The following is a 72,089-nucleotide window of genomic DNA, read 5'->3' on the forward strand; positions in this document are numbered from 1 at the left end:
CACCACAGTTTGGCCAATGGGAATTGGTTTTTAGAACCCATAGTGTAAGAGGGCCAATGGTTTGGCCGGAGAGAGACCCCGGGTAGTGTAAAGTTGTTAAAGTCATTTAGGAGATAGTTAGGATTGATGAACCTGTCGCACCATACGCAGCCACTTACCTGTGGTGATGATGATGACTCCACACCTGTGTTTTCTTTGTTTGTTGCAGGAAATGAGATTGCTGTTGGATTTGTGAGACGCATCACGACGTGGATGAGACATTGGGGTGATTCCATCTCTCCCTCCCTAGGAGGGACTGATGATGAATTGGTGATGGCAAATTTTGATGTTGAGTTGAAAATGGCAAATTTTGATGAGAGTTGAAAATGGCAAATTTGATTGGTTAGGAGGGAGAGAAGACGAATTTGGTATATGGGAGGAACGGGGAAGACAGTAGGGATGTTTGTGGATTTGTAAAGTAGATGTTTATGGGTAGTGTTGTGTTTTGTTGATACAGTAAGGGGTAAGGGAGGGGCCATGTAGGTTACCTGGTGGGGGGGGCGTACGGTAGGAACGTACCTGTCTCACCTGGTTCCCATGTGCCCCCAGTGTGCATCACCTTGCATTGCGTGCACTTTTGCGCCCTTACCACCTTGCTCACTTGTCTTGTTTTTGTCTCCCACCTCCGAGGATCTGGCTTTGGGGTAGAGAGAGAGGAGAGAGAGGTGCTGGCGACGCAGTTGTGGGCCTGCACTTTCGCTGCTTGCTGCCGGGATCGATACACCATATGGACCGCAATGTTTGTGGCCACCCACGATGGACCGCAGTTCGTTTGCGGCCAAGCACCACCCGGGGATGGACCTATGGGTCAACGTGGCACCTATGCCATACAGGTGAACCACTTTTAAGTAACACCAAGTGCACCACAAGAAGAGCAAGAGACACCTGCAGGGTTAGGGGTTGTCGAATTTATTTTTATTCCAATGAACAATGGTGACTGCACCGATTGGTGGTGGGGTGGTGCTTTTGATGCGCGGGAAGGGTGCTCTGCACGTTATTAAAGGCCGTCGGCCACAGAGCACTCGTGGGTTGGTGTATCGATGTTGGCAAGCGCGCTCTCTCTATGCATAACATCTGCATGTGTTCCTCCAAAGACAGGTCCTGGATCGTAGTGTAAATATCAGCGTAGTCTTGTAAATAATGCTCCCTACCGGCTGTATGTTTAGTTTGAGGATTCTTTCCGGATTCGGTTATCCTGTGGGTGTGTTTCTGAGAGGAGAAGGGTGCAACGTCGCAGGGGGACATATTTACTCATTTGTGAATATCTATAAAACTGTCGCACTCAGGGTAGAGTTAATAGTAGAGGGAACTACATTGCGTGCCACACTAAAGTAGGTAAAAATTTATCGGGTCGGGACGCCCCGAGGGTAGAGAAGGGTGCAATGTTGCGAATATGGAATTTGACCTCCATATCCGCTTGTAAATATTCCCCTATCTTCTCCGATACTCCCCAACTCTCCCCTTACCCCATTCCCTAGTCCCATTGTCTGTAAACAACACCCATTAGAGCCGATCTTCCCCTTCATTCCCCCATTAAATGTCGTGCCCAGGTCCCCCGCACCACACGTAGACAATTATAGGACATCTTGCTAGTTATTCTTAATCTATGTCAGTTAAGGACTTGTTTCCATTAATTATGACTCTTCGTTGCACCAGAATGTGATGATATGGCACCAGTAGGAGTTTAGGACCTTCCCATACCTCCCCGCATCTCTTCCCATCATCTCAAGCTCCAACAACAACCACAACAACAGCGGCTATGCGTCCTCACTCCGGCTCGGTTGGCCGCCATTGAACATGTGCTCGACGGGGTTACCCAGAAGGGGGCTCCCTGTCGGCCCCTCGTCAAGGGCGGAGCCGGTAACCCCCGCACCCAATGAGAAGCCATGGGCCGATGCCATCTGGGGCGGCGCTAACGAGCCGAGGGCGTGTCACTCCCCGCCGGATATACGCGGCCCCGCGCCGGACGTGACAGAAGATGCGCCCCGAGCTTGGAAGGACAAGACGCCACCCTCCCGAGCGCTGAGCGACCTCCCCGGCATCTCCACCAAAGTCGCGACCCACGAGCGCTGAGCGACCTCCCCGCATCTGCTGGACACCACCGTACGTGATTCTGTCCCTGAGCCAGGTGCACCTGAGCCATCGACTGCCGCTTTCCTTGCCATCAAATCCCGTGTGAGTCAGCGTTGTCCCGTTTATCTGTGGTCTGTCTAGGGTTAATATAAGAGTGTGTCTAAGTGCCTGTCTTCCTGTAAATATACCTCTAGCCCCTGTAATCTAACCTTTTTCCGTACGAATATACTTGAGAACTGAACCCCTGGTGTCGTATTGTGTCATTATAACCCAGCCGGGTGTCTTCTCTTTCCTATTGAGCCAGCATAGCGCGATTAGTCAACCCCGGGTGCAATCGGGGTAACTTGTACGGATACGGCGGCCATCCCGCTCGGCCCACCATACCATCAAAGTCGTATCTGTAACAATATTGTTTCCTGGCTCTCCTGAGGGTGGACACACACTTGTTTCGGGCTTTGTGAAAGGAAATGAGATTTCCTTCCGTTGGATTTCCTTTCCAGGAGACGAAAGCAAGTTGTTTCTGGGCAATAGCCTCACCACAAGATTCCATGTACCATGGACGGGAGGAAGGGTATGACAACTGAAGACGAGATGGGATAAATCTGTGCATGAGCGAGAGCAGTTTACTTTGGAAGAATTCCCAGGATGAGTTGATGTCAGAGGCAGTAGAGATGGTTAGCTCTTTCACGAGCCTCGACTCTGTATACAAAAAAAATATATAAAAAAAATTGAGATCCGGGTCGGGAAATTGACAGATTGTGTCAGTCCCAGTGAGTCACAGAAGTCCTTTGCTGAAGAGCCATGGCTGGTGAGAGAGGTACCCACACCCAGCCAACTAGCATGGTGACAATTGAAATCACCACATATGAGGAAGAGAGAGTTGGGATGGGTAGATAGAAGTTGGTCCATGTTATCAGACAGCGAGATGTAGATGGAGTCATCACTGTTTGGTGGACGGTACAACACACATATGAACAAAAGGTGGGAGCGAAGGGGAAGCCGTAGCCAAAGGTATTCCTGGGGGTGAGGTGGAGAGAGGGCAGTGCAGGGCGAGTGAGGAAGAGAGTTTTTGATAAAGATAGCAACCCCCCCCCCCCCCCTCCAGGACGAGGCTCAGGTCTATCATACCGGAGGAGGGAGTAACCTGGGAGAGATACCAAGGAATCAGAGACATCATGAAGGAGGAAAGTTTCTGTTAAGCAGATCACGTCTGGTTTGTCAGAAGCAACCTGTATGGAGAGATCAGTCAAGTTTGAGCGAAGGCCCCGGATGTTTGAGGTCCATACTGTTAAAGAAGAGGAAGGGGGGGCATCGGATACAGAACAGGGGGGGGGGGAGCGGTACGGTATGATGTGGAAGAGGAGGAAGAGGTAGGGAGAGCTGTTGAAGGTGCGTCAGAGATTTCAGAACAGCTTGGAGAAAGGGAAGTATGGGGCGGACAAAAGGTTTGATGGTGATTGGGTGAGGCGCAGTGAGGTGTTGTTTGAGGAGGGGGAAGAGTGAGGCAGAAGGTTGAGGGAGCTGAAGGGGAGAGTTGGAAGGGGGAAGAAGTGGGGAGGATGCTTTGAGGAGGAGGGGTGAGAGGGGCGTCTAGGAGGGGAGGAGTGAGGGGGGGTCTCAGAGGGGAGGGGTGTGGGGGGAGTTTAGGAGGGAAGGGGCAAGGGGGGAGATCTGAAAAGGATGGGTGATGGGGAAGATTTGGAGGGGAGGGGCAAGGGGGAAGATTTGAAAGGGATGGGTGATGGGGAAGATTTGGAGGGGAGGGGTGAGATTGGATTTTGAAAAATGTACGATTAATGGGAAACGAACATTTCTTGCAAAATGAGATTCTTGCGACCTTCGAGTCAAAAATACGTTTGAGGATGCTGAAGGATGGGTGGAGTTCTGGAGAGTTTAGGGAATGAATGAAAGATGCACTATAAGAGATGGATTTTTTTTGGAATGAATAGATTTGGTGAGCAAGTCGAAAGCATCCTTTTATAGAAGAAGAAGAAAAAGGTGTTATAGAATATGACAGAATACCATTCTTCAGGGGACAGATGGAACATTTTTTAACGATGTGAACAAAGAACGAACGAACAAATAAGAACGAAACGGATAAGAACAGAGAAGGGAATATATATATCTTTTTTTTTTTTTTTTTTTTTTTTGAGTTGGGATGAAAACAAAGACAGAGACCGAACGTGGAACGTGAAAAATAGAGACCGAAAGGAATTGCGAGCGCCGAAAGGAAACCGACGATTCTGTACAAAGGTATGAAAAACCAACACCAAGAATACTATTAGAGACACACCAATAGTTACATACACACCGAAAGAAAGATAAAGTTTCGACCTGTGGTAAAGCTGGTATTACGACAAAAACACAATTGTGAACAGTTACTTATTAACTTCGAAAGCGTGCGCGCATGCACAGCTTTGAAGAGACGTGACGTCACGTTACTGTGATAGTGACATTTAAATATAAAATATTGACTGTTGATTGAATATTTCACTTTTTTGGCTATGTATTTGGACTTAAGAAACTCGCCTTGTATTTCTTTTAATGGGGAGGGCATCATCTGTGTCTCTCGACACATTTTTAGTTATTCTGAACACCCTAAATTATTTGCAATTATTGTATGTTTTGTGATATTTCAGATGAGAAATGCTATCTCCATCTCAAGACAAATCCTTCTTGGTTGCCAACCTTGCAACTTGGTTATACCAAGTGTGGACAGGACACACCAGCCTCTGGGAGGTATGACAGAGCGTGCGGTCGCAAACGGAAAAGACAAGAAGCTGATGCCGTTTCATCGCTGTTGTCTCTAAACAGAAGACAGCAATGCAGCGTTGGTGAAGCTGCTTCTGCCTCAGAGTCGCCTGATCTGGAGCAGCCAGCGGTAAGTGTGATGATTGATTAATGAAGGAAGCACATCCTCTTTGGACACCATTGAATCTGCACACCAGCTGGTCCAGACTGATTTGACGTCGTATGCAATATCACAACTTGAAAGTGACAAGAAAGCGCGAATTGTTGAAGCAGAAGACATGGTGAAACAAAGAAACAACAATTTTGACCGATGTACCTATGTTGCATCCCCCGCCAAGGTTCTGTTGTACACTGGGTTGCCGAATATTGAACTTTTGGACGTAGTTTATGAGATGGTAGAACACCAGCTTCCAAATATGCAAAAGATCTCAAAGTATCAACAACTTTTATTGTGTCTGATAAAACTGAGAATGAATTATGTGTTCCAAGATATAGCATATCAGTTAAATATATCACTGTCCACAGCACAGCGCGTGTTCCATGCCACACTTGATGTGCTGTATGTGAGATTAGAGTTTTGTGTCAGATGGCCTGATCGTGAAAATCTACGAAAGTCTATGCCCATGTGTTTTCGGAGAACTTTTGGTGACCGAGTATCGGTGATAATTGATTGCTTTGAACTATTCACAGAAAAACCTAGTGGTGCTTTGAACCAGGTGTACACATATTCCAACTACAAGCAACACCATACAGTGAAATACTTGATCGGTATTTCTCCACAAGGGACAGTCATGTATGGGACGACAAGGGACTACAAAGTATGCACACATGCATGCACAGCTTAAAACTGCAGTGGTTTTTGAACAAATGGAGGGCACTTAATCAATCAGGTCCATAACATTAACACAAGCAGCTTTAAAAAATACATGTTTGTTTAATATATTAATACCTTGGATCGAATCAAGTGGACGTCATTCAGTTCTTTGTGTAGGATTTGTCGCACCCATCCATCTTGGTACAACCTGTATGCCTCGAGGGATTTATACTTCTTCAACTCATCTTTGGTATAGGCCGATTTGCTGAACAACAGGTAGTTGATCACGTCGATGTGGGTCACCTGAGGCCACTTGCTCACATTCTTCTCAAATTGATCATTTGATAGACCATAAGGGTCACACCCAATGACAGAAATCTTCTCTTTATAACGAACAAGAACGTCCGGGGGGAGCGTCTCTTGGTAGCCAAGGTTGGCACTCGCACTGCTAGCCATACTCAAGCCTGGATCTACCGTATCCTTACGTACACTCCAAGTCTGTTCTACAGGTAGTTGGTTGCAGGTTGACCCACTGCCCAGGTGTTCACCACTTCACTGATCCACGGCAAACTTAAACCGAATGTTCTGTGTTTGTTGGGCAACAATACGTAATATAAACTAGATGGCACCACACTCCACATGAACGTGACAAAACAAACAAAATTACTTTATAAAACAGACTTTTTGCGATCCGCATTCACCATAAACCAACGCAACAAATCAATATCAGCGCACACGGACAGATTAGCTTGGGTATCAAAATGGCCGCCGCGCAATGCGAGATGGGTAATTTGAAGTGTGTACACAGAAACTGTGACGTCAGTGAAAACAAAGGATACAGTTCAAAGTTAACAAGATCACCCAGAAGTTTTTTTTCGTTATTGAATCCTTCCTGTTAACGTAAACCTTTCTTCTTCTTCCTTCTCATAATCACAGATCCACACCATGTAGTTGTTGATGGCTCATTGTCAAATTGGTGTCAGATAAAGTATTTTCTATCGTCTTGAAGGAGCAGCACTCCTGCTTGAGATGGCCGAAGTGACGGACAAGCCACAAACTCGTCCGAGAAGATGTTTATTGTATAATCAACTCGGGAACTCTGAAAACCCGTTTATCGGGTTCGCATACATATAATCCAAACCAAAAAGCATACGTCAGAACCAAAGCCACGCCTTTCAGGCGAGGCACGCTTTGGTGGTCATGTGACCGACAGGTGCAAGCAATTATAACCTCGGCGCCGCGGTTTGTCCGCCGGTTACGTCACCGGCTTGGGCAAGGAGATTATGTTGCTGGTCTTGAGCTTTGGGGGACCCATGGGTCGCTACACACGCCCCCCCCCAGAATCGACTTGGTCCAGGAAGGTCACCCTGAGGGGGTCCAGATGACCCGACCGAAACGACCCCTGGCTGGTCGCAGGGGGGGGGTCCGGTGTGGTGGCGGTTGGCCGGGCGGGGGGTGCAGTGGACGGGGGGCGGCCGCGCCGCGGTGGGAGAGCCAGCCATGGCGGCTGGCCGACGTCCATGTGGGCCGGCTTGAGGCGGTCCACCGAAATCCGGTCCGCCCGGCCGCCGATGCTGACGACGAAGGACTTGTTGTCCCGTCGTAGGACCCGGAAGGGTCCGTCGTATGGTGGCCGGAGCGGCCCCCGGTGTGTGTCGTGGCGCACAAAGACGTACTCCGCTGTGCGGAGTGCTGGGGGGACATAGGATTGGGGGTCGCCGTGGCGGGACGTGGGCACCGGGGCAAAACGTTGGGCGGCCTCCTGGAAGTCCGTGCGCTGGCGCGCGGCGGACCAGGGGCTGGTGGCGTCGGGCATGAACTCGCCCGGGACGTGGAGGGCTTGGCCGTACACCAGCTCGGCGGTGGACGCCTGGAGGTCCTGCTTTGGAGCCATGCAGAGGCCCAAAAGGACCCACGGGAGCCGGTCGGCCCAGCCGTCGTCCTGGAGGCCGGCCATGAGTGCGGCCTTCATGGAGTGGTGGAACCGCTCGCACAACCCGTTGGCCTGGGGGTGGTAGGCCATGGTGCGGTGCAGGGTAACGCCCAACGTGCGGGCGACCGCGCCCCACAGTTCGGACGTGAACTGTGGGCCGCGGTCCGACGAGATGTCCGCCGGTGTGCCGAAACGCATGACCCAGGTGGCGATGAACGCCTGGGCCACGTCGGCGGTGGTGGTGGAGGCGAGGGGCATGGCCTCCGGCCACCTGGTGGTCCTGTCCACCATGGTAAGCAGGTGGGTGAACCCCTGCGATGGGGGCAGGGGACCCACCAGGTCCACGTGGATGTGGTCGAAACGTCACTCTGGCACGGTGAAAGGAGCCAGCGGAGCCTGGGTGTGACGGTGGACCTTGGCCCGCTGGCAGGGTGTGCAGGCGTTGGCCCAGTCACGGACATCCCATCGCAACCCATGCCAGACGAAACGTGCCGACACCAGCCTCTGGGACGCCTTCCGGACCGGGTGAGAGAGGCCGTGGAGTGAAGCAAAAATGCGGCGCCGCCAGGTGACCGGCACAACGGGGCGAGGTCGGCCTTGGGAGACGTCACAAAGCAGGACCGTGTCCACGAAGGGGACGTCAGCCAAGCGGAGGCCTGTGTCCGCCACCCGGACCGCCTGCACCGTGCCGTCGGTGGCCTGGTCCGTCGCCATCAGGGCGAAATCGACGCTGAGGTGGACGGCGTTGGCGCCGGCTCGAGAAAGGCAGTCGGCCACGGCGTTGTCCTTTCCGGTGACGTGCCGGATGTCCGTGGTGTATTCCGACACGGCGGAGAGGTGGCGCTGCTGGCGGGCCGACCACGGCTCCTTGACCTTGGCCATGGCGAAAATCAATGGCTTGTGGTCGACAAAGGCCGTGAACGGGCGGCCCTCCAGGAAGTGGCGAAAATGGCGGACGGCCAGGTACAGCCCAAGGAGCTCGCGGTCGAAAGTGCTGTACTTCAATTCGTTGGGCAGGAGTTGCCGGCTGAAGAACGCGAGCGGCTGCCAGGCCTCGTTTACTCATTATTCATGAACCGCGCCCACGGCGTAGTCGGAGGCGTCTGTGGTGAGGGCGATGGGAGCGTGGGGTTCCAGGTGGGCCAGCAGCGTGGCGTTGGCGAGGGCCCGTTTCACGCCGGTGAAAGCAGCGTCCATGTCCGTGGACCAGACGACGTCGCGCTTCGCCGGCTGGCCGCGAGGGCGGTGTACAAGGGCCGCATGAGTTGTGCAGCTCGGGGCGCGAAGCGGTGATAAAAGTTCACCATCCCGAGGAACTCCTGCAGCGCCTTGACGGAGCGGGGGCGCGGGAAAGCGGCGATGGCCTCGACTTTGGCCGGTAGCAGCACGGCGCCGTTCCGGGTGATGCGGTGGCCCAAAAGGTCGATCGTCGCCGCACCAAAGTGACATTTGGCCAGGTTGACGATCAAGCCCTGCTCGCTGAGGCGGCCGAACAGCGTCCGGAGGTGGAGGAGGTGCTCGGCTCTGGACGTGCTGCCGACGAGGATGTCGTCCAGGTAGGTAAAGAGGAATGGCAAGTTGCGCAGCACGCCGTCCATCAGGCGCTGGAACGCCTGTGCCGCGTTTTTGAGGCCGAAGGGCATCCGGAGGAATTTGAAGAGGCCGAAAGGTGTAATAACGGCCGTCTTCGGGATGTCGGCCGGGCGGACGGGCACCTGGTGGTACCCCCGAATCAGGTCCACTTTTGATAAAATGGTCCGCCCCGCCAACCGGGCGGAAAAATCCTGGATGTGCGGGACGGGGTACCTGGCGGGGGTAGTGGCGTCGTTGAGGCGGCGGTAGTCACCGCATGGCCGACATCCGCCCCCCGGCTTCGGGACGATGTGCAGCGGCGAGGCCCAGGCGCTGTCGGAGCGCCGCACGATGCCGAGGCGCTCCAGCGCGGCGAACTCGGCCTTGGCGACGGCCAGTTTGGCTGGGTCGAGACGGCGAGCTCGGGCGTACACTGGTGGGCCCGTAGTGGGAATATGATGTTCGATGCTGTGACGCACCACGACGGCCGAAATCGTCGGTTGCGTGAGGGCCAGGAACTCCGCGAGGAGATGCGCGAAGTCGTCTGCCAACGGGAGGACGCAGGAAAGCTCGGTGGGCGCAGAACGGCTCAAGGCGCACGCCAGCGAGCTGAAAGTTTTGGCGTTGACGAGACGCCGACATTTAACGTCGACCAGCAGCCCATGGGCGCAAAGGAAATCGGCACCGAGCAAAGCCATGGGGACGTCCGCCGTCACGAACTCCCAGCGAAAGAGCTGGCTGCCGAAACGGAGGGCGACGGTGCGTGGGCCGAAGGTGCGGATGGCGGAGCCGTTGGCCGCGATTAAAGAGGGGCCGCAAATGGCGGCCCGCCTGACCTCCGCTGAAGCGGGAATGACGCTCAGCTGAGCGCCGGTGTCGCAGAGAAAACGCCGCCCCGACGCTTGGTTTCGCGATGAATAGCAGGTTTCCGGAACGGCCAGCGCTCATGGCTGGTAGTGAGCGCCGGCCCGACCGTTTCCCGACTTGCCGAACGTGCATGGGGGTTGACATGATCGGGCCCGCCGCCCAAACCTGGCGTGGAAATAACACCAGGCCGGGTCTGGTGGGGGCTCCGGTCGACGCGTCGGGACCGGGCGACGCCGCTGCCAGTCGCGCCGGCCCGGCAGCCTCCGGGAAGGAAGCTGCGTCGCGGGCGTCGGGCGGGTGGGCGGGAAACTGCACCGCGGGCGCCGACTGGGCGGCGGGTGGGCTCCCGGCAGCCACCCCGACGAGCTGGCTCACCGCTCCGATGAGCTGGCTTGCCGAATCGATCTTGTCGGCCTCCCTGGCGAGGTCGCGGGGGTTCGCGATGGTCGTGCTTGCCAGGGCGACCCGAACCTGGGCCGGGAGCTGGCAGAGAAAAAGCTCTCGGAAAAGGAAATCCGAGGAGTGCTCACCGAGCAACGCGAGCATGTAGTCCATACGTTCGGACGGGCGCGTATCGCCAAGCTCAGGAAGGTCGAGCAGGCGTCGTGCGCGTTCAGCCGGGGAGAGGGCGAAAGCGCCCAGAAGAAGTGCCTTGATGGCGTCGTACTTGCCGTCAGCGGGCGGGCTCTGGAGGAGGCTCAGGCAGCGAGCGGCGGTCACGGAGCCGAGCGCGGCGACCACGTAATGGTATTTAGTGGTGTCCTCCGTAATGCCACGCAGGGCGAACTGGGAGTCTGCCTGAGCGAACCAGACGGCGGCATGTGCTTCCCAGAAAGTGGGCAGTTTGAGGGACACTGCCGTGTCCATCGCGTCGCGTGTCGTAAACTCGGGGTCACCAGTGAAGGAGCAGCGCTCCTGCTTGAGATGGACGAAGTGACGGACAAGACACAAACTCGTCCGAGAATATGTTTATTGTATAATCAACTCGGAACTCTGCAAAACCCGTTTATCGGGTTCGCATACATATAATCCAAACCAAAAAGCATATGTCAGAACCAAAGCCACGCCTCTCAGGCGAGGCACGCTTTGGTGGTCATGTGACCGACAGGTGCAAGCAATTATAACCTCGGCGCCGCGGTTTGTCCACCGGTTAACACACCGGCTTGGGCAATGAGATTATGTTGCTGGTCTCGAGCTTTGGTGGACCCATGGGTCGCTACACCCTTATATAAAGGGGCCTTTTCTATGCCCCTGGCATTTTTCACAAGATACATTTTAAATACGAACAAAATGCATTTGTTCATCATACAAGACTTTATTCAAGATGATATAGAAGACTTTATCTGACACCAATTTGCTAAATGAGTCATCAACGACAATATGGTGCAGATCTGTGATTACGAGATGGAAGAAGAAGAAGAAGAATGAATCACGTTAACAGGAAGGATTCAATAACGAAGAAAAACTTCCGGGTGAACTTGTTAACCTTTAACTGTAACTGTGACGTAGATCCTCGTGATCGGGTCGGATCTTCTGAGGAAAAGGTTTGTTCGGAGTTTCTCATTTTATGACTAATACTGTGAAAGATCTGTAAAACGATCATGTTAAAGAGTTGTGGATGTGTTATGACGAAAACTAAGGGGATGAGATCAAGTCATGTGACAGTTCACGTAAATTATATTTATATACCCACCCGCTTCGGTCCTTCTCAATGATCCGGTTCGGCTTTGAGTCCCCTTAAAGGCCTAAGCTTGTGATAATTTCGCAATCTGGGTAAATCACTATTGATCACGTGGAGAACAATTCATCCTTTCAACCTCGTTTTTAAACATTGTTTGTGCGACAGCAGGAAGTTGGAAGAAAAAAAGTCGCGCAATGTTTGACGTCATCAAAGTTAACATAAATTTGCCCGAAGGAGATTAAGTTGTTGTTTTAAAACTTATATAAGTTTACATTTATATATTTTTCTTCATCTGTGGAATTTGGTGAGAATTGATCAATTGGCATGTATTTTTAAATGATCCGCAAAATGGAAAGTTTGAGCCGGTAATGAAAAAAATCTATATATTACATCCGGTAATGGATAAAAATCTATATATCACATCCGGTAATGGAAAAATCCAAATATCACATCCGGTAATGAAAAACATCGCATCCGGTAATGAAAATCCCCATCACATCCGGTAATGAAAAAACCCCCATCACATCCGGTAATGAAAAAAATCCCCATCACAACCGGTAATGGCGTCTCTGGTGAACACTCACTTGCAGCCCGGTTTTCGTCGTGCAATCTTCGTTGTAGAAGCACGATAATAATCGCTTTTTTTTCGTAAGTATGGCATTTAATGGAAGTTTAAAAAGTTTTAATTGATATTCGTAGGTATTTTATTGAAGTGATGCATTTATAACGTGCATGAATGATGATTTTATTTGCTTGTTTTTTCCACTCCATCGGTGACTGATCGAGGCCTATGTAGCAAGGACGGTTATCTGTAATCTATATTTATTTATATCTGTCCAAATATTCAAAAGGTTCCGGGGACATGAAAAACTAGATGGTATTCATGGAATACAGTACTTACCCTGCACAGTCAACTTGTTGCGAGCCAACTCTTCTGTTTTTGAACATTTTTTTTCTTTGACCCAATATGGCTGCCAGACCACGTGAGCGATGACTTCATAAATTTATATTCTTCAATATAATTGTTGCATAGATCACGCTCAATACATTTCAAACTGATCAGACCAAGTGTTGTCCCTGTCGAATTATGACGTCATAATTATGGCACTAATGATGTCATCGTTAACAACACCTATTCCCCATATGGAGTTCTTTACAATGAGCCATGTTTCAATTTTTTCCATGTAGTGGTTTTGGAGATATGGAGGTGCAAAATTCTTCGGTTTTTCCAAGATTTCGCCTGTACCACATGACCTATGACGTCGTGATTATCATTAAAATATTCTAAAGGAGGAGGTGCTCCGATGGTGAAAATTTCGTGTCCATCAGACCAACAGTTGCTGAAATTTTTAAAATAATGATTGGATGGATAAGTGTTGTATTTGTCGAATTAAGACGTCATAACGATGGCACTGATGACATCATTAACATATCTTATTCCCCATGGCGAGTAGTTGACAATGAGCCAGGTCTGGATGTTTGCCATGGAATGGTTTCAGATGTGGAGGTGCGAAGGTTTTCCAAGATGGCACCTGTACCACGTGACCTATTGTGTCATAATAATCATTAAATTATTCTACAGGAGCTGGCCCTCCTTTGGTGAATATTTAATGTCAATCGGACCAACGGTTGCCGAGAAAATGAATTTTTAAAATGCAGACACGTACTTCTGCTTCGCGAGCGCAGGGTAACCAGATCGGCACTCAGAAGAGAGCATACCTCTGCCTGGTTGGCCATGTCACTGAATGGTGAAGAATCACTCAAAAAATTCTGCTAGCTGGATTAAGATATTCACCAAAATTGAATCGATTCTTCCTTGTCACACACCCAACGTGTCCAACAAGTTTTGTCCAAATCCATCGATGACTTTTTGAGATATCCTGATATATATCGTTTTTGGCCTTTTCCCCAAATGGTGAAGAATCACTTTAAAAATTAAATAATTCTCATATACTACAACAACAACAACAACATGCATTTTAAGGCCATTTTCCCTGCAAGAGCGGGGGTTAGCCTTGCCGTCCCCATGACAATCTTCTCCATCTTGCCCTATTTTCTGCATCTCTCCTTGTTAACCCCCTTGCCCGCATTTCTTCTTCCACCATCTTTAGCCAAGTCTTTCTCGGTCTTCCCCGTCCTCTACTTCCTTCTACATTCATTTCCATCACTCTTCTCAACCAGTCACTTTCATCCTTCCTCAACACATGACCAAACCATCTCAACCTGTTCCTCTTCAAAGCATCAATCACAGGCTCTATTCCCATCATGTTTCGCAATTCATCATTTGTCTTCCTCTCTCTCAACGATACTCCGCACATCCATCGAACCATTCACATTTCCACCCTTTCCAACCTTCGTTGCTGCTCTACGTTCATTACCCATGTCTTGCTCCCTTAAATCAAAACACTTCTCACACATGCAGCACACACCTTTCCCTTCAGCATCAACGACACTCCCCTCCTCATCAGCACGCCACTCAGTTCCCAAAACTTCTTCCATGCACATCTCACTCGAGCAACCGTTGCCGAGTCTGTTTCACCTTCTCCATTCAGCATGTCTCCGAGGTAGCAAAATGTTTTCACACCTTCCAGCTTCACGCCGTCTCCAAGATCCAACTCGACATTTCCTCCATCTGCAGCTCCCTCTGTGCACACCTTACATTTGAATGTAGCTGCCACACTGGTTAATGACCCTCTCAGACCACTACATTTTTGATGAACCCACTCAGCGCACATTGTACACTGAATGGAGTTCACTCCGACACCCTTCCTGCACACAGCACAAGGCCACTTCCCAGTTCTTTCCACCTCACCACATGCTTTACCACTTGCCATCACCTTCGTCTTTCCGATATTCACCTTCAGACCTTTTGTCTCCATGCATTCCTTCCACTTGTTCATCTTTTCCTTCATTCCATCCATACTTTCCGCAATCAACACCAGATCATCTGCATACAACAACTCCCACAGTAAACCCTCCTTTACATTCTGAGCCAGCACCTCCATCACAGCTACAAATAGTAGTGGACTTAGTACCGACCCCTGATGCACTCCCACCTTCACCTCAAACTCACCACTGTTCCCGTCCTTCGTCCTTACAGCTGTGTGCGCTCTTTTGTACGTTGCCATCACTACTTTGACCAACCATTCCTCCACTCCTAACTTCCTCAATGCCCATGTTAATACTTTGTGTGGAACCCTATCGAATGCTTTCTCCAGATCAACAAACCCAAGAAACAACTTCTTCCTCTTCTCCATGTACTTCTCCTGCAACTGCCTCACAATAAAAAGCGCGTCAGTCGTTCCTCTTCCTGGCATAAATCCAAACTGCATTTCGTCGATCTTCACTTTCTTCCTTATCCTCCTCTCCAACACCCTTTCCAATACCTTCATTCCATGCTCCAATAACTTTATCGCTCGGTACACGCCACACTCCAGAGGGTCACCTTTGCCCTTGTATGGAGGGACGAGGGTACTCAGTTCCCAATCCACTGGAATGCAGCCTCCTTTCACCACCAGATTACAGATCTCTGTCATTCTCTTCACACCCCATCTTCTTGCTGCCTTCAACATATCTCCCACAACTCCTGTCAGCCCTCCCACTTTTATACTCTTCATTGCTTTTATCGCTTCTTCAACTTCCTTGTCACTTATCATCTCTGCCGGTCCTAAAACTGGGTTACTCTCTATGTTGCCATCCCATTCATTCTCTGTATTCAACAGCATTTCCATATTTCTCTTCCATCTTCCTTTAATTCCATCTGGGTCCACAACGATTTGTCCCACTTCATCCTTCAAGCAATTCACCCCCATCACATCACACCTCTCTTTCGCTATCTGCTTTGCAATTCTGGATACTGCTCTCTGACCCTCTTCTGAATCCAAGCGTTCTCCGAACATTTTCCTAGATGCCTCCTGCGCCTTTGCTACCTCTTTCTTTGCAGCCTTCTTGGCTGCCTTATAACTTTCATGCTCTGCTGTTTCTGCTCCCGTACCCTTCGCCTTCTGCCACTCCTTGAACGTCTTCCTCTTCTCGTCAATCCTCTTTCCAACTTCATTATCCCACCACCATGTTTCCGAGTGCCTCGGTGGTCCTTTTGTCCATCCACATACCTCACCAACGGCTCCCAACAGACTAGCTTTCATTGACATCCAACCACTTTCAAGCTCAACCACATCATCCTCTACCCTACTCAGCCTCTCTTTTAATGCCTCCCTTACTGTCACCTCTTTCAACCTCCACACATTCATTTTCGGTTGGTACTTCACCCGCCGAGCTCTCCTCGCACCTTTCACCCTTATGTCGCAGACAACCAAGTGGTGCTGTGAAACAGCCTCCTCCCCCGGGATCACCTTTCTGTCCCGGAGGTGCCCCCTATCTCGCCTATGCACCATCAGGTAGTCAACGGTTGTCGTCGACCCACCTGATGTGTATGTAACAAGCTTATTATCCTCTTTCTGGAACTGAGTATTACAAATCAACAAATCAGCTCCATCTGCAAACTCCAAAATCCTATCACCTTCTCCATTTCTCACACCATATCCGTCACCCCCATGAACTCTCTCAAAACCATCCATACTCCTTCCCACATGTCCATTTAGGTCTCCTCCTACCACAACAATTCCTCATCTTTCACGTTTTCCATCAGCTTCTCTATCGCACACCAGAACTTGTCCTTCTCTTCATCGCTCCGACCAACCTGCAGAGCATATCCCGAGATGATGTTCACCAAGAGCTTTCCAATCATCATTTTCACCATCATTAACCTATTACTCACTTTAGTCACACTCACCACACTGTCCACAAACTCCTCAGAAAACAGGACACCAACACCATTCACGCCCTCCAGGCACCCTTGCCACACAAACTTGTATTTCTGTCCCTGCCTACCCTTCACCATTCTCACACCACTTCCCTTCCATCTCGTCTCTTGCACACAACATATGTCCACTCTTCTTCCGACCAATACTTCCACCACTTCTCCTGATCTCCCTGTCATTGTCCCTACATTCCATGTCCTAAACCTCAGAAACCGATCTCCACTTCGGGCTGTACCCTGCCCATATGTAGTTGTAATTGTCATGGTTCTCTTTTTGAGGCAATGTTTTTATGGCCGGATGCCCTTCCTGACGCCAACCTTCTTATTCGTCGCTTACGACACGCAGGGATACGGTGCACCTATTCTAATCCAGGGTACACACTGGGAAACGTTTAACACATGGAAATTCGGGGGTGGGGGGGGGGGGCATCACGGCTGCGGGGGCCCCGTCAGCACCACGCCACGTCGGCCCGGTCAGCGCCACACCACGTCGGCCTGGTCAGCGCCACACCACGTCGGCCCGGTCAGCACCACACTACGTCGGCCCAGAGCCTGGCGCGAAGTCCAAGGACATCAGCACGTCCAGTGCCTGTCACAGTAGTAATCCAAAAACGGCGCCGGTTGGTGCGAACCACTCGGTCAATGGCGCGAACCAGGTCCCGACACGCCCTTGCTCGCTTGGCCCTGATGAATGCCTCGCTGGGTGTTCTCCAAACAGGGGCAAAATCGCCCAAGCCGCGCTGTATTTCGGCAGCGGAAGCTTTGCTCGCTCGGCCCCGATGAAGGCCTCGCTGGGTGTTCTCCAAACAGGGGCAGAATCGCCCAAGCCGCGCTGGATTTCGGCAGCGGAATCCTTGCTCGCTCGGCCCCGATGAAGGCCTCGCTGGGTGTTCTCATGTCTCATATCCGAATCGTATCTCATATCAATTCTCATATCCGAATCCATATTCAGATCTTCACCAAAATCGAATCGAATCGTCATTGTCAGACACCCAACCGTTCCACCAAGTTTCATCCAAATCCGTCCACAAATTTTTGAGATATCCTGCTGTGTATCGTTTTTCGCGCTTTCTCCCAATGGTGAAGAATCACTTTTAAAATTCTAGTAGCCGGATCCGAATCCGGATCTTCACCAAAATCTAATCGTTTCGTCTTTGTCACACATCCTACATCCCTGCAAAATTTCGCCCGAATCTGTCCACAACCTCTTGAGAATATTTTGTTCACAAACAGACAAACACAGGTGTGAAAACATAACCTTCATCCACCTTTGGTAAAAATTGAAGTTCTTGTTGAAGTTTAATCAGCAAAACTCCTTCATTTCATATGACCTCGGGGGCCCATTGGTCCATTGGACCAAATTTTCATTGTTAATGGTTTGCAAACTCTTACATAACCAAATGCTAATTAAACATGATTGAATTAACATTATATTGGCTTTCTTCCTTCAGTATTATATCTATGAACTAAGTTGTGCATAGGAAATGGTTTTTGTTGAGTTCGCAAGGTTGGTTTATTAATTTAAGTAATTAATATCGCTAATTAGCAAAATGTTCATTGCACGATTATGACGTATAAAATAAGTCACTAAAATGTATATCCCCATGGGCTTTGTTCACTGAAAGTTTTATTCAAATATGTCAGGTATTAAGGAAGTTATGACACTTTGAAACACTTAACACCTGAATTTGGGTCACAAACCTGCCCATTTTACTCCATGTTAAACAAAGGCCCAAAATGAGGTGTTTTCCCATTTTAAAAATATTGATTATTTCCTCAATATTAGCCGTAGAACAAGGATTTATATGTCATTTTAATGTATTTTTGTAGCTCAGAGATGGGTAAGTGACAAGAACAAGCTGATTCTATTTAGGTTCAGGTCAGAATCCAGATCCAGCCTATCAGTGGATATAAGACGTAACCTGTTTATCCTGGGGGGAGATTTGTGCGCTACCAAGTGTCGTTCTGCTTCGTTACTTGCAAAGCGAATCCTGATGTTGGCCTCATGGTTAATGTGGCTGGTTTAAGGTCTTAGGGTCACGCCATTAAAATAACACCAGGTGGGTTGACTCGGCCTGTCATCCTTTTGAGGTCGGCAAAATAAGTATCAGCCTCCTGGAAACGGGGTATAATAACATGTTAGATCAGGTCATTGAAAGGATTAGAACATGCAAGATATTATGACATGTCAGATCAGGGCATTGAAAGGATCAGAACATGCATGATATTATAACATGTCAGATCATGTCAGTGTTCTGGGCCCTGTGCTTTTCATGCCTCCGCCAATGAAGTCGCCAGAGGCATAATGTTTTCAGTTTGTCCATCCGGCTGTCCGACCGTGATAGGTTTTCGTTTCCACGATAACTTGAGACCGGTTGAAGGGATCTTAGACAAACTTGGTGCAGGTATGTATAATTAGGTAAAAACATGAACTGATTAGATTGTGGGGTCAAGAGGTCAAAGGTCACAGTCTGTAAACGGTCTATAACTTGAGAACGTTTAAAGGGATCTAATTCAAACTTGGTACAGATATGTCGGATGATGTAAACATTAAATGATTCGATTTTGGGGTCCCAGGGCCAAAGGTCAGAGGTTTTGTCAGGTAGAAATGTGATAACTTGAGAGCAACTGAATGGATTTAAATCAAACTTGGTACAAGTTTTGTAATGATGTAATAATGTGGGCGGAGGCATATCTGTCGACGTCGTGACGTCGAAGAGTGCCATTCTAGTTCTGGTCTTCATTAATGATCTCTCTGAATGAATGATCGTTTTAAGGCCATTTTCCCCGCTAGAGCGGGGGTTAGCCTTGCGGGCCCCATGACAATCATGGTTCCCTGTTTGAGGCAATGTTTTTATGGCCGGATGCCCTTCCTGACGCCAACCCTTGGTCGCTTCTGCGGCTCCATATGTCAACCCTCAGATCAGCAAGCAGCAGCCTCTTCACTCTCTGCAGACCTGGATAAAAAATCACAAACTGGTCAAACAAGTAGAACATGTCTTTAAATCCTGACAAGTCTCTCACTATGTTTCTCCAAAAAGGCCGTCTGGAAATCCCTCCCATTTATTTTCTCAACAAACCTCTTGAAAAAGTTCTGTCACTCAAGCTTTTGGGTCTCACTATCTGCCATGATCTCTCCTGGGAAAACCACATTTCCAAGCTGGCTTCCAAAGCCAGTAGCCGACCTGGCATCCTCGGTCGTGCAAACTCCTTCCTTGGCACTTCTGAGCTCCTCGCCACATAAGAAGCGTATGTAGAATACTACTCTCCTCCTTGGGCTGATGCACCTGCCTCATACCTAGCTCTGCTTCATGCTGTAGAAACCAAAGATTTCAGAATGATTGGTATCTTTTGCAATGAAGCCGATTCTGGGGGCCTTTCACTCGCTCATTGCAGGCAGGTTGGTGGTCTTCCCTCCTACACTCCCCCCCCAACTCCCCAGCCCTCTCCTTTCCACAGATCTACCGACGTTCCTGTTCTCCACTCTTTTTGTGCTTGTATGTTACCCTCTCTCCCCTTCTTGTCTCCTGCTCCCTTTATTGTATGTTTTATGTGTCCGTGCATGTTTTCGTGTTTAATGTGTTGGCTCTGACACGAGCCTCGACTTTCTATCCCCAAAAAATAATAATTGAAATGATCAGAACATGCATGACGTCATAACATGTTCAATCAGGTCATTGAAAGAGCAGACCGTGCCTCACCATTCTAAATTCCTGATGGTAACAATATCGCAATCCTGAGGATATCTGAGGAGGGAGGAAATATCGCAATCCACAAAACCCCTCAAGGAGGGGGGATATTGTTTCATACCATCATTAATATTATGCGATCATCACGTGTTATTACTTTTGTAATGAGAAGGAGCTTTGGGAAAACGCCACAAAAACACCTTGAAAGAACTCCACGGAAGTGGCAGGAAGGGTTGTGTTATTAACCCTTGGAGGGTATATGGAGGGCAGTAGATCTACGATCAGGTGTGATTGTCGACGTGACAAGCATGGACGAATGTCTGAGATTTCTCCAAATTTATTTCAGTTCAGTGTTAAACAGCATTATGGACTATTTGAAAAGGTAACCAAATATGTTTCTGGTTTATAATATTTTTACTTCCTGTCGAGGCCTTTACTGCCACGAAAATAGCACCAAGAGCCATTTATACACGTTAACACGGCAGGAAAAACCACTTGGGGAGGTGGGATATTATTGTCCCCCGTCACACCCGCGGAGCGAAAAGGGACTATGGTTTTCCCCTCCGTTCGTCCGTGCGTGCGTACGTACGTGCGTGCGTGCGTAAGTGAAGGACCGCATTCGAATTTGGTGCGTGGGTGCAACCCACGTCAAAATCCAAGATGGCCGCCACCATGTATGTCTGATGCCATGTATGTCTGAACCTTGTGAGCGGAATATCTTGAAAAATAAGCGAGGTACCAACTTCTAATCTGGTGTGTGGGTGTATCTAGGCATACGGAAGAACCCTATTGAAAATTGGATCGCCACGTCAAAATCCAAGATGGCCGCCGTGAAACTTGTGAGCTGAATATCTTGGAAAAATAAGTGAAGTACCAACTTCTAATCTGGTGTGTGGGTGTATCTCGGCACAAGGAAGAACGCTATTGAAAATTGGGTCGCTATGTCAAAATACAAGATGGCCACCACCATATATATGTCTGAACCTTGTGAGCGAAATATCTTGAAAAATAAGCGAAGTACCAACTTCTAATCTGGTGTGTGGGTGTATCTAGGCATAAGGAAGAACCCTATTGAAAATTGGATCGCCACGTCAAAATCCAAGATGGCCTCCATTTATGTCTGAACCTTGTGAGCGAAATATCATGTCATCACATGTTTTCTGCATCTTCCACTTTGTCAACTCACATCACTTCCCCCGACGGGGGACCTAGGCGTAACGCTTGTTAGTATTAATATTGTTTTGTAATAACATTAATATTATGCTATAATCATTAGTTTTGTTGGTAGAAGTGGCCTTGGAAAAACGCCATGATAAAGCGAACTTAACATTGATATACACCTCAACACACCTCAACACCCCTCCGCATTGGAAGCAATGGTGGGGAAAACCCCTTTGAGAAGAGTGGGAGGGGGGCAATGAATGTGCTTCAACTTTCTTTGTGTGACCATTAGTCACATTAGTTTTGACTCTAATGTCTCAAGAAACTCATTTTGCAATAAATGTTCGTTTCCCATAAATCGTACACTTTTCAAAATCCAATCTCACCCCTCCCCTCCAAATCTTCCCCATCACCCATCTCTGTCAAATCTTCCCCCTTGCCCCTCCCCCCCAAATCTTCCCAAACACCCATCCCTTTCAAATCTCCCCCCCTGCCCCTTCCCTCCTAAACTCCCCCCACACCCCTCCCCTTTGAGACTCTCCCTCACTCCTCCCCTCCTAGACTCCCCTCTCACCCCTCCTCCTCAAAGCGTCCTCCCCGCTTCTTCCCCCTTCCAACTTTCACCTTCATCTTCCTCAACCTTCTGCCTCACTCTTCCCCCTCCTCAAATAACACCTCACTGCGCCTCACCCAAACACCATCAAACCTTTTGTCCGCCCCATTCTTCCCTTTCTCCAAGCTATTCTGCAATCTCTGACACACCTGCAACAGCTCTCCCTACCTCTTCCTCCTCTTCCACATCCTGCCCTACCGCTCCCCCCCTGTTCTGTATCCGATGCTCCCCCTTCCTCTTCCTTAACAGTATGGACCTCAAACATCCGGGGCCTTCGCTCAAACTTAACTGATCTCTCCATACAGGTTGCTTCTGACAAACCAGACGTGATCTGCTTAACAGAAACCTTCCTCCTTCATGATGTCTCTGATTCCTTGGTATCTCTCCCAGGTTACTCCCTCCTCCGGTATGATAGACCTGAGCCTCGTTCTGGAGGTGGGGTTGCTATCTTTATAAAAAACTCTCTTCCTCACTCGCCCTGCACTGCCCTCTCTCCACCTCACCCCCAGGAATACCTTTGGCTACGGCTTCCCCTTCGCTCCCACCTTTTGTTCATATGCGTGTTGTACCGTCCACCAAACAGTGATGACTCCATCTACATCTCGCTGTCTGATAATATGGACCAACTTCTATCTACCCATCCCAACTCTCTCTTCCTCATATGTGGTGATTTCAACTGTCACCATGCCAGTTGGCTGGGGGTGGGTACCTCTCTCACCAGCCATGGCTCTTCAGCAAAGGACTTCTGTGATTCACTGGGACTGACACAATCTGTCAATTTCCCAACCCGGATCTCAGTCAACGGAGAATCTTCTCTTCTGGACTTGGTTATGACTAACTTCCCTGAAAATGTCTGCTGCTCTTCTTCTGCTCCAATCGGCTCTTCTGATCATCTGCTTGTTAAAGTGGACCTCTCTCTGACCATTTTCAGAGCCTCCTCAGCGTCGACGAGTCTGGCATTTCACTCAGGCCAACTGGCACGGTCTTCAAGCAGCCATCAATCATCTGGACTGGTCTCCCATCTCTACCACCTCTGACATCAACTCATCCTGGGAATTCTTCCAAAGTAAATTGCTCTCTCTCATGCACAGATTTATCTCATCTCGTCTTCAATTGTCATACCCTTCCTCCCATCCATGGTACATGGAAGCTTGTGGTGAGGCTATTGCCCAGAAACAACTTGCTTTCGTCTCCTGGAAAGCAAATCCAACGGAAGGAAATCTCATTTCCTTTCACAAAGCCCGAAACAAGTGTGTGTCCACCCTCAGGAGAGCCAGGAAACAATATCTCTCCGTCCTCAGGACCGAACTCTCTTATCTGTCTCCCTCTTCCAAATCCTGGTGGCGTCTGGTAAAATCTGTTTCTGGTGTTTGTTCCCCCTCCATCCCCTCCCTCACCTTAAATGGCCACACGGCTGACTCCGCACGTGAAAAAGCCGAATGCCTCAACTCTGTGTTTGCCTCTAAATCTTGTGTCCCAAACCCATCCCTCTCTGTACCCACCGTACCCAGTCGTACCCAGCTGCTCCTGGACTCTGTGTCCTTTCCTCCTGACAAGGTGGAAAAGTGTCTGTCAACCCTCGACTCTGATTCTGCAACTGGACCTGACGGCATCAGCCCACGGGTCCTAAAATCATGTTCTTCCGCTCTTTCACTCCCTCTCTCTATTCTCTTCACCCTCTCTTTTGCTCAAGGTCATCTTCCATCTGCTTGGAAATCTGCCAACATCACCGCTTTGCACAAAAAAGGTGCAAAAACAGATCCCAGCAACTACAGACCAATCAGCCTTCTCCCAATTATCAGCAAAGTCATGGATTCCATCATTGCTTCAGATATGAAATCTTTCCTCTTCTCCAATGGCTTGATCTCTGATCATCAATTTGGTTTCAGACCTGGACACTCCACTCTGGACATGCTGCTTCTGCTTTCTCAACAATGGATGAAGGTCCTCAATGCCAAACAGGAAATTAGAGCAGTCTCCCTTGACATATCACGTGCCTTCGATACAGTCTGGCACCCCGCTCTGCTCACCAAACTTCTCCTCTTTTGGTATCCATGGAAATCTCCACGCATGGCTGGCGGACTTCCTCTCTAGTCGTCATCAACGTGTGGCCCTGAATGGGGTTCTCTCATCTCCTCTTCCTGTTCAGGCTGGAGTTCCCCAAGGCAGTGTTCTGGGCCCTGTGCTTTTTCTGGTCTTCATCAATGATCTCTCTGACTCTCTTGAAAATCCTCTCTATCTCTTTGCTGACGACTCTACTCTCTGTCGCTCCATTCTTCATCCCTCAGATCGGCAGTCTGCAGCCTCCTCACTCTCTGCAGACCTTGACAAAATCACAGACTGGGCAAACAAGTGGAACATGTCTTTCAATCCTGACAAATCTCACACTCTTACGATGTCTCTCCAAAAAGACCGACTGGACAACCCTCCCATCCACTTTCTGAATAATCCTCTCCAAGAAGTTCTGTCACTCAAGCTTTTGGGTCTCACTATCTGCCATGATCTTTCCTGGAAAAACCACATTTCAAATCTGGCCTCCAAAGCCAGTCGCCGACTGGGCATCCTCCGTCGTGCGAAGTCCTTCCTTGGCACACCTGAGCTCCTCACCACATACAAGGCTTTCATCCGCAGCTCAATGGAATACTGCTCTCCCCTCTGGGCTGGTGCTCCTGCCTCACACCTAGCTCGCCTTCGCGCTGTTGAAACCAAAGCATTCAGAATCATTGGAATCTCCCGCGATGAAGCTAACTCCAAGGGCCTCTCACTCACTCACCACAGGCAGGTTGGTGGTCTTTCCGTCTTCTACCGACTCCTCTCTGGCCTTGCCCCCCCCCAGCTCTCTCTGGGCTCTGTCCCGCAAATATTCCTACAGGTCGCACAAGATCTGCCTGCAACCCTCTTTTGGTTAAACTGCCAAAATCAAGACTCTCTGCTCACCTTCACTCCTTCATTCCTCTTTTCTCCCGCCTCTGGAACAAACTCCCTCACTCTCTTCAATCCCACTCCACCCTCCAAGTCTTTAAAACAGCTGTTCACCACCATCTCTTATCTTCCCCCATCCAAAACCTTGATCTTTTCTACCCCCGCTAATTTCACCCCAATTCCCCTTTTTGAAATACCAACTTCTGTCCTGGAAGTCCTTGGTGTCCTTGTGCTTTATACTTCTCGCTCCCCCCCCCCCCTTCCCATGCCTCCTCCCCCCGGGCCCTCTCCCTTCCACACATCTTCCTGCTCTCGGATGTTGTGTTTGTGTGCTTCCCCTTTTCTCCCCATCTTGTCTTCCGCTCCCTCTTTTTGTGTATTTTGTTTGTCTGGTCGATTTGTTTGTGAAGTAAATGTTAGCTCTTTCACGAGCCTCGATTCAGTATACAAAAAAAAAAAAAAAAAAAATCCTCCTGTCAAGTTTGGTTGAGATTGGATAAGTAACGACGGAATGTATTGCAGTCAGAAATCATCAGACAGACAGATCCCATATTGCGTATTTTAGTATGATAATTAAAATTAATGCATTTCCCCATTTGTATTTGACGCGCTTTAAATATGCCTGGTCGTGCCACATCATCTCATCCACATTCCTCACTTCATTCCCCAAATGAAATAGCATCGTTTTGGCGGATAAAATTGGTTTGGTGTTCATGTGGCGCAGCATAATTGGCCGAATGGTCTCCTCCAGTTTACTCTGCAATCATTTTTGTCTCTGTATATAAAAACTCACATTCATGAGATGGTGATTGATAAGAAAACGTACAAAATGGGACAAAGCGAATGAACAAACTGGATAGAAAATCCCGCATATATTGTATAAGAAATGATTGGATTGTCAATGGAAACAACTCACAAAAATTGCAGAGAAAGAAAAATAACATGTATAAATTTTCTGTGATTAACATAAGCATTGTATCCTTTGCAGGTCATTGGTGAAATGGATAGCTTCTTGGAATGGCTCCAATCACAAGGTCTGAGAGCAGAAACAGCCCAGGCAGTGATCGAAGAGCTTGGAATTGAGAACCGGAAGGTTATTCGAGCTTGTACAGAATCAGATGCATTGCGATCCGAGCTCCTCTCTCTCGCCAAAGAGAAACTTCAATTTGCAATGTATGCTGACTTCTGTAAGTTTATGAATTCTTTTTTGAAACCGCAAGATGTCCAGATTCCTGGTTCTTCTCTGTTGGGAAGTCTGTTCGCCAACTTGGAGAATGTTATTTGGGAACTTTCCAGTTTCTGCCAAAACTTTGTTGGATTCCAAAATGTGCAGCTGGAAAATGTTCCTGGTGTCTCTGGAATCAGGTTCAGTGATGTCTTCAGCCTCAGCTCTCTGGGTGATGGATTACGACCCACGTCTGGTATGTGACTTTTTTAATATGACATTGCATGTCAACAAATATCTTGATCTTTTACGATTGCTTCTTTTTTTAAATTTTATTATTTTAACTTTTATAATCTCTTTTGATGCAGTTTTGTATTGTCCAGTATGAATGGATTTTTGATGTATGGTACAAGGTCAATTTTTAGCTCACCTGGAACATATTTCCAGGGAGCTTATGGTTTGGCAAATCATCAGACCATCCATAAGCACTTCCAACTTCTCCCAAACTGCTGATGGGATTGTGAACCAACTTGGCCAAAATTATGTTTTGTGTGATGGAACTTAAGTTTGTTCATGGCATTAAAAAAATTCGATGTCTCAGGGCGTCTACCAGGGGTGAAAGTAGGTCCAGGTTTAACCCAACTCAGCCCCCCAAAGTGGAACTACCAGGAGTCAAATGGAGGTAGGTAGTTGGGGGGGGGAGAGAGTGAGGGGATCAAATTGGGTTGAGGTTTGATCCCCCAAAATAGGTATTTGCTTTCGACCCTGAAACTACACACAGTTTCGATGACACTTGACCACAACCTTCATCACCCGTGATGCACCGAAGATTGTTCACAGCTTTAGAAAAAAATTGGGGTCCATTGCCTCTATTTTATTTTTATTTTGTAAATTCCATTAAATTTCCAGGTGTTCCATGTTAAACAGTGCATTCAAGTTATCTGCTTGGAAGAAGTGGTTTGTTATCTCTCTTTAGCCATGGAAGACCTATCCTGGTTTTCCGACACTTAAAAAAAAAAAATGAAGACGCTTCATCGTAGTCGTATTGTAATCAGCTCCATCCGTCCGTCTGAGTCGTGCTATCTCCTCCTGAACAGTTGTGTAAAAAATCACAAACCTGCTTGTTATGATCACATGGTAATGAGCAAGAGCAGTATCATTTGACCCTGTCCCTTGGGTCCATTACAGAAAATGGAATAACGTAAGGGAGAAAACCAAAAAATGTAATGAGAGGGTCATTTTTGAACATTTTTTACGGCGCAGCCTGTAGGGCAAAGCTGTCTTGAACAGTGTTTGTCTGTCCGTATGTATGTCCCCTCAAATGTACACCAATCAGAGCTGAGGATCTGGTCACATAACAGGGGTGATGTGATGTCATTACGGCTGACTTCACACACCGCCATTTTGATTCCTATGCTGTTCTGGCCGGACATATCGTTGAACCTGTCATGTATCACAATCTGCATGCTCTCCCTTTTCGTTTTTCATTCAGTGTGAAACACAAACACGTGAAACACATCAAGTGAAACACGTGAAGTAAAACACGTGTATATAAGGATCTTTTATGACAATCGATTGTCATCATGGCTGTGGTTGTTGTTTGTGGGTTCCTTCTGCGTAGTTTTATATATGTTTCTATTGTCGCAAAAAATCACGCCTCTATGTGTAATTTTGGATGCTTGTTCCGTGTCCTCAAGGGTTTCTACTGTCGTAGAATAATAAATGTTTCCGTTCAAACTGATGTCTGAATAAACCATACATCAGCACTTCTTCCTCTTCTTGAAACTCGCAAAGCGGCTTTTATAACTGGCAAATTCGTGATGAAGCAACCGATTTTTTTTTTTACGGTGTTTGTCTCTCCGTATGTATGTACGTCTCACATATTTATCCTACGTATTGGGCGAGTTTTATCGCGAACAATTACGCTTCTGAAAAGTAGAATGTAATGCCATTTGACATTGCCAGTTATGTTTCTTTCAACACCCTTTGGGGAACATTCATATATTACGTCATATACCTGGTTGGGGCAAATGATCACACTTGATGATTGGGGGAAACTGAAAACACATCCAATATGATGTACCTTCTCTTATCCTTGTTTAAACAGTGAAATTCATCGCATAATTCTTTATATCTTGGAAATGTTTGGTTGAACAATGTGAACATTAAAAAAAAAAAAAAAATCTTTCATTTGAAAAGGAACTCCAACCCACTGGTCAACAGAACAAACAAAATGTGGAAATAGTTTTTGTCCAACAATAATGTGGTCTTTCTTCAATAATGTCATCCTACATATGCATCGTTCATGTTTTAAATTTTCCTCTGAGTGTCCCAAACTAATCAAGATGGTAAATACCTCTGCCAGGCAGGCAGAGATTCAGAAGCGAGGTTCGGCTAGGCAGTTTGAATGTGGGATCAATGGCGAGGGGGGGGGGTGGGTGGATGGGGGGAGGAGGGAGAGGGGTTGAGGTGGTGGTGATAATGCAGCGAAGGGGGTTGGAAGAGTTGTGTGTGCAGGAGACCTGATGGAAAGGTGACAGGGCCAGGAGGTTTGCAGGAGGATAGAAGCTGTTGCACTCGGGTGTGGATGAAATAAGTCATGGCGTCGGAATAATCGTGTCGGAAGAGATCAGCAAGCAGGTGGTCATTGTGGAAAGATGGGAGGGACGGTTAGTTTTGGCATGGGTGGTGTTTTAGAGGGAAATGGTGCGTGTTATATCTGTATATAAGCCACCAATGGGAAAGTCTCGGACGGAGAAGCAGAAATTCAGGAATGCACTGGAGAGGATTATGGGAATGGTTAAGATGGGGGTGATGCTGTATATTGTGGGTGAGTGTAATGCGCATGTCAGAGTAGCGGAGGCGGGTGAAGAGGAATGTGTTTTTCAATTTGGTTGCGGGAAAGGAATAGAGATGGTCAAGAGCTGGTGGCATTGATGGCAAGGAATTGGATGTCCATGGCTGGTTCATTCTTTCAAAAGCGGGAAAGCCACAAGATTACCAATTGGAGTGGACCGAACAGAACTGGATTTGGTGGTGGTAAGGAAGTGACAGTGTGGACGGTTAAGGATTGCATGGCCATGGAAGGAGAGCATGTTAACTCCCAGCACAAGCTTGTGATGTTGTGGTGAGGATGAAGAAAAGGTGTGAGATTAAGAGCAGGGGTCAGAAAGTTATTAGGTGGGGGAAGTGTCGGGGAAACATCACCGAAGATTACAAGGGGAGGGTGAAGGCCAGGTATGAGCAACGTGGCGAAGAAGCGGAAGAATTGGAGAAAGAATGGAAGAAGTACGGAGTGGCATTCAAACGAATTGCAGAAGATTGAGGATGAAGCAGAAGGCTAGTGACAGAGAGGGGTGCACGATTGAAGGTGTTTGAAGGATATTTCAGAGTTGTTTAATCAGGAAGGAAGCAACAACGAGCTGGAGCTGCAGAGTTATGTGGATGGAAAAGTAGAGATCATGGAAGAGAAAGTGCGGACAGCATTGAAGAGGATGCAAAAGGGAAGGGTGCTAGATGTTGACGAGGTATGTACACAAATGATAATTGCATCGGTGGAAGTCGGAGTCAGGTGGACAAAGAGGTTCTTGAATGTATGTATGAGATGGGTCAATTCTGTAGGTGTGAAGGACAGGGTTAATTGTGCCGATTTGAAAGGGGATGGGGGATGTTCAAGATCTGAGGACGTGCAGGGGCATTACACTTCTTCATCATGTCATGAAGGTGCTGGAGAGGGCTCTGGATGAGAGGATAAGGAAGAGTGTGGAGAAGCCTCTGCGGGATGGCTCATTTGTAAAGTAGTGTGTAAACTGTCATTGGGTGACCTATGTGTGTGAATCGAGTGAATAAATGGTGTGCGAGTGATCTTGAGATGGCCGGTGTGTATATGTTGTGTGTGTTGGGGAAGTACCACATGCGAGAGTGGGCGTGATGAAGGTTACAGGGAGGCTTGTGTGTGGGTGAGGTCTGCAGAGGTTCCGCAGCACGAGCAGTGAATGTGGAGAACACGTTGGGGTGCCCCGTAAGAGTTCCGCCGAATGCCAATGCGAAAAATTTAATTAATTGGTAGGCTACGGATGCACCGCCGAACTTCTCCACATAGACAGGCTCACTGAGGATAGAATATCGAGTACGGAAGCAGCTTAAAAGCTGCAACGCCAGAGCAGTCCCTGCTGTTTGAACGCGCTGGGTACCCGATGAGAAGGTGCCTGTCTGCATGCCATGGAGGGATCGCATGCCGAGATTAATTGTGTTGCTATGTTTGGCGGTCTCAATCGGTGTCAGCAGTTGCTGAACATCTCGTCAGGCCGCGATCCGATCCACGGCACGGCGGCCTGCAGGTCTGGAGGTCGGGGAGAGTCCGAGAAGTCCCACACGTAATGCACCCTAAACCCCGCGTCTGCAACAATATTTTCACTCTGTCTGCTGGCTTGGCAGTCAAACAAAATTGAAAATCATTCCAAACAGGAAACGTCCTGTTTAGATTGACATCATAAAGGACACAAACAACAGGCACCAATAACTCATGTAACGTGTTGGATCGAGTGATTTAATCGACACTGTGCAACTCCAGTAAAAATAAATTAAATAATTTTACAATCTTTCTTTTATTTAAATTGAATTAAATACTTGAACACTGTTGAACATAAATCGTCTTGTTATTTCCAATAACCTCCAGTTTAACAGTACTTGGACATGTTAAATAGAGTGGTGTGTAATGGTGATGTAGAAGACTGCTTCAATAGCGCTTAACATCCGGAATTTTTCTTTAACAATCTTTAACTTTATTGTTATATTTCAATTTAAGTATACTTTGTGGAGCGAAACAGTTCTATGAACTCTTGAGATGGTTCTCAATGTCATTTCCCTGCAAAAGACTAACGCTGATTTGTACACAGGTGAGGTCGATCCTGTAAATGTGGATGGCAGACAACACAACAACGATTCATCTGTCACAGAAGATTCAAAATGTGCTTCTGCAAAGGAAGGTTCAGATGATATTCACATGACAAACGGAAGGGCTTCCTGTTTTGCAACTGGTGAGTGGAAACATAAAAAAAAATTAACATACAATCTTTTTTGTTGAGAAAATATATAATTTTCAGAAAAGGGTTAAATATTTCGCATTTTGATTTTGACAGAAAAAAGAAAATATTGTGTTCTTTGTTTCTGTAGAACGATCAAGACGTAATATGGGACAAATAGGGTCCAGTCGCAGCTTGACAGTGAGGAAGAAGCCTTTTTTGAAGAAACAATCGCGAGATCAAGACTCACTTCCTATTAAACACAAGTGCTTGTCTGGGCCTCGCAACACCAAGATCAATATGAAATTAAACAAACACAAAAAGGTTCTAGAAAAGCAAATACGTTTTAAGTGTAATGTGTGCAGAATGAATTTTTCTTCAACGAGTAACATCAAAATACACATGAGGATCCACACTGGAAAACACCCTCACAAGTGCTCTGTCTGTGATGAAGTTTTCTTGACAAAAGGCAATTTGAATACACATATGAAGAGCCATACAGGAGACCGTCCTTACAAATGCTCAATATGTGACAACGCTTTCTCTCGTAACAACAATTTGAAAAGCCATATGATGATCCATACAGGAGAGCGTCCTTACAAATGCTCGATATGTGATAAAGGTTTCTCTCAAAGCAGCAAATTGAAATTACATATTAGGATTCATACAGGAGAGCGACCTTACAATTGCTCGATATGTGATAAAGGCTTCTCTGAAAAAGGCAATTTGAAAAAGCATATGAGGATCCATACAGGAGAGCGTCCTTACAAATGCTCAATATGCGATAAAAATTTCTCTTGCAACAACACTTTGAAAAAACATACAATGGTCCATACAGGAGAGCATCCTTACAAATGCTCGATATGTGATAAAGATTTCTCTCGTAACAACAATTTGAAATTACATATGAGGATCCATACAGGACAGCGACCTCACAAATGCTCGATTTGTGATACAGATTTCTCGCAAAAAGGCTATTTGAAAAGTCATATGAGGATCCATACAGGAGAGCGTCCTTACAAATGCCCAATATGTGAAACAGATTTCTCACGAAGAAGCCATTTGAAAAGTCATATGAGGATCCATACAGGAGAGCGTCCTTACAAATGCTCGATATGTGATCAAGGCTTCTCTCTGAGCCACATTTTGAAAATGCATGTGAGGATCCATACAGGAGAGCATCCTTACAGATGCTCAATATGTGATAAAGGCTTCTCTGGAAAAGGCGATTTGAAAAGGCATATGAGGATCCATACAGGACAGCGTCCTCACAAATGCTCGATATGTGATAAAGGCTTCTCTGGAAAAGGCAATTTGAAAAAGCATATGAGGATCCATACAGGGGAGCGTCTTTACAGATGCTCAATATGTGATAAAGTTTTCTCTGAAAAAGGCGATTTGAAAAGGCATATGAGGATCCATACAGGACAGCGTCCTCACAAATGCTCGATATGTGATAAAGGCTTCTCTGGAAAAGACAATTTGAAAAAGCATATGAGGAGCCATACAGGAGAGTGTCCTTACAGATGCTCGATATGTGATAAAGGTTTCTCTCGGAAAGGCAGTTTGAATAGCCATATCATGATCCATACAGGAGTGCATCCTTACAGATGCTCGATATGTGATAAAGGTTTCTCTCAGAAAGGCAGTTTGAATAGCCATATCATGATCCATACAGGAGAGCGTCCTCACAAATGCTTGATATGTGATAAAGGCTTCTCTCAAAACAGCAAATTGAAATTGCATTTGAGGATCCATACAGGAGAGCGTCCTCACAGATGCTCGATTTGTGATAAAGGTTTCTCTCAGAAAGATAATTTGAGAAGGCACATGACGATCCATGCAGGAGAGCTGAAATCTGAAACACCAGGATCTGAAAAATGACGTCAAGAGCATTTTGAAATTGAAGAAACCTGAAATTGTACCAGTGATATTCGGAGCAACAATGAATCCGTATGGTCAAGAAAACCCACCTGAGTACTTAAAAAGCATTCTGGGGAATATCACGACAAACATTCTACAGGTGGAGGCTGTCAGAGGTTCAGTGAGGATTCTAAAATGAGCCCTTGGAACAAACTTCTGAGAATTAAGCTTCACAAACTGGATCATGAATAATGATCCTTCAACGAACAAGGAGTTGGAGATCTGAGTTCTGGGAGACCCTCTCCCACCTCCTAAAACCCACATATGGAGATAACGACCAACGAGAGCGTCCTTACATAAGTTATATTTGGGACGAGGAGTTTATTTCTAAACGGAGCTTGAACTTCCAGAGTGCAACCCACGCTGGAGTGCTCGCATAAAAAATGCTCTGACTGTGGGAAGAGCTTTGCTGATAAAGGTTTGTTAAATTCACATCGCATTACCCATTCGAGGTTTACGTGCCCCTCTTGTCAGCGTTCCTCAGCAGCAGACAAGATATTCAATGAATCAGGAAGGAGAAAGCTATCGTGAAATCGTGCAGCCCCTTGGGCATCTACCATGTCAGCCCAACTCCTCAGAGAACCATCTGTAACCACTGACAACAATCCGGCACCCCTGATCCTCTTGATGAAAGTCATCTGGCTGGCTGTCACCAGAATGTGCACAAGAATGACTGCAAACTGGTGTCCAAAGGCAACAACAATCTCAGAATGTTTAGCCCATCCGTGTCTTTGCTACTCAAACTAAATTTAAAGAAAACGACAGGTTAAAAAAAAAAGTAAAATTTATTTATTTGGTTCTCCATGTTCTCATAAGAGCATTGTTGAAAAATTTATGCCAAATATTCAAATGGTGTCATCACTTAATCTCTCAATCTGATCTTGGATCTCATCGTGCTTCTTTCAGGGCCTTCCTTCTATTGCAAGTTTGTAATTCTTGTCTCTGTCCTTCCCATGTATTCAGCCAAGTTCCATTTGAGTTTTTTGATTGTGTCCAGTGTCTAGTAAATTTGTTTTCACTGATTTACTTGTTTTTCTTGTCACTTTTGGGTTTTGCTTAGATGGCATCTTTCCATGGCAGTTTGGACATCAATTTTTACTAAATCTTTGCTGTGGTCCATGTTTCATTGCCATGTGTGATATTGGGAGAACACCCTTTTTTTTTTTTTTTTTTTTTTTTTTTTTTGTTTGTTTTGTTTTGTATACAAGATCGAGGCTCGTGAAAGAGCGAAACCGAGTTGTTAGCGAAACCCTTGCTATAAAATTGATTAGCAGAAGAAGACTCCTGCCGATGTTTTTCATGCAACTTGCATTTGTGAAGGGTTTCACAAAAAAGAGAGGCCCTCAAAGCACAAATGCACTGTTTGTGTTATTACCCTGCACTCACGAAGCGAAAAGTGGGTTTAAGCTTTTCTGATTGATCTCTCCATACAGGTTGCTTCTGACAAACCAGACATAATCTGCTTAACAGAAACTTTCCTCCTTCAAGATGTCTCTAAATCCTTAATATCTCTTCCTGATTACTCCCTCCTCCTACCGGTGTATATCCCGGTTTGGAATAGGTACACCGTATCCATGTGTGTCGCAAGAGGAGACAAAGGGTTGGCGTCAGGAAGGGTATCCGACCATAAAACATTGCCTCAAAAAGGGAACCATGACAATTACAACTACATATGGGCAGGGTACAGCCCGAAGTGGTGGACCTCACTCCCTCTCGACAAAAATCAAGGTGGGGAACCCCATCGAAGCAAGGGTGGAAATCACTCCATTTATGACGACAACACGTCTGATGGCCCACGTGAAGATCGGTTTCTGAGGTTTGGGACATGGAATGTAGGGACAATGACAGGGAGATCAGGAGAAGTGGTGAAAGTATTGGTCAGAAGAAGAGTGGACATATGTTCTGTGCAAGAGACGAGATGAAAGGGAAGTGGTGTGAGAATGGTGAAGGGTAGGCAGGGACAGAAATACAAGTTTGTGTGGCACGGGTGCCCGGAAGGCATGCATCCTGTTGGTGTCCTGTTTTCTGAGGAGTTTGTAGACAGTGTGGTGAGTGTGACAAGAGTGACTGAAAGGTTGATGATGGTGAAAATGATGATTGGAAAGCTCTTGGTGAACGTCATCTCGGGATATGCTCCGCAGGTCGGTCGGAGCGAGGAAGAGAAGGACAATTTCTGGTGTGCAATGGAAAACGTGAAAGATGAGGAAGTTGTTGTGGTGGGAGGAGACCTAAATGGACATGTGGGATGGAGTATAGACGGTTTGAGGGAGTTCATGGGTTTACGGATATGGTGTGAGGATTGGAGAAGGTGAAAGGATTTTGGAGTTTGCTGATGTAGTTGGTTTGTTGAATTGTAATACTCAGTTCCAGAAAGAGGATAATAAGCTTGTTACATACACGACAGGTGGGTAGACGACAACCGTTGACTACCTGATGGTGCATAGGTGAGATAGGGGGCACCTCCGGGACACAAAGTTGATCCCGGGGGAGGAGGTTGTTTCACAGCACCACTTGGTTGTCTTCAACATAAGGGTGAAAGGTGCGAGGAGAGCTCGGCAGGTGAAGTACCAACCGAGAATGAAGGTGTGGTGGTTGAGGGAGGCATTAAAATAGAGGCTGAGTATGGTAGAGGATGTTGTGGTTGAGCTTGAAAGTGGTTGGAAGTCAATGAAGGATTTAAAAAAAAAAATTTTTGTATACTGAATCGAGGCTCGTGAAAGAGCTAACATTTATTTCACAAACAAATCAACCAGACAAACAAAATATACAAAAAGAGGGAGCGGAAGACAAGATGGGGAGAGAAGGGGAAGCACACAACCACAACATTTGAGAGCAGGGAGAAGTGTGGGAGGGAGAGGGCTTGGGGGCAGGAGGCGTGGGAGGGGGAGGGGGGGGGGGAGAGGTATAAAACACAAGGGGACCGAAATTAGCGGGGGTAGAAAAGATCAAGGTTTTGGATGGGGGAGGATAAGAGATGGTGGTGAACAGCTGTTTTAAAGACCTGGAGGGTGGAGTGGGATTGAATAGAGTGAGGGAGTTTGTTCCAGAGGCGGGAGAAAAGAGGAATGAAGGAGTGAAGGTGAGCAAAAAGTCTTGATTTTGGCAGTTTAACCATAAGAGGGTTGCAGGCAGATCTTGTGTGACCTGTAGGAATATTTGGGGGACAGAGCCCAGAGAGGGCTGGGGGGGCAAGGCCAGAGAGCAGTCGGTAGAAGACGGAAAGACCACCAACCTGCCTGCGGTGAGTGAGTGAAAGGCCCTTGGAGTTAGCTTCATCGTGGGAGATTCCAATGATTCTGAACGCTTTGGTTTCAACAGCGTGAAGACGGGCTAGGTGTGAGGCAGGAGCACGAGATAGAGAGGATTTTCAAGAGAGTCAGAGAGATCATTGATGAAGACCAGAAAAAGCACAGGGCCCAGAACACTACCTTGGGGAACTCCAGCCTGAACAGGAAGAGGAGATGAGAGAAACCCATTCAGGGCCACACGTTGACTACGACCAGAGAGGAAGTCCGCCAGCCATGCGTGGAGATTTCCATGGATACCAAAGGAGGAGAGTTTGGTGAGCAGAGTAGGGTGCCAGACCGTATCGAAGGCGCGTGAAATGTCAAGGGAGACAGCTCTAATTTCCTGTTTGGCTTTGAGGACCTCCATCCATTGTTGAGAAAGCAGAAGCAGCATGTCCAGAGTAGAGTGACCAGGTCTGAAACCCAATTGATGATCAGAGATCAAGCCATTGGAGAAGAGGAAAGATTTCATATCTGAAGCAATGATGGTTTCCATGACTTTGCTGATAATTGGGAGAAGGCTGATTGGTCTGTAGTTGCTGGGATCTGTTTTTGCACCTTTTTTGTGCAAAGCGGTGATGTTGGCTGATTTCCAAGCAGATGGCAGATGACCTTCAGCAAAAGAGAGGGTGAAGAGAACAGAAAGAGGGAGTGAAAGAGCGGAAGAACATGATTTTAGGACCCATGGGCTGATGCCGTCAGGACCAGTTGCAGAATCAGAGTCGAGGGTTGACAGAAACTTTTCCACCTTGTCAGGAGGAAAGGACACAGAGTCCAGGAGCAGCTGGGTACGACTGGGTATGGTGGGTACAGAGAGGGATGCGTTTGGGACACAAGATTTAGAGGCAAACACAGAGTTGAGGCATTCAGCGTTTTCACGTGCGGAGTCAGCCATTAAGCCGTTTGAGGTGAGGGAGGGGATGGAGGGGGAACAAACACCAGAAACAGATTTGACCAGACGCCACCAGGATTTGGAAGAGGGAGACAGATAAGAGTTCGGTCTTGAGAACGGTGAGATATTGCTTCCTGGCTCTCCTGAGGGTGGACACACACTTGTTTCGGGCTTTGTGAAAGGAAATGAGATTTCCTTCCGTTGGATTTGCTTTCCAGGAGACGAAAGCAAGTTGTTTCAGGGCAACAGCCTCACCACAAGATTCCATGTACCATGGACGGGAGGAAGGGTATGACAACTGAAGACGAGATGGGATAAATCTGTGCATGAGAGAGAGCAATTTACTTTGAAAGAATTCCCAGGATGAGTTGATGTCGGAGGCGGTAGAGATGGGAGACCAGTCCAGATGATTGATGGCTGCTTGAAGACCGTGCCAGTTGGCCTGAGTGAAATGCCAGACTCGCCGACGCTGAGGAGGCTCTCTGAGAATGGTCAGAGAGATGTCCACTTTGACAAGCACATGATCAGATGAGCCGATTGGAGCAGAAGAAGAGCAGCAGACATTTTCAGGGAAGTTTGTCATAACCAAATCCAGAAGAGAAGATGCTCCGTTGACTGAGATCCGGGTCGGGAAATTGACAGATTGTGTCAGTCCCAGTGAGTCACAGAAGTCCTTTGCTGAAGAGCCATGGCTGGTGAGAGAGGTACCCACACCCAGCCAACTGGCATGGTGACAATTGAAATCACCACATATGAGGAAGAGAGAGTTGGGATGGGTAGATAGAAGTTGGTCCATATTATCAGACAGTGAGATGTAGATGGTCATCGCTGTTTCGTGGACGGTACAACACACATATGAACAAAAGGTGGGAGCGAAGGGGAAGCCATAGCCAAAGGTATTCCTGGGGGTGAGGTGGAGAGAGGGCAGTGGAGGGCGAGTGAGGAAGAGTTTTTTATGAAGAGTAAAACAGATCACAAAGACAGCCTTCTTTCACCTGAAAAACATCGCCCGTCTCCGCTCATCCCTCTCCTCCACGGCTGCAGAAACCCTCATCCACGCCTTCATCACCTCCCGTCTGGACTACTGCAATAGCCTCCTCTATGGTTCGCCCTCAACAATCACCAATAAACTCCAATACATTCAGAACTCTGCTGCCCGTCTACTCACCCATTCCCGGACCTGTGACCACATCACCCCCGTCCTTTACAAGCTTCACTGGCTCCCCATCTCCCAGAGAATCCAGTACAAAATCCTCCTCTTGACCTACAAAGCCCTCCATAACCTGGCCCCATCCTACCTGGCTGACCTCCTCTCCAGACACACTCCCACCCGCAACCTCGGCTCTGCTGGTACCAACCTCCTGACCCCCCACCCCATCCGGACCAAATACAGATCCTGGGGGGACAGGGCCTTCTCCATCGCTGCTCCCACCCTCTGGAACTCACTACCTCACACCATCAGAGACTCCTCCTCACTCACCACATTCAAAACATCACTCAAGACCCACCTGTTCAGCATTGCATTCAACATTCAACCCACAGCATTTAACCCCTGACTATCACTTCTCCTTCTCCCTCCTTTTGCTTTAAATATTTCCCTATTGATTCTTGTCTTTTTGCAATTGTTGTTTTCATGTTTTGTTATGCATTATGTTTTGCACTCTGTCAAAGCGCCTTTGGGCTTCATGAAAAGCGCTATACAAAATAAATGAATTATTATTATTATTAAAGATAGCAACCCCACCTCCAGGACGAGGCTCAGGTCTATCATACCGGAGGAGGGAGTAACCTGGGAGAGATACCAAGGCATCAGAGACATCATGAAGGAGGAAAGTTTCTGTTAAGCAGATCACATCTGGTTTGTCAGAAGCAACCTGTATGGAGAGGTCAGTCAAGTTTGAGCGAAGGCCCCGGATGTTTGAGGTCCATACTGTTAATGAAGAGGAAGGTGGAGCATCGGGTCCAGAACGGGGGGGGGGGGGGGGTAGGGTAAGATGTGGAAGAGGAGGAAGAGGTAGGGAGAGCTGTTGAAGGTGTGTCAGAGATTTCAGAATAGCTTGGAGAAAGGGAAGAATGGGGCGGACAAAAGGTTTGATGGAGATTGGGTGAGGCACAGTGAGGTGTTATTTGAGGAGGGGGAAGAGCGAGGCAGAAGGTTGGGGGAGATGAAGGTGAAAGTTGGAAGGGGGAAGAAGCAGGGAGGATGCTTTCAGGAGGAGGGGTGAGAGGGGAGTCTCGGAGGGGAGGGGTGTGGGGGGAGTTTGGGAGGGGAGGGAAGGGGCAAGGGGGGAGATTTGAAAGGGATGGGTGATGGGGAGGATTTGGAGGGGAGAGGTGAGATTGGATTTTGAAAAGTGTACGATTCATGGGAAACGAACATTTTTTGCAAAATGAGTTTGAGACCGAGTCAAAAATACGTTTGAGGACACTGGAGGAGGGGTGGAGTTCTGGATAGTTTAGGGAATGTAGAAAGGATGAACTGTAAGAGATGGTATTATATATATTTTTTGGAATGAATAGATTTGGTGAGCTAGACGAAAGCATCCTTTTGTAGGAAAAGAAGAAAAGGGTGTTATAATATATGAGAGAAAATAGTTGTTCAGGGGAGAGATTATACATTTCTAACCACGTGATCACGTGATCGCGAACAAAGAAAGAACAAACAAATAAGAACAACAAATAAACGAATAAGACCTGGGAAGGAAATATTTTTTGGGGTTTTTTTTTTTTTTGAGTAGAGATATTAAACAAGGAGGTATGGGGTGAACGACTCGGACGAAACAGAGAACGAAAATAATTGCAGCGCATTCGACGAATCGCTGAGAGAAAAACAAAACCACAAGGTCGGAGATGGTACGGTAGCCTAAGCCTACGAGTACTCGGCCTCAGAATACTCGATACGCATTAGCCGACGGTTGTGTATACATGTACGAAAAATTAGCACCGAAAATTTTCAAAAATATACGCTGTAGGTACATACACCGAAAGATAGATACAGTCTCGACAAAAACACAATTGAGAAAGATCACTTAGCTTCAAAAGCGTGAGCGCATGGAACAGCTTCGAAAAGACATGACCTCGCCGCACAGGATAGTCTGTTGGGAGCCGTTGGTGAGGTATGTGGATGGACAAAAGGACCACCGAGGCACTCGGAAACATGGTGGTGGGATGATGAATTTGGAAAGAGGATTGACGAGAAGAGGAAGAAGTTCAAGGAGTGGCAGAAGGCGAAGGGTACGGGAGCAGAAAAAGCAGAGCATGAAAGTTATAAGGCAGCCAAGAAGGCTGCAAAGAAAGAGGTAGCAAAGGCGCAGGAGGCATGTCGGAAAATGTTTGGAGAATGCTTGGATTCGGAAGAGGGTCAGAGAGCGGTATTCAGGATTGCAAATCAGATAGCGAAAGAGAGGTGTGATGTGATGGGGGTGAGTTGCTTGAAGGATGAAGTGGGACAAATTGTTGTGGACCCAGATGGAATTAAAGGAAGATGGAAAAGATATATGGAAATGCTGTTGAATACAGAGAATGAATGGGATGGCAACATAGAGAGTAACACAGTTTTTGGACCGGCAGAGAAGATAACTGAGGAGGAAGTTGAGGAAGCGATAAAAGCAATGAAGAGTAGAAAAGCGGGAGGGCCGACGGGAGTTGTGGGAGATATGTTGAAGGCAGCAGGAAGTTTGGGTTTGAAGAGAATGACAGAGATCTGTAATCTGGTGGTGAAAGGAGGCCGCATTTCAGTGGATTGGGAACTGAGTATCCTCGTCCCTCGATACAAGGGGAAAGGTGACCCCCTGGAGTGTGGCTCGTACCGAGCGATAAAGTTATTGGAGCATGGAATGAAGGTATTGGAAAGGGTGTTGGAGAGGATGATAAGGAAGAAGGTGAAGATCGACGAAATGCAGTTTGGGTTTATGCCAGGAATATGAACGACAGACGCACTCTTTATTGTGAGGCAGTTGCAGGAGAAATACATGGAGAAGAGGAAGAAGTTGTTTCTTGGGTTTGTTGATCTGGAGGAAGCATTTGATAGGGTTCCACGCGAAGTATTGACATGGGCATTGAGGAAGTTAAGAGTGGAGGAATGGTTGATCAGAGTAGTTATGGCAATGTACAAAAGAGCGCGCACAGCTGCAACGACGAATGACGGGAACAGTGGTGAGTTTGAGGTGAAGGTGGGAGTGCATCAGGGGTCGGTACTAAGTCCACTACCTTTTGTAGCTGTGATGGAGGTGCTGGCTCAGAACGTAAAGGAGGGTTTACCGTGGGAGTGGTTGTATGCAGATGATCTGGTGTTGATTGCGGAAAGTATGGATGGACTGAAGGAAAAGATTAACAAGTGGAAGGAATGTATGATTGTATGGAGACAAAAGGTCTGAAGGTGACGAAGGTGATGGCAAGTGGTAAAGCATGTGTTGAGGTGGAAAGAACTGGGAAGTGGCCATGTGCTGTGTGCAGCAAGGGTGTTGGAGTGAATTCCATTCAATGTACAATGTGCGCTGAGTGGGTTCATCGAAAATGTAGTGGTCTGAGAGGGTCATTAACCAGTGTTTCAGCTACATTCAAATGTAAGGTGTGCACAGAAGGAGCTGCAGATGGAGGAAATGTTGAGTTGGATCTTGGAGACGGCGTGAAGCTGGAAGGTGTGAAAACGTTTTGCTACCTCGGAGACATGCTGAATGGAGAAGGTGGATCAGACACCGCAACGGTTGCTCGAGTGAGATGTGCATGGAAGAAGTTTCGGGAACTGAGTGGCGTGCTGATGAGGAGGGGAGTGTCGTTGAAGCTGAAGGGAAAGGTGTATGCTGCATGTGTGAGAAGTGTTATGATTTATGGGAGCGAGACATGGGTCATGAATGTAGAGCAGCAACGAAGGCTGGAAAGGGTGGAAATGCGAATGGTTCGGTGGATGTGCGGAGTATCGTTGAGAGAGAGGAAGACAAATGATAAATTGTGAAAGATAATGGGAATAGAGCCTGTGATTGATGCTGTGAAGAGGAACAGGTTGAGATGGTTTGGTCATGTGTTGAGGAAGGATGAAAGTGACTGGTTGAGAAGAGTGATGGAAATGTATGTAGCAGGAAGTAGAGGATGGGGAAGACCGAGAAAGACTTGGCTAAAGATGGTGGAAGAAGAAATGCGGGCAAGGGGGTTAACAAGGAGAGATGCAGAAAATAGGGCAAGATGGAGAAGATTGTCATGGGGACGGCAAGGCTAACCCCCGCTCTTGCAGGGAAAATGGCCTTAAAATGCATGTTGTTGTTGTTGTTGTAGTATATGAGAATTATTTAATTTTTAAAGTGATTCTTCACCATTTGGGGAAAAGGCCAAAAACGATATATATCAGGATATCTCAAAAAGTCATCGATGCATGTTGGTTGTTGTTTGTTGTCAATGGAAACTCACAATACCCTTTTTAATATCACAGAGAAAAATAACAAGTTTAGTTATGATTCAGGAAGCGGATACAAAACTATAACAGTTTCATTCGGAGCATACGAGATTTCTCAAATATCTTCAGAAATTTCTCGCCTTATGAAAGAACAACGTGATGAACCAAAAAATATTGTAATAGATATTCAAAAACATACTGCAAAATCACCTATTAAACTTAAAAATAATTATAAAGTTGATTTCACGATTGAAAATTCATTCAGAGAGCTATTGGGTTTCTCTTCAAAAACGATTGAAACTAATGGGATGCTTTACAGTGATAATGTCATGTTCAAATATCCTCCAGTATAAATTCAGTATTAATTCATTGTGATTTGATTGATGGTGCTTATAACGATGGAATAAGAACAAATACAATATTTTCATTCAGCGCATACTCAACCGCAACTCAACCGCAACTCAACCCCAAACCAATTTAAGCAATTGGTTATAAATTCAATATGGAACCAAAAAATCTTGTCTATTTACCTGTGGCAGGAAAAACCATATAAAGAGTAAATTTTAGGATAACCGATCAAGTAAATCATATGATTTCCTTTAATGAATAAATTGTATCCATCAGAATTCACCGACGTGAAGTTTTCCAATAAATAAATAATGGTTATTGTGAGAAAATACGAGTTGGGAAAATATAAAAATAATTACAGGGGATGGGATGTTCCTTTCACCATACTATAAGGGTGAAGGTATGTTTCTTGGAAGAGGATACTATAAACCGAAGAGACAAAGGGGTCTCGGGCATCAATTTAGAAATAAAGGAGATGGGATAATTGATACTCTAATGGGTATTGGTTCAACCATTCTTAAACATAAAGACCTATACCAACTTGGTTCAACCGCTTCTGCTGTGGGCTCAGTTGCGGGTGCTATAAAGAGTATAAAAGATGCTCAAAAGGAGTCTCATAAATTACAAGCAATCAAAGAAATTAAAAAAGGAAAAACTCAACGATCTTCACAAGAACGACAAAAAAAACATTCAAATACTTGGGTCAGGGTTTGAAAAATTTAAACATCTTGTTTTTTACTAAATAAATACAAGTATGAAAGCAATTGATAGTATCTATGATTTGGATGATACGATTATCATTTCAAACTCTCCTAAAAAGGAAGACTATTACAAGGTAAATGCTATAACAGGAACAGACTGGAATTCAAACGGAATAAAAAGTTTTGAAATAAATAATCAAACTTACTTGAATCTTGCTGATAGTTTCTTGTTGTGTAAATTTAAATTCACTAAGGCTGCGAATAACACTAATGCTACACTCGTAAATTATTTCTTCTGGAAAATGTTTGACAGTGTCCGTTTGTATATTGGAACACAAGAGGTTGAAGCGGTTGATTACGTCTCTGCTACATCTGAAATGATGAAATTCACACTATATTTGTTTAGTGATAGAAGGGGTAAGGGGTCTGTTGAAGGTTTTATTGTCCCCCGTCGCACCGAGGAGCGAAAGGGGGACTATGGTTTTCCCCTCCGTCTGTGTGTTCTTCCGTCCGTCCATCCGTGCGGGCGTTAGTGTGTGCGTAAGTGAAGGACCGAATTCTAATTTGGTATGTGGGTGCAATTAGGCATATGGAAGAACCCTATTGAAAATTAGGTCGCCACGTCAAAATCCAAGATGGCTGTCACCATATCTAAACCCTGTGAGTGGAATATCTTGAAAAATAAATGAACTACTAACGTCTAATCTGGTGTGTGGGTGTATCGAGGCATAAGGAAGAACACTATTGAAAATTGGGTTGCCACGTAAAAATCCAAGATGGCCGCCAACATATATATGTCTGAACCTTGTAAGCGGATTTTCTTGAAAAATAAACGAACTACTAACTTCGAATCTGGTGTGTGGGTGTATCTACGCATAAGGAAGAACGCTATTGAAAATTGGGTCACCACGTCAAAATCCAAGATGGCCGCCTTGCGTCTTCCACTTTGTCAACTCACATCACTTCACCGACGGGGGACCGAGGCGTAACGCTTGTTCCTGATATGTCAACGGGTACAAACGCAGACCCTGGTTATAGTCAAAGGAAGGCAATGTATAATGATGAAACAAAAGCAGAGAATAGTTTTATCGTAGCAGTACCCCTTAAAGGTATATTTGGATTTCGTGATTATGATAAAGGTTTGTATGGGCTTAAAATTAGATTTCAACTGCAAAGGAATGATAATGTAAATAGGTTGCTTTTTGGGACTGCTAATGCTTTTGGTGATAATAATAAATTTGTTATTAATGATTTGTGTTGGTATATTAGTGAATATACTCCTCATCTTAAAACGGAAGAGATGTTGAATAGAAGACTTAACTCAAAGAAACCGCTAAATGTATCATACCTTAAAAGAAGATGTCAACACGTTAAACTGGAACACACTCCCTGCACTTGGAATTTAGGTGTTCTTCAAGGAAAGCCACGATACTTATGGCTCATTTTTAAGAAACCAGATGGAGATAGTGCTACTGATAAGAATAATGCACTGAGTGATAATGCTAAGGTGAAACAACTTCGGGTTTCTCTTGATGGCACATTTTAACCGCGAGATAGATTGGAAATTGATTGGGACAAAAAATTATTATGCGGAAACCTACAAGTCTTACCAAAAGGTGTGTGAAAGCAACGGTAATAATGATCCTATTTTGGATATGGTTGCGTTTCAAAAACTTTATACGATCTACGCAATTGACCTGAGTTCTCAAAAGGAAACTACAAAGTCTAATAGAGTGGATACTTCTCTATACATTGAAAGGAGGGGGGGGGGGGGGGGGGGGGTGAAGAAGTTGACACATATTGTTTGCTTTTGGAAGAAACAATTGCAGATTAATACAGATAATGGTGTTATGATTAATATCACATAGATTTTTCTAATAAATAAATGAGTGCTAAAGTATCAATTGATGTATATGTTAATAAAATCAATCTTGATACACTATCGTCTTGTATTCAAAATCAAAAGCCTTGTATTATAGTCCTTGAGCCAGACCAAAAGTAATGCTCCGGCGGGGGGAGTAATTCTCATTATGATTTTCCATTAGACCAATGTCTCAAGTGTCAGAAAAGGTGTGATGCACATCTGAGAACGGTAGCTTAGTGCCCGGATGGACGCCATCTTTGAAACCACCCAGCTCGAAAATGCCCATTTGGTGGGGTACATTGTTGCACGTGTATCTGGACTTCTATACTAGCTATCGATGTGCGGTTGACGACTAAATATACGTCCGATGTGTACCGTCTAAATAAAAAATAATATGAAGCATTTTGTTTTAGATTAATTATTATAAAAATCAATTATCGAAAAAAAATCATATATTTTTCAATATTTTATTATTAGACTTGTACTTTTTTTAGTGAAACAACACTGGTATGATTTTCCAAATTATGCATTGTGCTACACCGTTTATCTGTCTATAAAAATAACTCAAAAACTAAAACATATCATCCACCACGAGTTTACAACAAATAAATGTAAAGAGGCATAAAATGACTTAGGCCGCCGCTGGCATTATCTATTCTGACGATAACGCAAGTTAGGAATGTCGTACGGAGAGGATTTTAACACCATACGATATCTAATAAGCAGGCGGAAATTGTTACATAGGAAATCTGCACTTTGGTGGCCATCTTGGATTTCAAAATGGCCGCCAATTATATTAATTATTCATTACTAGAGTTTGGAAAGACGTATGGAGCTGATTTTAACACCATACGATGTATATTCCTAATAAGCAAGCGGAGGTATCATTGAACATGTCATGTTTTAGTCAAATAACACCGGTATGATCTTCCAAATTATACATTTTGCTAAACCGTTTATCTGTCTATAAAGATTTTCAGGCAATTTGGCCTGCATTATAATAGAGAACAACATATGCTATACAATATACAGTGCACACAAAGTTAATCATCAGAGTCGCCATCAGAGTCATTGGCATCCTGAGCCACAATAGCATCATCCTGCACCATGTTGGAGCATCCCTGCAGCTTACACACAACAGTGCACTTCAACCCATTCAGTATGCAGGAGCAATCTGACGGTCGACACGTCCTTCTGCATGTGCATGAGATGAGATTCAAGACGACATCTGGAGCTGGTAGACCCGCCATCCATCGGATTGTGAGCGAACCGCCATCATCGAGTTCCCAACCATGTCCTGCTGATGGTGTTGGGACGTCTGGTAGGTTTTCAAGGCTGCGTCGCCAGATAGCCGCCTGATAGTTGGCCCTAAGCGTATGCTGCATCAAGGAGTCTTCACAAGGCGGCAATTGTCCAGATTCGATCTGGCCCTTCTTTGCACAGAACATGTGATAACGGAGCGAATTAACACCGACGATCTTCGTGTTCTTGGCGTACAGCTGACACGTGAAGGCCTGAATGCTATTGAAGACGTCTGTTGGTACATTCCACGAAGATCCCAGATCTGTGAATGCTTGAAGATACAGCTCATTCGCTTGCACAAGCTTCAAAGCCTTTATCTTTCCTTGGCTAGCCAGAGCACTCACAGTGTCACACCCGCTCCATGCATGAAGCCCTGGCAATGCACTGCAAACTCCAGACCCCAATACCGCAGCCAACTTTCCAACGTCGATCATTCTGACTCGAACCTTTGTTCCTCGTCTGATGAAGAGCTGACTATCGATGGTTCTGCTGAGATGAAGACTGATGATCAGAACGTCGGTGTCATCTGCCACTAAGATGATCGTCTTGTAGTGGGTAGCGGCGTGCTTTGCGTGGAGAAACATACGCGTGTCTGCTTCCTCGTGGCTACATTCGAGTGCTTGCACCAACTTCCACCTATCGCGGGTCAGTACCAGACATTTTTCACCACAGGTGACATACAGTGTTCTGTTGCCTAGCTTTTCGCGATTTGTTTCATGTTTCCACGACTCCGCCAGAAACACAACCAGTTTCTCCTTTGTCTGGCTGCAAGCAAGGAGACGCCGCCAGTTCATGATTTTGTGTGCGGGTCTGATCTCGCTGAAACTGATGCCTTCATTTGAACCGCGGTTCACACGCTCAGCTGCTTTGATGGATTCTTCTGTGTATGTGTCAAAGACAACATTGATGCGCTCACTGCCTTGACCAGCGTGAAGCGCTGCAGCAAGGATGCGGTCAGATAGTTCTTCGAACGTGTCGTTCTCGCCATGCATCTTTTGTATGAGAGCCATCGCATCAATTATTGTTGCACTTCGCTTGTCAACATTCTCGGCTGGTTCCACAAGACCTTCCATGTGTTTCGCAAGTGCAGCTTTGTTCGTTTTTTTCATTGACCCTTTCACGCTCAAGCTGAAGTGATGACATGATGTTCAGAGCTTCTCTGAGGATTTCTTGCACTGTTGCCATATCTGTGGCAGGCGCGTTTATAGTCGGCAGGTAGCCAACTACATCTTCCGTCACCTGAACACGATCTCTAGTCATGATGTTGAAACCAGTCCACGAACTGATTGTCTGGTCGCATGGTTCCAGCATGCGAGTCATAATCCATACGTGATTTCGGCGCTGCGCAAGGGATGTTGCGCCTGCAAGAGTGTCAGAAAGATCTGCAGGCTTGATTGCAGGTGGGCCCTCTCGTTTCCCACCGCTGTATATTGGAACTAAATCGCTGGATGACGGGATAGATCGCTTCTTATCTGCTTTGGATACTGCCGATGGAGGTTGGGGCGGCAAACACGACTGCGACTTCGGTTGGACGATGATACCGTTGACGCGATGCGATGTTCCGCCACCACTCAGCGATTCCTCTAGCCTGTCGATGTTATCGAATGCTAATACAGTCGGGACCGAAGGGTGCACATGTGACGGAAGTGGTACTGTATCTTTCTCCACACTTGCTAATTTGTCTATGCATAGCGCTGTCTCGATTTCTTCCAGAACTGTGTACGAACATCCGTGCCCGAGTCGATTCAATATTCTGATGACCTCTGTATTACCGGTGAGCGTTTTCATGACCCACGGAAGTAGGACATGCTTCGATGTTCTGATGGTACCCCGGTGTACAGCATTGATGATATCTTGAGCCATCGACCATACCAGTGTGTCGGCACGCGCAGAGCTACCCCCACTCCCGCAAATCAAAGTATGCAGAAATACACGAAGAGAATCTGGTATCTTCACGTAATCTGAAGTGAGTTATGCTGGCTGAGGCGGCCAACGTTCATTGTAATGAGCATCTTTGATCTGGTGTCGCAGTGAAGTAGCTGCACTCACAATGTTACTTTCACCGTCCGTTCGTTCAAATGCTTTCACTTCTGCTTTCAGGTTTACGCACTCTGCAGCAATCTCTCGCTTTGTCAGATTATCGGGCATCAAGTATACACGGTGTTTCACATTGAAGAAGATGAGCGATTCTCCAAACTCTCTTTGTAATGTGCGCTGCAGATTCTTCTTGATGGAGTCACGAACATCAACTGAAAATGTATCTGAAGACAGGATATCTGTTGCAACATCAACTATTGGAACAATCCTCGGGTTCAAGAACAAGTCAGTGCGAATGAAATTGAATATACATCGTATCATTTCTTTTTTCTCGATATTATCTTCAATGTCAGTTTCTACAATGAGGTTTTTGGGGCCGTGTGTAGTTTCTATAGCAGGAGAAGTGGTAGTGAGCCTCAGCTGCAACCATATCTCGTGTAGTCAATGCCAAAACTCTCTCATCATTGCGAGCTGTCGCAGCATCTCTTATTGTCTTATCTGCTCGAAGTTCAACAGCCAAGACAACTGTTTCACGGGTACGACTGCCTTTTATGAATTTTGAAGCACGCTGGCAAAAAATGCATTTATCATCGTAGACCGTTGAAGTTGATCCTGTCTCTTCCCGTGATGATCGCCGTCGCACCGCATCGCCAGTATCAACTGAAGAACTTCTAGCTGCATTGGTCAAAGTAGCTAGGTGGTTTTTGTGAGTGAAGTCTGATCTACAAGCCCTATGGTATAATATTGGAATATTAGGAAGTTCAACTGCGCCTTCTTGGACTAGCTTTAGAATTGGATAAAAGTTTCTAACTGCGGCTGCGTCACACAATGTCTTCCAAGAACTGTTGCCCGCTGCCTTGCTTAGTTCAGAGAGTGGCGACTTCTTGCTGCACAGGATGCACGTTCCGGACTCAGGTTCAATCTTCGCCCGTTTCGCCTCGACACCGGCCATCTCAGCTGAAAGAACAAAAAGACTGACGTTAGATTACTCCGATATCCGAAAAGCTCGCCAGCTTACATAGACATACTCATCCAAGTCAGTGAACATGTTAGATGGCGCCACAATACAACTCTATAATAGAGTTGTATGTGGCGCCATCTAACATGTTCACTTTTAGTTCTTAAGCCACCCACCCCCCCCCCCCCCCGCCCCTCAGAAATTAATCAGGTCACCGCAACAAATCTCAGACTGAGATATAGAATATAGAATATAGATATAGAATAGACTGACGTCACTTTCAGCACTGGGTTCTGTGGGTTGATTATCGGCGGGAAATTCCAACTGACATAGTTTCGGTTTGTGGAAAGTGCATGCCTTTTCATATATTTTTTGTGTAAACTCGTGGTGGATGATATGTTTTAGTTTTTGAGTTATTTTTATAGACAGATAAACGGTGTAGCACAATGCATAATTTGGAAAATCATACCAGTGTTGTTTCACTAAAAAAAGTACAAGTCTAATAATAAAATATTGAAAAATATATGATTTTTTTTCGATAATTGATTTTTATAATAATTAATCTAAAACAAAATGCTTCATATTATTTTTTATTTAGACGGTACACATCGGACGTATATTTAGTCGTCAACCGCACATCGATAGCTAGTATAGAAGTCCAGATACACGTGCAACAATGTACCCCACCAAATGGGCATTTTCGAGCTGGGTGGTTTCAAAGATGGCGTCCATCCGGGCACTAAGCTACCGTTCTCAGATGTCCATCACACCTTTTCTGACACTTGAGACATTGGTCTAATGGAAAATCATAATGAGAATTACTCCCCCCGCCGGAGCATTCACTTCAAAATATGGCCGGTTGGCTCAAGGACTATTATTAATGTTAATACAATTCAAAGAAAAGGAGCAGTAAGAATTGATGTTTTGCTCACAAGAGAGCAGGTGAAAACACAATGATACTGGCTCACTTAAATTTAAAATATCAAAACATATGTTAAAGAAATATTCAATAACTAGCCGAAACCCGTGGAACATCCACGGAAGGGAGGATGTGGTGTATGGATAGAGTGTACCATTATGGATGGCATAGGGGATTTGCTTGTCCGAGTAAGAGTTAGGAAGAAAGATGAGAATGAAGAGTGCGTATATGAACAACGATCGCCGACACCGGCACAAATGCATGCTCTGGATTGTCCACTCAGTGGATGGCTTGCTTTCGCCTTCGCCTGTTTATGCAACGCACCCCGAGTATCGCAACGTCACTCCATTTAACTTTATTAAAATGACGATAAAGACGTGAAATCCGTGGAACATCCACGGAAGGGAGGATGTGGTGTATGGATAGAGTGTACCATTATGGATGGCATAGGGGAGCGCTCATGGGATCTTCTTCTTCCGTTAAGCTCCAATTTTTCTCTTTAAGTTAAGTCCAATCAGTCCTCTCTGCTCGAAGTGCTCAGGCCATGCCTTCCCGCTCTCATACTTTTATTGCCGTTTGGTGTAGAAAGGGATTGACATATCGTTTGTCTGTTTCAGCTCGTTATCTTTAAGCTTCCTTACGTCTCGCCACCTGCTACACCTCTCTGAGTTATGAGGATTTATGCAACGCACCCCGAGTATCGCAACGTCACTCCATTTAACTTTATTAAAATGACGATAAAGACGTTTCCTTATATATCCTAATTTAAAATGTTCAAGGGAATAAAAAGACCATTTGGTTCACACCACCCATGTTCACACCACTCGACTGTCCAATCAGCGGACGGCTCGCTTCGCCTTCGCCCAGCAGACGCCAATACGATGGCGTCGTAAGATGGCGTTGTATCGGCAGTTAATCGGATGCTTTTGGGCCCCAACGTCGGCTAATTCAGATTTTTCGAGTATGGCTGTACGTGAAAAACAAAGAGCGTGGTTCATAGATCGTAAATCCATGAGTGCCGTGGGCCTCGGGTCACTGGGTGCAGCGTAAAAGGGATAACAAAGTCGAGTCCTTACGGTATTATTATATAGATTATTAATAAAGGCCTCAAGACCTATTCAACTTGAATTAAAAAACGCGACATTTCGGCTATTCAAGAACACATTTGTAACCTGTCAATCAAAAAGGAAAATGTTTTGTTGATCGTCTTCTCAACAAAACGTGTCGACAAAACCAAAGGAATATTCAGGATTTTTTTTTTTTTTTGTTGTTGTTGTTGTTGTATACAAGATCGAGGCTCGTGAAAGAGCGAACATTATCACACAGAAAGACAAACCGACACATAAAACATATAACATCGGGAGCGGTAGACAAGATGGGGAGAGAGGGGGAAGGACACAAACACAACATTTGAGAGCAGGGACCGAGAGACATGGAGACATCGAGCGATCTGAGAGAGGGCGAGGGCTTTGGGGAGGGGGGGGGGCATGGGAAGGGGGCGGTGGGAGAGGTATAAAACATATGGACACTGCCAGGACTTCCAGGAAAGAAGTTGGAATTTCAAACAAGGTGGATCTGGGGTGAATTAGCGGGGGTAGAAAAGATCAAGGTTTTGGATGGGGGAAGATAAGAGATGGTGGTGAACAGCTGTTTTAAAGACCTGGAGGGAGGAGTGGGATTGAAGGGAGTGAGGGAGTTTGTTCCAGAGGCGGGAGAAAAGAGGAATGAAAGAGTGAAGGTGAGCAGAGAGCCGAGATTTCGGCAGTTTAACCATCAGAGGGTTGCTGGCAGATCTTGTGCGACCTGTAGGAATATTTGGGGGACAGAGCACAGAGAGAGCTGGGGGTGCAAGGCCGGAGAGGAGTCGGTAGAAGACAGAAAGACCACCTACCTGCCTGCGGTGAGTGAGTGGATTTTCACAAAATCACGACAACTTGGAAGATACGCCAAAAACCTGAGGTGAATTCCGTTGATGCAGTCATCTTCTTCATCTGCGCCTCATTTTCTTCATGTGAAAATGAATCGATTTAAAATTCCATAGAACTGTCGTTTATGTATATTTTTATTTTATTACATTCACGTAGTTTCACATTCTGGACTTCGTGGAGCTTCAATCTTTTTTGGTTCAAAAAAATAAAATAAAGATGGATTCTTCTTCATCGCATCGCATCGCATTCTCTTCCTGTGAAACTGTTTCATAGAACTGTGTCGTTTATGTATGTTTTTTTATTTTATTACATTCACGTAGTTTCACATTCTTGACTTCGTGGAGCTTCAATCTTTTGTGGTTCAAAAAAATAAAATAAAGATGGATTCTTCTTCATCGCATCGCATCGCATTCTCTTCCTGTGAAACTGTTTCATAGAACTGTGTCGTTTATGTATATTTTTATTTTATTACATTCACGTAGTTTCACATTCTTGACTTCGTTGAGCTTCAATTAGGCTATGAGCCAGACCCCCCAAATTGACCGGTCGGTACCATACAGATGGAGTAAGGCTCATTGTGATTTTTAGCAAGATATATGTCCCTAGATATGAAAAAAAAGTGATAGCAGTGTATAACTCTCGGCCATCTCTGTGTTATCACCCGAAATATTATTATACGCCCGCTTCGCTTCGCCAAAAAATGTGATATTTGCTAAAATTGGAATAAATATGTTTTTAAGGAGCACAGAGTGCCAATAATTTGCATACTGGATGCCAACTAATATAGTAATAGAAATATAGAACATTTGTGGGGGTTATTTATCAAATTTTTGATATAATGACAAAAAATATGTTAAATAAGCAGCTTAAACTGCTTAGGTCTAGCAAAGAGGTCCAAGAAACGTTCGCCCAGTTGGGAAAAGAATGGAATGTGGCCGAGGAGCTTATGGATAAGCTGGAGAATTTCACATGCCTCCTATATGCATCCAAGTCTGGTACAAAGGAACTTAATAGCCTTCGATACCATCTATTCTGTGCAAAGAAGGGCGGGATTGAGAGCCACCAATTGCCTCCATGCAATGACTGCTTCCAAAAACACGTACAGCGGGCCAATTACCAGGCAGCAATTTGGAAACGAAGCCTTCAGAGGCACCGAATGACCCCCAGTCCAGTTGGAAAAGGATGGAAATGGGATGAAATTGCCAATGGACTGAAATGTACAGACATGTGTAAACTTGCCGCCTGCGACAATCAGCCATTGTCTGTCGAGCCAGAGGATGATCCATCTGACGAGGAGCAAGAATACGGATTCTGAGCCAAATATGCTGCGCATCTAAAGGGAGGGACACTTTCGTGATGTCATTTCAGACATTTATTTTCTGTTAAGTGATTTAAGTATAATATGTATGACGTTCATTGTAATTTAAAGTAGCCCGAAGCATAAAAGGATAGGTTCAATTTATAAGCATTATTTAGTATGTGTTTTAAATGCCTGTAATCTGTGTCAATTGTGTTAAAAATTGATTGGTAATAATACTGTATAATAACAAGGCGTATTTGTTCGAGAGATCATGATAAACCTAGAGTGTGGAGCAAGTTTGCATGCATTGTGAAATATAATGTAGCTGATGTTACAAACCTACTTTAGGATACTAGCTAATACCAAAAATTACACTGAGATACCAAAAGTAGTAGACGAATAAACCTAAAATGTTCAAAAGCTATGTTTCGTTCCAAAATATCAAAATTAGGGGGTATGGTTGAACATATTTTGAACTTTGCCAAAATATGTGCCCCAAACAACCACCATATTACAAAGTAATGATATATTCCAATGCAGTGGTTCCTTGCGAAGATTTTGAGGGGTCAAATGTTACTCTGGGAGTTTTCATTTTTGAAATATTGACAAAAATGTACAATGTGAATTCTGAACTCGAAGCGATTTCGACCACCTTTTCACTAAATGTAACATATTTTTTGTCATTATATCAATATTTTGATAAATAACCCCCACAAATGTTCTATTTTCTATTACTATATTAGTTGGCATCCAGTAGGCAAATTATTGGCACTCTGTGGTCCTTAAAAACATATTTATTCCAATTTTAGCAAATATCACATTTTTTGGCGAAGCGATGCAGGCATATAATAATATTTCGGGTGATAATACAGAGATGGCCGAGAGTTATACACTGCTATCACTTTTTTTCATATATAGGGACATATATCTTGCTAAAAATCACAATGAGCCTTACTCCATCTGTATGGTACCGACCAACCCCCTTGGCTCATAGCCTAAATCTTTTGTGGTTTAAAAAAATAAAATAAAGATGGATTCTTCTTCATCACATCGCATCGCATTCTCTTCCTGTGAAACTGTTTCATAGAACTGTGTCGTTTATGTATATTTTTATTTTATTACATTCACGTAGTTTCACATTCTTGACTTCGTGGAGCTTCAATCTTTTGTGGTTCAAAAAAATAAAATAAAGATGGATTCTTCTTCATCGCATCGCATCGCATTCTCTTCCTGTGAAACTGTTTCATAGAACTGTGTCGTTTATGTACATTTTTATTTTATTACATTCACGTAGTTTCACATTCTGGACTTCGTGGAGCTTCAATCTTTTGTGGTTCAAAAAAATAAAATAAAGATGGATTCTTCTTCATCGCATCACATTCTCTTCCTGTGAAACTGTTTCTCTATTTAATGTTTCCAAAATAAAAACTTCAAAAACTTCTTCACTTCGATTCGAAAAAACTTCAAACTTTAAAAAACGTTTCCAAAACGTCACTCCATTTAACTTTATTAAAATGACGATAAAGACGTTTCCTTATATATCCTAATTTAAAATGTTCAAGGGAATAAAAAGACCATTTGGTTCACACCACTCGACTGTCCAATCAGCGGACGGCTCGCATCGCCTTCGCCCAGCAGACGCCAATACGATGGCGTCGTAAGATGGCGTTGTATCGGCCGTTAATCGGATGCTTTTGGGCCCCAAAGTCGACTAATTCAGATTTTTCGAGTGTGGCTGTACGTGATAAACAAAGAGCGCGGTTCGTAGATCGTAAATCCATTAGTGCCGTGGGCATCGGGTCACTGGGTGCGGCGTAAAAGGGATAACAAAGTCGAGTCCTTACGGTATTATTATATAGATAGACGAGAGGAGGATTTCTTCCATTTCTAATACCTTTATTTGCTGGTTTAAGTGCGGCGGGAGCCTTGACGGGAGGTATTTCAGCTGCGGTAAAAAACTGCTAACGAAAGGAAGGCACAACTAAAATCTCAAAAATAATTGGAAAGACATAACAAGGAGTTGGAGAAAGAAATTAGTGGAAGTGGTGTAATTGTAGATTTTGCTGAAAAGCTTGAAAGCCTACCTGATAAAGCGAAATTTTTAGTTGGAGATATGCTTTCTTCTGTCGCACAGGCAGCTGTTAAACTAACTAAAAGGGGTAATGGATTATATCTTTCTCATAAATAAATGGATAAATGGTTTAAACAATTTGGAAAGAATACAACGTCAAATATAGAACTTGCTAAATATTGTAAAAAACAAAAAATTGACAATGGGGTTATTTGTATGAGAGATGAATTAACAAAGTTGTCCAAGAATACAAAGAATATTATTATTAATTTCAACACAGAATGGTTCTCACTGGGTTTGTATTCATAATAGTCAGGATAAATATTATTTTGATAGTTATGGTATACCACCACCTGTTGAAGTAATAAAATTATTTCAGATGGTGTTTATCAAACATTTCAAGTTCAAGAAATTAATTCTAAATGTTGTGGTCAATTATGTTTATATGTATTATTTCAACTCAACAATAATGAAAATTTTTATGGTCATTTTTATAATTTAATATAAATGACGTTGGAAAAGATGGTTCTATCTTTGGAGTATCCCCTCAGGATATTGATCTATCAAATTATTGTCGCGCGGAGCCTCCGGTTAATATCAGAGGCTCGCGGATGGACCGAAAACGGCTTTAATTGAGGCAACGGCCAAACACGGACTCAACTATAGACGCGGGAGGAATAAGGAAAGTGGGTAGCTGCGGTAAAAGCGCTTACCTTCAGCGCGCCGACTGCAGCTCCGATCCTGCAGGGAAATTAATTCAAGCGAACAACCAGAATTTTGAATGGGAAGGGAAAATAATACAAGGGTTTATTACAAATAAAGGCAGGGACAGGAAAAGCACGCGCTGGTAAATCTAATTCCTAAATCTGGATCCCGCACACCAGACCTCGAACACAAACAGGGGAATGAATTTACGAAAATAACACATTCGTTATGTAATTGTGAAATGGGTATTGGCCTTATCTGGTCTTGTCGTCTTGCATCTCCAAGCTCCACTGCACACGAGGTCCTGCCCATTCACAGCACCTCAGCACCGTGAAGGCCCGGGCCAGCGCCCACTCCAGGCTCCTCATCGACCCCCACGATGTCCGTGCACCGAAGGTCCAACGCAGGGCTGCACGAAGCAAGCGAACTCCACTCGGGCTCGGACTCACCTCAACTCGGGATCGGACTCAACTCGGGGTCGGACTCAACTCGGGGTCGGACTCAACTCGGGGTCGGACTCAACTCGGGGTCGGACTCAACTCGGGCTGCCGGCCGGGACTAAATCTGCTGAAGCTGTAACTCTCCACTCGAAAAGGGCCAGGACTTGGAACTGCGCTTAGAGCTGGCGCTGCTACTCACAAACCAACTCACAAGCCAACTCACAAGCCAACTCTGAACTGTCGAACTCCTGAAACTGTGACTCTCCACTCAACCAGGGACCAGACTCTGAATAAAGCTCCTCAGTCCACCAGGGACAGGACTTCGTGCGCAGAGTTCGGCGCGCCCTCCTTATAACCTCCGGCGGTGACATCAGCCTCGGTGCACCACCCAACCAGAGCCTCGTAACTTCCCGCCCCTTTTGCCGAACCTCCTCGCGCCTTCTGCATTGATTCGCGCCTTCCGCGTTGACCAATCAGAGTCCTCCTGGGCGTGGTTATAGCACGTGGCGTGTAGCGTGGTCATAACTCGTGCGTGTAGCGTGCTACGCGAGGCCCAGCAGAGATGAAGCTGGCCGCGGTTCACGCGGCGGTGCCCCGAGCCGGGCCCCCTTGCCTATTCGTCTTCCAAAGTCATGTCAGGGAAGGGAATTATTTAGTGTTGCAATAAAGAGCCTAACTAAGTGTCTAAATGGGTGCATTGCCAAAAGGGACAAAGGCGAGATGACCAGGTGAGACACACAGGGGCGTTAACTTTCAATCCCTACTCTATTTATCACTCGAACATCCTGGTATGTTCACAGGTATACTCTTACCCGACAAAACGCCTGCACATGAAACTTATTACAGGGCAGATTCCTCACTGCGACAGACGAAGCACGTTACCTATTCAGATCTAGCTGGCTCTACATATCACTACCCCACCTGACATAACATTATTATACAAAGGCACAGGCTGAACGACAAAAATATAATATAACAAAAAATATTAACATGAAAAATACTTATAAATTAATAAATTATCCAAGCCCCACCGATGCTAATAACTTAATTAGATTTCATGATTTATTGCAATATATATCTTCAAATAAAACAGCACATTTTGTTAAACAAGTAAAATTTACAACCACAACACCTGGTTATACAGACCATACACCTTTCCTCATTAAATTTAACTTTCTGCTTACAATTGAATTTTATAAAGTAGGACATATAGTTAATATGCGAATCGATAAATGGGGGTATGATATGCCTGATTTAGGGTATAGTTGGTCTTTTTCAATAAACTTAGAAGACCTACATGATTTTAATCAGTCTCGTAAAGAAGAATATTATCCGCTTGGTGAGGATAAGGAGTTATTTGGAAGTACAATTAGCAAACAACAAATACATGATTTCAAGAATAGAAAATTATATGACGGCAAAAGAATAGTTTATATGACAAAGAAGGAAGGTAATGAGATAAATATAGAAAGCCGAGGAATACAAACCGATTTGGTAGTGGGAAGTTGGGGTGGTATTCCCTGTCATAATATTGTTGCGGATACCGGGTTCGTCGACGTACTAAAGGGGGTTTAAGCCCTGCTCCCCCTTGAACTCCGGGTCCACGAGGCTGCCAATCACAACTACACTCGTGGTGGACGGATTGCTAGGCAATTCCAGCCGCCGAGTCCGCAGCTGCGCGTGGAAGGGTTAACGGTCACGACCTGAATACCTTCGGACACACGCAGCCGTGAGAACGGGGGCTGAACCCCGCACGAGTCATGCTGATTCTTAATGCCCGAGCGGTTTGTGCGTCGCGTGACCCGCCCCATTTAGGATATTGAACCCGATTGAGCGGTTTTAATTCGGGGCGATGCTCGGTCAATATTGGAAAGGACGATGACAGCCAGGTTGGAAACCAAACACAGTATTTATTCACAGTATGTACAGAAACGGACAAAGTAACGAATCTTCGCGGCCTTACCTATTGGCCCAGACAAGGGCCCTCATTCGTTTGGGGAAGGGGGGGGGGGGGGGGGGAAGAGGATAATGCGCAAGAAGCGCGGCCGCTTCGTGCAGCTCACCCGGGTGGGGCTTGGTCGTGCAGTTCGTGCGAGTGGGCTCGTTGGACGGAAGCCCCGAGAATCGCTCCAACCTAGGACACCACAGCCAGAGATGATCGCGGCAGGGATGGCGATCAATGACGTGCACGTAGCAGGAACCAGAGGAGCGTGCAGTATGCTGGAGCCAAGCGATCGAGGGAGAGTATAGCAGGAGACCAGCACGCGCATCAGAGAGAGAGGCGAGCAGGAACCCGGCAAGAGCGAGAACGGGGAGTCTGGGCCGGGTTTTATAACCCCCCGAAACCCCACTCGAATGTTCCATGGGCCTCAATTTGCCGCCTGGGGTCACGTGTCATGACAGCCCCTCTTTGGCCACCGTCAGCCACTCCCTTTAGCTCCCATTGGTGACAGCTCATTGGCCACTCCCTCTAGCTCCCATTGGCTGTTCACTGCTCCTCCTTGGCCACTCCCTTTAGCCCCTCCTTCGGACCTGCAGGGCCTGGCCTAGTCCTATGACGAGGCACTTTAGGCTTCAATGAGACCTACGATTATCCTGCCTGTCTCAATGCAAATCAACGCATTCTAACACTGGAAAGGGGGCTATGCTTTACATTTAATAAGAAATATTCTTCCCTTTCTTCTTAATATTCTTCTTAATGCTTCTTCCCTTTCTCCAAGCTATTCTGAAATCGCTGACACCTTCAACAGCTCTCCCTACCTCTTCCACCTCTTCAACATCTTACCCTACCCCTCCCCCCCCCCCCCCCGTTCTGTATCCGATGCTCCCGCTTCCTCTTCATTAACGGTATGGACCTCAAACATCCGGGGCCTTCGCTCAAACTTGACTGATCTCTCCATACAGGTTGCTTCTGACAAACCAGACGTGATCTGCTTAACAGAAACTTTCCTCCTTCATGATGTCTCTGATTCCTTGGTATCTCTCCCAGGTTACTCCCTCCTCCGGTATGATAGACCTGAGCCTCGTCCTGGAGGTGGGGTTGCTATTTTTATTAAAAACTCTCTTCCTCACTAGCCCTGCACTGCCCTCTCTCCTCCTCACCCCCAGGAATACCTTTGGCTACGGCTTCCCCTTCGCTCCCACCTTTTGTTCATATGTGTGTTGTACCATCCACCAAACAGTGATGACTCCATCTTCATCTCGCTGTCTGATAATATGGACCAACTTATATTTACCCATCCCAACTCTCTCTTCCTCATATGTGGTGATTTCAATTGTCACCATGCCAGCTGGCTGGGTGTGGGTACCTCTCTCACCAGCCATGGCTCTTCAGCAAAGGACTTCTGTGACTCACTGGGACTGACACAATCTGTCAATTTCCCGACCCGGATCTCAGTCAACGGAGCATCTTCTCTTCTGGACTTGGTTATGACTAACTTCCCTGAAAATGCCTGCTGCTCTTCTTCTGCTCCAATCAGCTCATCTGATCATGTGCTTGTTAAAGTGGACATCTCTCTGACCATTCTCAGAGAGCCTCCTCGGCGTCGACGAGTCTGGCATTTCACTCAGGCCAACTGGCACGGTCTTCAAGCAGCCATCAATCATCTGGACTGGTCTCCCATCTCTACTGCCTCTGACATCAACTCATCCTGGGAATTCTTCCAAAGTAAATTGCTCTCTCTCATGCACAGATTTATCCCATCTCGTCGTCAGTTGTCATACCCTTCCTCCCATCCATGGTACACAGAATCTTGTGGTGAGGCTGTTGCCCAGAAACAACTTGCTTTCGTCTCCTGGAAAGAAAATCCAACGGAAGGAAATCTCTTTCCTTTCACAAAGCCCGAAACAAGTGTGTGTCCACCCTCAGGAGAGCCAGGAAACAATATATCTCCATTCTCAAGACCGAACTCTCTTATCTGTCTCCCTCTTCCAAATCCTGGTGGCGTCTGGTCAAATCTGTTTCTGGTGTTTGTTCCCCCTCCATCCCCTCCCTCACCTCAAATGGCTACACGGCTGACTCCGCACGTGATAAAGCTGAATGCCTCAACTCTGTGTTTGCCTCTAAATCTTATGTGCCAAACCCATCCCCCTCTGTACTCACCATACCCAGTCATACCCAGCTGCTCCTGGACTCTGTGTCCTTTCCTTCTGACAGGGTGGAAAAGTTTCTGTCAACCCTCGACTCTAATTCTGCAACTGGACCTGACGGCATCAGCCCATGGGTCCTCAAATCCTGTTCCTCCGCTCTTTCACTCCCTCTCTCTGTTCTCTTCACCCTCTCTTTTGCTCATGGTCATCTGCCATCTGCTTGGAAATCAGCCAACATCACCGCTTTGCATAAAAAAGGTGCAAAAACAGATCCTAGCAACTACAGACCAATCAGCCTTCTCCCAATTATCAGCAAAGTCATGGAATCCATCATTGCTTCAGATATGAAATCTTTCCTTTTCTCCAATGGCTTGATCTCTGATCATCAATTTGGTTTCAGACATGGTCACTCTACTCTGGACATGCTGCTTCTGATTTCTCAACAATGGGTGGAGGTCCTCAATGCCAAACAGGAAATTAGAGCTGTCTCCCTTGACATATCACGTGCCTTCGATACGGTCTGGCACCCCGCTCTGCTCACCAAACTCTCCTCCTTTGGTATCCATGGAAATCTCCACGCATGGCTGGTGGACTTCCTCTCTAGTCATAGTCAACGTGTGGCCCTGAATGGGTTTCTCTCATCTCCTCTTCCTGTTCAGGCTGGAGTTCCCCAATGCAGTGTTCTGGGCCCTGTGGTTTTTCTGGTCTTCATCAATGATCTCTCTGACTCTCTTGAAAATCCTCTCTATCTTTGCTGATGACTCTACTCTCTGTCGCTCCATTTCTCATCCCTCAGATCGGCAGTCTGCAGCCTCCTCACTCTCTGCAGACCTGGACAAAATCACAGACTGTGCAAACAAGTGGAACATGTCTTTCAATCCTGACAAATCTCACACTCTTACGATGTCTCTCCGAAAAGACCGACAGGACCACCCTCCCATCCACTTTCTGAATAATCCTCTCCAAGAAGTTCTGTCACTCAAGCTTTTGGGTCTCACTATCTGCCATGATCTTTCCTGGGAAAACCACATTTCAAATCTGGCCTCCAAAGCCAGTCGCCGACTGGGCATCCTCCGTAGTGCGGTCCTTCCTTGGCACACCTGAGCTCCTCACCACATACAAGGCTTTCATCTGCAGTTCAAAGGAATACTGCTCTCCCCTCTGGACTGGTGCTCCTGCCTCACACCTAGCTCGTCTTCACGCTGTTGAAACAAAGCGTTCAGAATCATTGGAAACTCCCGCGATGAAGCTGACTCCAAGGGCCTTTCACTCACTCACTGCAGGCACGTTGGTGGTCTTTCTGTCTTCTTCCGACTCCTCTGGCCTTGCCCCCCCAGCTCTCTCTGGGCTCTGTCCCCCAAATATTCCTACAGGTCGCACAAGATCTGCCTGCAACCCTCTTATGGTTAAACTGCCAAAATCAAGACTCTCTGCTCACCTTCACTTCTCTTTTCTCCCATCTCTGGAACACACTCCCTCACTCTCTTCAATCCCACTCCACCCTCCAGGTCTTTAAAACAGCTGTTCACCACCATCTCTTATCTTCCCCCATCCAAAACCTTGATCTTTTCTACCCCCGCTAATTTCACCCCAAATCCACTTTTTTGAAATACCAACTTCTGTCCTGGAAGTCCTTGGTGTCCTTGGTGTCCTTGTGTTTTATACTTCTCCCACCCTCCCCCCCCCCCCTCCTTCCCACGCCTCCTCCCCCCAAGCCCTCTCCCTCCCACACATCTCCCTGCTCTCAAATGTTGTGTTTTTGTGCTTCCCATTCTCTCCCCATCTTGTCTTCCGCTCCCTCTTTTTATATATTTTGTTTGTCTGGTTGATTTGTTTGTGAAATAAATGTTAGCTCTTTCACGAGCCTCGATTCAGTGTACAAAAAAAACAAAAAAAAAAAAAACTATATACGAGGCTACATGTTGTGGTGTAACTAACTGTAGGGGGGGTTGCCTTTATTCACAAAACCGCAACATGACCCCCCCTCTCCGATCAGACTCGTCCCGAGTCGACCTTAGGCGGAGCGACCGGTGGAGTCGGCGTTCAATTTTTACCTTTACCATTGGTGTGACACATAGATGTAATCCCCCTAACATTTAACTCTAATCCCATGTGTGCGACATCATTTACACTAGATATGTCCCTCCTAATGCATTGAGCAGCTAACTAACAGACTCACACCCACAACTGTTCGCGCATTTCCGGAATTTTAAAACTAAACACATAACCGGTGGGCAACATTCTTACATTTACATTTACAAAACTTTAACCTTTATTTACAAACACTATAACCCAGGACCTGGACTCAAGGGAGAAATGGAGAAAGGAATTGGAGGCACATGCTGCTGGAGTTATCTTGTGGCTTCTTGTCTTGAGAGGTGGGCTAACAAAACCAGCTGGCCCTGACCGGCATACAGGCCATTTGAAGATCAGGGCCATCTAAATCTTCACAATTGCACACATGGATCATTTTTTTATTCACAAGCAGGGCCACTTGAAACGTGGTCCAAATGCGTGGCGTCAGTGTCACTCAACAGGTGATCCATGTGTGTGTGGTGCCCGTGCCACCAAACAGGTGGTCCATATGGCCAGAATGCCACCCAACAGGTGGTCCGAAGGTGCAAGATGATGGGGGCAGCCAAGAGCTACCACAGCAGAAGTGCGGGGCGACAAGGCTTGTGGTCCATAAGGTGATGGATGGAGGGATGTTTGGCAGCAAGATGCTGCAACAGGTGGGTCTCCAAATGGTCCTGGGCGGGGAGGAAGACAAGGCGCAACAAGCACAAGAAAACGCAACAGTGGCACACGCAAAAACAAGGTGACCAGTGTTGAAGAACAATTTTGTGTACATAGACAAAGCCATGAACACTTGTAAATATTTTAATAACACTGGGAAAAATACTCATTTGGTTACAACAGAAATACATTATAGAACTCACAGCAAAGGATTCACAGCACAGGACCCAGGTCGGAAATGAGCATTCTTCCTCGATTGCGCGAACCTAGCTCAATTTATATCATTTTTGAACAATTGGGGAATGATGACTGGGTCTTCACAGTAGGAGGGGGCAAGGGGAAGGAGATCGGGGGCCGAGGGATTCCGATAAGGGGTTAGGGATGGGTAGATCTGGGGGACAGGGATCACTGATTAGGAAGCAAGAAGTAGGGAGGGGATTGATCGGGGGGGGGGGGGGGGGGGCGAGGTATTCTGATAACCATTATCTTTTCAGCGGGAAACTTGATGACAAAGAAGTTCTGCTCTTTGTTTCACTAACTCCACTCCCCACCCAGTATTATACACAAGACTGCACATATGTATATCTTTCCATCACAAGGCAACTTTTGAGTCTACCAGAATGTCAGCTATACTCTTGAATTCCTAAGTTTGTAATACATATATATACAGTCACGTGAGAAAGTAAGTACACCCCATGTAAAGTTTTGACTTTTTCAACATATTTCAACATACAGCTATTTGATCTTCATTTCAACAATATTGATAGATAAAGGTGATATAATATAACAAATATAATGAAACATTTACATTTTGTCGTCCATTGTATAATTTAAATAAACATAAATGCAAATTTCGCATGTTGAAAAAGTAAGTACACCCCTACATTTATCACTACTTCAAATTCCTAAAATTAGAATCAGGTGCATCAGCTCAGGTGCAAATGATTAGAACATCGTTAGAGAGGATCTTGGAGGAACATGTCCTATTTAAACCTCAGACATTTAGTTTGGTTTGCTCTTTGTTGTTGAAGTGTGCGGCGTCACCATGCCTAGATCAAAAGAGCTCTCGAAGGCCTTCAGAAAGAAGGTTTTCGATGCCAACGAGTCTGGGAAGGGATTTAAAAAGATCTCCAAACAATTTGAAATCAATCATTCGACTGTCCGGAAGATCATCTACAAGTGGAGAAGATTCCAAACAACTGCCAACTTGTTCAGGCCAGGCCGCCCCAGCAAGTTCAGCCCGAGAGCAGACCGCAAGATGCTGAAAGAAGTCTCTAAGAACCCCAGAATGTCATCACGGGACCCTACAGGTAGCAATTGCCACTGTCGATGTCAAAGTGCATGAGTCTACCATGAGAAAGAGGCTGCACAAATTTGATCTACATGGGAGGCGTGCCAGGAGGAAACCTTTGCTGTCCAGAAAGAACATCAGCGCAAGAGTAAAGTTTGCCAATGAACACCTAGGCAAAGACAAGCACTTCTGGAACAATGTGCTCTGGACAGATGAGTCAAAGGTAGAGCTATTTGGCCACAGTACCAGAAGACATGTTTGGCGAAAACCAAAGACAGCATTTGACCACAAGAACCTGATACCAACTGTAAAGCATGGCGGTGGAAGTATTATGGTTTCGGGCAGCTTTGCTGCATCAGGGCCTGGGCAGCTCACCATCATAGAATCCACTATGAATTCTTCATTGTACCAGAGGGGGCTTGAGGATAATGTGAGGCCATCTGTCGGAAAGTTGAAGCTCAACCGAAGGTGGAGCTTGCAACATGACAATGACCCTAAACATACCAGTAAATCCACCAAGGAATGGCTGAAAAGAAAAATGGAGGGTTCTGGAATGGCCAAGTCAAAGCCCGGATCTAAATCCCATCGAGATGTTGTGGGGGGATTTGAAACGAGCTGTGCATGCAAGAAACCCCTCAAGGATCGCACAGTTGAAAGAATTCTGCATGGAGGAGTGGGCAAAAATTTCTCCCAGTCGATGTCAGAGACTGGTAGACAGTTGTCAGAAACACCTACTTGAGGTTGTTTCTGCCAAAGGGGGCAATACCACCTATTAGAGCCAAGGGTGTACTTACTTTTTCCACATGCGAAATTTGCATTTATGTTTATTTAAATTATACAATGGACTACAAAATGTAAATGTTTCATGATATTTGTTATATTATATCACCTTTATCTGTCAATATTGTTGAAATGAAGATCAAATAGCTATATGTTGAAAAAGTCAAAATTTTACATGGGATATACTTACTTTTTCACGTGACTGTACAGTGTACATACATCCTTAATAATATGATAGATCCTTTCCTGTAAGATCATTATGAACTTATAGTATAGTGCTATTAAGATTCAGCAAATAATTAAACTATTTCTATCTCATTGTCATTTCAATAAATTTTATTAATGAAGTGGGTCAGGGACGAGTTTGAATTTGACTGCCTGCTATAACTCGCCGACCCTAACAGATGTAGAGGTCTTCTATAATTCCTCAATTTTTTCTTTTGTTTAAATTAAAACAACTAATTTAAACAACTACTTACAAGGTACTCAAATTACAAAATTTGGGTGTTCAATCTGCATCCACCATCTCCATGAGAAGATCTGGTCGACCATAGGCGTTTTCTTGTTCGTTGCTCCATTCGTTGTTGACAATTCAGTTTGTTGTACTCAGGTGAGTCACTGTTGACCACGCAGACATATGACGTTATCTGCAATGACTGATAGATGTTGTGCCAGCAGAAAGCATACCACATGCGGCTCCATTGCTTTAACATCAGTTAGCAGTACAAGTATCTCTGCAAACAAACTTTACCTTTTTGCACAAAAAAATTCACACAAATGCAAATGCACAACAATTATCAGTTCAACATGATTCCAGGATGCTTTGCTGCAAAGCGAATGCTGGAACTCTTTGAGAAAGAGACCGATCACTTGTGTGGTTGAAAATCAAGTATGGACCTTCTCCTTCTGTCGTCATGGTAGCACTTGCATCATTTTGCGTAGAAGGTGGGCAAGATCATAAAATGACCCTGCTCCGTACGTAGCATCATTGCCACTCTTGCAGTGAGCCTTTGTAGACCTTGACCAAGGCTATCATCCAGTTGCAGTTGATCTGCCTTTCACACAACGTGAGTGGGCAGAGGGTGCAGATGAGATGTTGCTTGATCATCCAAACGATGCCATATGTGGGCCTGAGATGAAAGGTGTATCGATGGAGACGTTAGGATCATTGTGTCCAAGTGGTCCGTAGCCCATGCCAGAGACATGGAGGCCCAGTGTTGAAAAGGCAAGGCCATCCACTTACAACTCCACACTGGTCAACAGTCACAGGCAGGACTTCATTCCCTGGTCGTCGATGGAGTAATGACATCCAGCCCAAGCATCCAATAGGAGTATAAACGCCCTTGACTGTTGACATTAATTCCCATTTGGCTGCTGCCTCAATGGGTCTTCCAAGCACCGAACTGAAGCAGGTGGCCGCTCTTAGCTCATGCATTACAGTGTGGTTCAGACGAATAGTCACATGCGTTCCCCGTGGTGATGGTGAACATCATTTCTCCAAATCTTCCAGAGGATGGTACCTTTTCCATGCTTTGGAGGGAGGTGTATGCCAAATTAAACACCTTCTGTCCAAATTTACTGCTCGTGGCTCATCCCAAAGCAGTTACCACTTCAGTTCTTTAAGTGCCAGCTGGTCTCTTCACCCAGCCATATCTGAGTCTGCTCTCCACACACTGGATCAGATAGAGTGAGTACACCTTAACATTAAGTTACCATGCTCCAACTGATCACGTTTATCTTATTACAGCTTCATTCAAACATTCAAAGATTATATTTTCATATATATCGCAAAGACAAAGTCCAACATCAGATGTGTTTAATTTATGACATCCCCACCAACTCAGATATCTCTAACCTTCTGATTCATTAATTGACAATTTAAAATTATGTGGTTCTTGTAATACAAACAAATAAGGAATGTAATTACTATCTTATCTTTTATATCATTATCAAACGTTCATATTTCTCACAAATGCTTCACTCATGCATTTAAATCATTCATTAATAATGGTTAAAATCACAAATAGGAACATCTAATTCCGAACAAACTATGCATAATGTATTAACTATCATAGATTCTCCCCACTCTTTTTTTTTTTTTTTTTACATGAGGAATCAGTTCAATAGTGTCTACTACTGGTATGTGATCTTCAAATGGTGTCTTACATCACTTTTAATTTTCATGATTTGTAACTTGTGGTGACGAGTTCACTGATCTTGTAAAACTGGCACAGTCCATAACTTTTATTTATTATGTCGTTATCTTAACTCTACTGTATTCATTTGTAGCATTACTTGGTTCAATCTTTATATCTCGGTATTTATGTCATCATAAAAGTCTTTCTATTTTCATCAGCATCACATGATTTATTAATTTGTTCCAACACACTGTAACCAAGGGTTTTAAAAAAATAAACAAGCCTCCACCAAACTATTTCCAATAACAATCATCAATTTAACTCAAAAAGAAAGTTTAAACAAAACCTCGAACAATTAACTTCAAAGAGTCAACCAATTCATTTCATAAACAGATCTTGAAATATTTTAACTACCACTCTTCCAAATATATCTATCTTAACCTTGCAACCAGTTGTCTACTCCTCGAATTTTGTTCCCTTATTCCTTAGCTCTTAGACATTTGATTTACAAGTATTTCATATACTTTGTAAAAATATTTACATATATATACAGATCTTATTATTCATCCAATGGTTTTCCTTGCCAACTGTCATATTATAACATTGTAATAAACCTTTGGAAATATCTTCCCAATAAAAGGAGCAATAAATTCCCTCCATTACTTGCCAAATACTCATCTGTAAATTACATATGCAATTAGTTTTTTTTTGTTTTTTTCCCCCCAAATTTGCCTGGCCTTTACGGCCGTAAAAATTGCTGCTAACATGCAGTACCTTTTTATCTACTAATCAAGTATTCTTCCACATAAGACCTCTACCAAATTTTTAAATCTGGGATTTCTGATTATATTGATGCACACTCTCAGGACATTTCAGGCTGCTGTTAACAATCCACTGCGATAAATTAATTCCTTTTCCCACAATTAATTAATTAGTACAAATTGAGGATGTTATCCCTATCATATTCATTTTTAGATTCATTGTTTTGGATCTGTCTTTCAACTGCCGTAAGGAAGAATAATAGCTCTTATGAGTCTTAGTAATATCTCACTTAATTTACCCAGCATCTAAAAATTATTTACTATCCATTCTCCTTCTGTGAACCAGCGACTTTGTTTAAATTTCAAAGCTTCATTTGGTGAATCACATGTGTACAACCACTGCTTATTCAGACCCTTTTTATGTTGTAGAAAATATCCAAGTAAGTGTTACTCCCCTCTAGCTGTTTCTTGTCTTTGTCTATGCAACGAGTGAGTACCAATGACACCAGTATGCCAATATAGGTGTTCCAAGTTATTAAAATATATTGCAGGCACACGTAACATCACGTTCTGAGTTTAAACTATGTAACAGCGCGTTCATGTCTGTTCCTTGGTTTGAGATTCACAATACATTCCATTGAAAAACTCAATAGTGGCTGAATAATCCCGTTTACTATTTCTCTCTTAAAATCTTATTCCCTTACCAAAATGTCACTCAATCAGATTTTTCCCATCTATTTTATGATGTTAATAACGAATGGAAAAATATCCGCTTGCATATATGGAATATATATATATGCAATATTCCATTACTCAAGCCGCGGCCGAACAGTTATTCCCCGACTAACCCGATTCAACCCCAAACGTTGGCCGTATCGCACCGCAGCTGCTCAATATGGAAAACTCTAAAGCGACCGAATGCAAAGAGGAAGAAGACGTACAGAAGAGTAACTGGGTTTATTATTTACACATATAAGCAGGAAGAAAGCAGTCTCGTTTATTTACAGGCACATGAGACGCAGGTGACACAGTGAAATCTTTAGCTTATACAAGCTTAATTAACCCAGGGACAGAACAAACAAGGACAGACTCACGCGGGGAATGATGATAGGACTGGCGGGAGATGGATGGCTGGCGGGATAGGGAGGTCCACCTGGTCCTGCAGCACGATCGACTCGTTGGGCAGCTGCCGCTCCTTCGCGGCCCTGCTCCAAACTGCCGTCCAGGCCTCACGCTGCTGTGGCTGCAGTTTCGGTGGCTCGAGCTGCAGTAAATGCAGTTTCGGTGGCTCGAGCTGCAGTAAATGCAGTTTCGGTGGCTCGAGCTACAGCTCAACTCTGGACTTCTCTCGGACTCAACTCAAAGCACCTCTCTTGGACCCAACTGCTTGGACTCCCTCTCGTCTCTCTGTAAAAGCTCATCTCTTTCTCTATACGCTTTTCGCCTCGCTTTACCTCCTCGCGTACCCCCGAGACCTCCTCACTTACACCTCGTCGTATCTCCTCTTTCATCTCCTCCATCTGGTTCCCCATCTGTTCGATTTCCCGGGCGGATTGCTCCCCTATTTCCCGCAATTTGTCTTCCATCCTATTTTCTAACCCCATTAACCCATTTTTCACCCCCTCTAACTGATTCTCCTGGGCAGCCATTCTATTTTCCACCCCCGTTAACCCATTTTTTACCTCTTTTATCCCGTTGTCTAACCCCTCAAATTTAGCTTCTAGCCGTTCCCCCATTTCCCCCATTTCTCCCATTTTGCCCCCCATTTCGCCCCCCAATCGCTCACTCTGAGCCTTCATTTGCTCACTCTGAGCATCCATCCGGTTCCCCATTTTGGCTTCTAATCGCTCCCCCTGAGCATCCATTTTTGCCATCATTTGAATCATAAAGACTCGCATGTACTCTTGCATCTCTGGCTCGGCTGCCGCGACCACGGGCGCAGCGCAATTTGGTACTGCTACGGTCACGGGTGTGGCAAAATTTGGTGCCGCTACACCCACGTGCGCGAGGACGCCATCTTGTGCGTCTGATACCCCCTCAACCACCTCCTCCATATACATTACCCTGAGGTCCTGGGTTACTCCTAACCCCTCCTCCAGCTCACCCACCGGCATCCGATCGCCTTGACCAGCCATGGCGCGATTTCAAAATTCGGGTTTTCCTTTAAAAATAAAACAATTTCCAGCTGCTTGTAATTTTGAGCGCGTTAAGCGTGCTTCGGGCCTCGTATCTCACTCCCCGACACCAATTGTTACGGACGCGGTTAAGATGTTATTTTGACCGAGCGGTGGTGTAACCGCGGTCGAACAGTTATTCCCCAACTATATTGCATATATGGAATCATATATATATGGAATATATTGCATATATGGAATATTGCATATATTGCATATATATATATGGACATATATTGCATATATGGAATCCATATATATATATTTATATGGAATCCATATATGGATTGCATATATGGATATGGATATGGGATATAATGGATGTGGGATTTGCATCCATCCATATCCGCTTGTAAATATTCCCCTATTTCCTCAATACTTCCCAACTCTCCCCAATCCCCCATTCCCTAGTCCCATTTTCTGTAAACAACACTCTGTAGACCCGACCTCCCCCTATTTCCCCCATTAAATGTCGCACCCAGGTTCACCGCATCTCATGTAAGACAACTATAGGACATCTTGCTAGTTATTCTTAGTCTATGTCAGTTAAGGATTCGTTTCCATTAATTCTGACCCTTCGTTGCATCAGAATGTGATTGTATGGCACCGTTAGGAAGTTTAGGACCTCCCAATACCTCCCCGCAGCTCTTCCTCACAGTTCAGCAACAACAACAACAACAACAACGAGCGAAGGGAGTGCGCGTCCTCACTCCGGCTTGGTTGGTAGGGGTGATGGGAGGGCACCAGGCCTTCCCAACGAGCCGCCATCGAACATGTGCTCGACGGGGTTACCAAACAGGGGCTCCCTGTCAGCTCCTCGTCAAGGGCGGAGCCCGGTAACCCCCGCACCCAATGGAAGTGGCGGACCGGCCCCAGTGGGACGGAACCAACCAGCCGAGGGCGTGTCACTCCCCGCTGAGCATGCGCAGTGAG

General features: G+C 45.6%; 1 protein-coding gene across 1 annotated transcript; it reads left to right on the forward strand.

The window, feature by feature from the left end:
* Nucleotides 1–5,654: 5,654 nt before the first annotated feature.
* On the forward strand, nt 5,655–33,007 carry LOC144889735 (uncharacterized). Its single transcript, XM_078770913.1, has 7 exons — nt 5,655–5,681; nt 25,923–26,355; nt 30,998–31,138; nt 31,275–31,745; nt 32,082–32,192; nt 32,586–32,771; nt 32,922–33,007. Exons 1-7 carry the CDS (start codon nt 5,655–5,657, stop codon nt 33,005–33,007), a joined length of 1,455 nt encoding a protein of 484 aa, XP_078627039.1.
* The last annotated feature ends 39,082 nt before the right edge of the window (nt 33,008–72,089 follow it).

The sequence above is a fragment of the Myxine glutinosa genome, chromosome 1, assembly GCF_964187855.1.
Source record: "Myxine glutinosa chromosome 1, kmMyxGlut1.1, whole genome shotgun sequence".
Classification (NCBI taxonomy): Eukaryota; Metazoa; Chordata; class Myxini; order Myxiniformes; family Myxinidae; genus Myxine; species Myxine glutinosa.

What these genes read in the sequence shown, in the direction of transcription:
- LOC144889735 (XM_078770913.1), top strand. Translation starts at nt 5,655, where the DNA reads ATGTATGGGACGACAAGGGACTACAAA. An exon ending in GGACGACAAGGGACTACAAA is followed by an intron (nt 5,682 to 25,922) that starts GTATGCACACAT and finishes TATCCTTTGCAG; the next exon opens with GTCATTGGTGAAATGGATAG. An exon ending in AGGTTTCTCTCAGAAAGGCA is followed by an intron (nt 32,772 to 32,921) that starts GTTTGAATAGCC and finishes TTTGTGATAAAG; the next exon opens with GTTTCTCTCAGAAAGATAAT.